We start from the raw sequence: 72089 nt of genomic DNA, 5'->3' as shown, positions 1-72089 counted from the left end.
GTTTGAGCCCCACATCAAGCTCTGTGCTGATCCGTAGAACCTGGAGCCTGCTTCAGATTCTGTGTCTCCCTCTCTCTCTGCCCCTCTCCTGCTTGTGCTCCCTCTCTCTCTCTTTCAAAAATAAACATTAAAAAATAATTTTTTTAAATTAAAATAAAGCAAAAATGAAGAGGAGTGTTACAACATCTAAGGAAAGAAAGAAACCACCTCCCCACCCTTTTTTTCTTAAAATAGTATTCTAGCCTCTGCTGAAACATGGAGTATTCTACCTGCCTAAACCTTATTCTCTCAGATGTAACTCTAATAAAAACCGATACCCCTGATATCCCAAAGAGTTGAAATGCTTGCCTCCAAATCACCAAATAGTCTCAATACACATGTTCATCTACCACTTAGATAAATTCCTGCATTTTATTGTTTACTCATGGGTCAACTTGAGTTGATATTGTGCAGATTAATGGAAAGAATAGCACTGCTTCCATTAAGATAGTATACCTGGGTCTAATCCTTTCCCCACTCTCTCTACTGGAGTAACATGTCCTCTAATTTTGTCTCCTACCACCCATCATAAACAGCTTCATATTATACAAATAAATTTTAGTTCTGTTGAATAACACAGACAGTCATCATAGATAAGATATAGAAAATCTCAACTACAGTCTTCACATTTATATAGTCCTCCTGGCATAGGTTCAAAACATTAATGGTTCTTTCCAGCAATTCTTTTTCATCACTTTACTTTAATCCAAGGACTCTCTAGGTCCTTGTTTTCAATCCTGAGAACTAGTACATTCCAGTTCCACACCAAGAGTGAAGTATTTCCTTAAGATATTTGAAGTGTTCACATTAGCTAAGACTTTACCAGCTGAAGGCTTCTGGTAAACTAACTTTCTTACTTTCTTTCTTTCTTTCTTTCTTTCTTTCTTTCATATTTTTCTTATATATCATCAACTTGGTTGATCTTTCCTAAGATCTATCCTGGGAATCTGATTTTCTCCCTACTTCTCTCTCCAGCCTTTGATTCTTTATACCTCCTAAAATCTGTTCTTCCATTATGAATTACTGAGTCTTGCTTAAAATCTAACCAAGTGAAATTAAATTAAAAAATAAATTAAGACTCAACAACTAGAAATAAAAATATATATACAATTGCAAAAACACAAGACAGGGACATAGCTTATAGCTACACAAGTAAGAAATACCAAGGAGTTTTACTTCTTTGCAGGCACATTGACAGACCACAGAATGGTGAGTCTGATGAAAAGCGATGTGTTCTTATGCTTCATTGATGGGACTATCAAGACTAGATTATAACAGCAAAAGTTCTCATTTCTTCTGCATTTTTCAGAAGTTACCCGTGATATTGTCTTCTGGTATTGGTAATATATTTGAGGAGGTATAAAGGCAAACTAGAGAATTTCCAATGCAGAAAGTAATGAACAAGAAATAACAGATAAACTGTCCCGCCCAAGATGGAGTAACAGGGAGCGGTTTGCCATCTTATCCCAAAACAAAAAACAAAAGCTTAGATAACATATGTGACACAAAAGTTTCAGACAATGGACATCAGGCAACAAAGGACAGTGATTTGTGAAAAATGTTAGGGAGGGAAAAAGGCAAATTTTAAGATTATTTCAGGCTATTGTTTTGAGAAAGATATCAGATAGTGGCTCAGGATGAGGTGAAACTTAATGGCATCCTGAGTTGGAGACACAGAGCTGAGAGTCCAAGGAGATCAAAGTAGCTAGAGTTTATGAAACAAAGTACTAGAGAAAAAAGTGATGAACAGAAAGAAACTCCTTGGACCTTCAGAGGATCTTCCTCAAGTACCTAGCAGACTACGAATCAGAGTTTACATGTGAGGAAACTACTTGATATTAGGGAGAGAACAATCTGAAAGGACAAGAGCAAACAGTTTCTAGTGCTCATAACAGACTGGAAATAGTGCCTGTTCCCACAAAACAGACTAGAACATCTTAAAAGTTTTAGGACATGGGTAAATTCAGAGGGTTCTGAGTCAGTAGTAGGAAATAAATAGCCCCAGAGTAACTGCTACTCTGGTTCTGACTAAAAGATTTTAAAAGAAAAATGAAAAGATGCCAACTATTCTCACATTATTTAACTGCGTCCCAAAAGAAAGCTGAAGAATGTTTTCAGGAATACAAAATTATGCAGCACCCACAAAAGTAAAATTAACAATGTCTGGTATTTAGCCAAAGATTACCAGACATGCAAAGAAGGAAAATATGACAAAATAAGGGGAAAACTCCATTGAAGTGTACTTAGAACTAATGACAGTTGTCAGAATTAGCAGAAAATGACACTGAAGCAGTCATTATGAATGCATTCAATGTGTTACAAAAAATTATGTAGATGTTTAACAAACTTTAAGAAATAAGAACTATATAATGTCTTAGATAAAAATACAATGAATAAGCTTGTGAACTTGCAGAAATAGCAATAGAAACTTCCCAAATAAAGCAGAGAGAAAATAATTTAAAAAAGAAAAATATAGTGTATAAAAACAATATCACAAAGATCAGGAGGAGTGAAGTAGAAATATACTATATTAAGTTCTTCATATTATTTATAAACTAGTAAAAATCACTTAAACATAGACTAAAATAAGTGAAATTGCATACTACAAACCATTAAGCAAAAACTAAAAACAAAAGAGTTTTAATTAATAAGCCAATAAAGGAGATAAAATGAAATCATAAAAATAATTGATACAAAATAAGGCCAAAAAGAGAAAAAAGGGGAGGGAGACTCCTTGAAACATACCTAGAATTAATAGCAGATGTTAGAATTCGCAGAAATGAAAACCCCAATTAAAAGGCAAAGATTGTCCAATTGTACCAAAAAATAAAAGTTAATTATACAATACCCACAAGAAACATCCTTTAAATTTAAAGGCCCAAATAGGCTATAAGTAAAAGAACGGAAAAGGGTATATAGTATGGTAACATTTACCAAAAAGAAAACTGAAGTGGCTATATTAATATAAGACAAAGTGGGTATCAAATCAAAACATGTACCGGGAGATAAAAGGTGATAATTTCTTAATGGTTAGGGACCAGTTCATCCAGAGGATAGAAAAATGTTAACACCTATGCATTTAATAACAGAGCTTCAAAATGTATGAGGTGAAATCTAATAGAACTGCAAGAAGACATAGAGAAATAAAAATTACTGCTGGAGACTTAAGTTTATTTCTCTCAGCACCCAAAATGTACAAAGAATTTATAAAACTCAACACCCAAAAAACAAATAAGCCAATTAAAAAATGGGTAGAAGACATGAATAGACTTTTTTCCAAAGAAGACATACAGATGGCCAACAGACGCATGAAAAGATGCTCAACATAACTGATCATCAGGAAAATACAAATCAAAACTACAATTCTCACACCTAACAGAATGGGTACAATCAACAACACAAGAAACAACAGGAATTGGAGAGGATGTGGAGAAAAGGGAACCTTTTGCTAAGCAAAATAAGTCAGTCAAGGACAAATACCACATGATTTCCCTCTATGTGAAATTTTTTATATGTTTTTTTATGTTTGAGAGACAGAGAGAGACAGCGTGAGCAGGAGAGGGTCAGAGAGAGAGGAAGATACAGAATCTGAAGCAGGCTCCAGGCTCTGAGCTTGCTGTCAGCACAGAGCCTGACACGGGGCTCGAAACCACAAACCATGAACCGTGAGATTATGACCTGAGCTGAAGCCAGACCCTTAACCGACTGAGCCACCTAGGCACCCCTCCCTCTATGTGGAATTTAAGAAACAAAACAAACAAGCAAAGGGAAAAAGAGAGAGATAGGCAAACCAAGAAGCAAACACTTAACTATAGAGGGGAGGTGAGCAGGGGAAATGGATGATGGGGATGAAGGCGTACACTTGTGATGAGCACTGGGTGATGTATGGAAGTGTTGAATCACTATTTTGTACACCTGAAATTAAAATCACAGTGTATGTTAACTAACTGGGATTTAAATTAAAACTTTTAAAAATACATAAATAAATACATAAAAACATAAATAAATAAATAAATATTTACTTTTTTTAGTATTTGATAAAACAAGTAGACAGTAAATTATCTGGGACATAGGATACTTAAACAACTCTAACAGTTAATTTTACCTAATTGACATCTATTGAATACTTCTGTCAATAATAGTAGAATACACATTCTTAGTAAGTGCAGAGGGAGCATTTAACAAAGCAAACCATATTCTGGGCCATAAAACTAGTTTCAATAATTGTAAGAGGCTTTAGGTCATACAAAGTGTCAGCTCTGACCACAGAAGAATTAAATTAGAAATCAGTAAGAGAAATATCTCCAAAAACTAATAGCAAGCTTCTACATAATCCAAAGGGCAAAGAAGAATTAAAATGCAAATTAAAAAGCATATTAAACTGAAAAGAAAAATATGGCATATCAAAATTTGTAAGATGCTTCTTAAATATTTTTATGGGGAACTTTATAACACTAAATGACTATATTAGAAAATAAAGCTTCAAACCAATTAAATCAGTTTCAACAATAAAAAACCAAAATAGGGCTTGGCAAACTATGGCCCATGGACCAAATCAAGATTATTGCCTGTTTTTGTAGAAATAAAGTTTAATTGGAACACAGCCATGCTTATTCTATATTCTATGGCAGCATACATGCTGTGGTGGCAGAACTGAGTAGCTGGACAGAGAATATAGGGCTCACAAAGGCCTAAAATACCACATTTATTCCTTTGCATAAAAGGTTTACTCACCCCTGAACTAGAAAAAGAAGAGCAAATTAAACCCAAAGTAGATGGGAGAAGACAAGCAATAAGCTCAGTGAAATTTAGAAAACCAAATGAATAAATAAAAGCTATGCTTCTTGGAGAAAATCTATAAAAGTGATTAACCATTAACCAGACTTATCAGAAAAACGAGGGAAGACACAAATGACAAAATGATAGAAGTAACATCACTACAGATTCTACAGATAATAAAAGGAAAATAAGAAAATACTTTGTGCTAACAAATTCAAAAACTGATGAAATGAACAAATTTCTTGAAAAACAGAGTGTGTAAAAAATCCCTTGAAATCTACAAAAAGGCTGCTACACTTAATAGTAAATTTACCATGTCTGCAGAATACAAAATAAAAAGTCAATTGTGTTTCTATACACTGGGAAAAATTAAAAATTGAAAAATGCCATTTAGAATAATTAAAAATATAAATTTTATAGGAATAAATTTGATAATAGACATACAAGACTGATGTGTGAATATCTACAAAACATTGGTAAAAGAAATTGAAGAAGACCCAAATAAATGAAAAGATAGCAATCCTCCATTAAGTTGTCAATTTTCCCCCAATTGGTCTAGACTCAGTGCAATTTCCATCAGAATCCCAGAAGGGTTTTTGTAGATATTAACAAGCTGACTCCAAAAGTATATGAAAATGTGATGGACTTAGAATAATCAAGAAAGCTTGGAAAATGTAGAATAAACCTGGTGGACTAATTTTACCTGATTCCTTATTATGAATGACTTTTTATATTACTTTTATAAAAGACATTATTATTGACTTACTATAAAACTACAGTAATCAGGATGATATGATAGGCATGTAAGGATAGACAAATCAGTGAAATGGAGTTAAAAATAGAGTTTACATTTATAAATAACTGATTTGTAATCAAGTTGTTTAATTTTAAATGTACATATGATCTAATCATTTTGATCCTACTTACTTATCCAAAAAAAAATGAAATCTTATATAGATACAAAGATTTGTACAGGAATGTTCAGAACAGTTTTATTTGTAATAACAAAAAACTGGTGAAAGTTCAAATTCCATCAACAGGTAAATGAACAAATATATTGAGGTATATTCATACAACAGAACATTATTCATCAATACAGAAAATATACTAGAATGTTTTGCAACATGAATAGACTTCAAAATAATTATTCTGATTGTGAGAAGCCAGACGTACCAATCTACCCTCCCTCCTACTTATATGAAACTCTAGAAGGTAAAAAGTAATCTAAAGTGACAAAAAGCAGATCAGTGGTCCCCTGGAGATTGAGACAGCATAGAACAAAGAGGGAAAGTATTAACAAGGGTCATAAGGAAAGTCTTGAGGGTGATGGATATGTCCATATCCATATGTTGACTGTGATGATGACTTGTGGGTACATACATATGTCAAAACTAACTTAGTTACACACTTTTAATGTGTTTAATTTACTTGTATGTCAGTTATACCTCAATAAGCTATTTTTTAAAGGAAAAAAGAAGTAACTGATAGAAATGTTTAACCAAGAAAAGAAAAATTAAGGTGACTAGGATAAGCGTCCTCAAAAACTTGAAGGGCTCTCTCTGAACCAGGTGGCTCTAGAAGAACATAACAGGGAGGAAAATGTGGGTTTTACAGCTATGTAACCCTACTAAGTCCATGTTCCACATAGTCCAGTGTTAGAATGACACCATAAACAAGAGACAAAGTCCAGCTAACAAAAAGTAACATAATAATTCCATTTCATCCCTTGCATTTATTGCACAATAAGAAGTATATAATCTCCAGTGATGCTTCTTAGAATTGCCTTTATCCCTCCAACATTTTTTTCATACTCTGTTGGTTCTGTGCCATATTCCCCAGAAATGTCTTCCCCTAGCCCATCTGCTTTTTATTCTTCTTTACTTTTCTTGATTTTGCATCACTGAAGTCTATTTTTTAAGTGTATTTATTTTTTGAGAGAGAGAGAGAGAGAGAGAGAGAGAGCGCGAGCGAGCAAGGTAGAGGCAGAAAAAGGTGACACAGAATCTAAAGCAGCCTCCAGGCTCTACGCTGTCAACACGGAGCCTGACATGGAGTCTGAACTCACTAACCATGAGATCGTGACCTGAGCTGAAGTCAGATGCTTAACCAACTGAGCCACCCAGGCGCCCCACCAAAGTCTAAACAAATATGCTGACAACAGCAGATCAGCTCTTGGAAATCAAAGAAGGGGAAAAAACTGAGTGGGTGACTCTAGAATCTACTTGACCAATCCAAGGGTAAGAAAAACTTCCGAACATTCACTCAATGAAAGGAAGAACATTGATGAGGTGAAGCACATGGGCTCCAGAGCTAGAATTTTGGGGTCCTATGCCCTGCTCTATTATTTACTGGATAGACTGATAAATCTATCCAACCTCTCCAAACTTCATTTACCTCATCTATAAAATGGGGGTAATGATAGTCTCATAAGATGAATCTCTGAGCACTAAGTTATTTCATATATGTAAGATACTTAGTACTAAACAGGCAATAGGAAGTCCTCTAAGTACTAGCTATTCATATTATATATGAATAATCCTCACCCTTTCACACCAAAGATATTTTTGGAAATCAGCATTTAGTCAAAATGGAATGGACAGCCTCAAGTGGCAGGGAGCTTCCTCTTTCTAGAAGTGATCAAACTGATGATATATGAATACTCCACAAGGAAATTGCACATCAAATTAATTCATTTGATACTGACTAGACCAGGAACTGCTGAAGTCCCTTTCATATGTGAGAGTCTATATCTCCATGCAGCTTTTTCCTTCTTGGTTATTTTTTTCCCACTTTCCCAATTCATCCACCCTAGATCAGAACATCCTGAGTTCTCTTGATCCTAGACTTTTTATTTTAGCTTGAAGGTATTTCATAAAAAGCCTTCTTTCAGGGGACAAAACTGACAATTCATGAAAGAGAGAAATAAAAATATGAAAAATGTTAACCTCACAGGAAATCAAATATTTGATAATATGAAGAATGCCCCTGCCTTGTGTATACACAAGTTTTTAAACCACTCAGATTTTTATAAAAAATGTAAAATGTTTTCAGCCAACTGACACCCACACTAAACAAATCTTTTTGCAATATGGATGAAACAGGAAAACAAATTTGAAGTTAATGTCCTCCACATAGAGAATTGACAGGCGTTTAACCATAAAATTCATTTCCCTGTTTTCTTTTTTTCCTACTTCTTTTACATTCAGGAAAATTCTAAGTAAACAAATAGGTTTTTCTGTTCAAAGAAAAACCTATTTTCTAATAAGAGTGAAGTAAAAAATAGTTATCAGTGTTTGTCCCTACATCTGACTTTTCTCTAGCCCCAGAATGTGGGTGGGGTATTTTTCTTTGGTTAAAGGCTATCACCACCTCCTCTGAGAACTTGCTCTCCCCTTTCCTGTACCTTTAATCTTTGTCTCTATTCTGACTCCCCCTCAAACTTGCACATATCTCCATGTTTCTCTCATTCATTAAAAGTCCTCCTTTGACCTTGGATCCATCTCCAACTATCAACCAATCTATCTCTTCTACACCTTTGCTCATCTTGTCTGTCTACTACCTCCTTCTTCTCTCCTTTAATTCTGCTGTTATTCCTTTTTTAGAATGGTCTCAGATGTTGATGTCCCTGAAGGGCTCCAATAATACCCCAAAATACTCTGTTGAAATTACAGGTTCCCTCAATAGCCTTGAGAGCAGGACTACAAGGCTTGGCCATGGTAAGTAAAAAGGACATACACGGATCCTTTACAGAAGGAATGAATGCCCCAATTCTAGACAAAATGCCATATTTTGGAACTGATGAGAATCAATGCTACAACTTTGATATATAGTCTTGGTTATTGGGGTTTTAAAATTTTCAGATCAAAAGGGAAAGAGGGAAAGTAGTTGATAATCTCTTTGGTTCTGAGTTCTGTCTCTGTATGCGACAATATGTAAGCTCCAAATACTAGTTAAATTTTTTTGGTTCCTGCCAATCAGTAATTCAATTGTAAATACATATTTTTCTTTAGGTCACTTGCTTAATCTCTCTATGATCTATATAACTTCTTTTGACTTTGTCCTCCACATTCAAAGTCCAGTATACTGTCATGGGCATCCCCAGATTGTCAGTTACTTCCTGTCTGGCACAGAATTGACTATCATAATATGTCTTCATACTCAATGTCACAGACTAAGATATAGGAAGATCTGGAGATATAATTTAAACTTTATTTATCCAAGGCCACCTAGTTTGATTTCTTTTTTTTCACTTGGGGACTTTTAGAAAGTTAAATATTTTTCATTTCATATATCTTATTTTTTAAACTTCCCTTCACTGAGCTTCATTGTGGTCTAGAAGTATATTAAGAGCTTTGCTTACATTTTCTCATTTAATACTTACAACAACCTTATCAAGTGCACATTATAATTATAAATTCATGCCTGTTTTGAGTTGAGAAAACTAAGGTGTAAAGAGATTAGGGAAGTTAATTTAAGCCATGTAGCTTGTAAGGCTTGAGTCAGGAGAGGCTATTTCCAGGGCCCACATTCTTTTTTTTTTTTAATGCTTTTTATTTATTTTTGAGAGACAGAGACAGCTGGAGCAGGGGAGGGTCAGAGAGAGAGGGAGATACAGAATATGAAACAGGCTCCAGGCTCTGAGCTAGCTGTCAGCACAGAGCCCGACGCGGGGCTCGAACCCACGAACCATGAGATCTGACCTGAGCCGAAGCCAGATGCTTAACCAACTGAGCCACCCAGGCGCCCCATCCAGGGCCCACATTCTTAACCAGTACCGTCTCATGGCAAACCCAAGAATAGATCCTCAGAGGAAGACTGACTATAGACACTTAACTGTGTAGTTAAAAAGAGAAAGAAAACTGGGAATATATTCCTTTATTATTAATAGAGTGTGCATATTTTTAAAAGGTAGAATGACATGGGGAAGCAAACAAAAAAAACAATACATCTCAAAAATAACACTTTGAAGAGGCTCCTCAAAGCAAGTACTTGACTCTCAGACCATTAGTCATGGATTTAGATTTTCTTTTAGGCTATTGATAGCAAGTGAATGGCAGTTTACAGATTTAGTTAATCATTGTTCTCTCAGTGAGCAAATTTTTCAATCTGTTTTAAAAACAGTCAAGTAATAGAACTAAAACATATTAAGCCAACTTGGATGGGAAAGGAGAGTCTTAAAACATTTGCACTGACATCATTGCTTACCTAGTAGAGACCCTCCTAATATTCTAGGAAAAACAACTCCTCGAAGAAGGGTTTCTGTTCTCAGAGAATATTCCACAAACCCTTAAAATTAAGTAGAAAATGCAATGTCCAAGAGACTTGACCCTATCAACAAAATCATCCTCAACATGCGTGAATTTATTTCCTAAAATAATAGATAAAAATAAGATAGTTTAAATATGAATAAATGGAGGGGATCTGTTGTCTGTTTGTTTTCCTATTACAGGAACCCATCTCTGTCTCCTCTTTGAGTTAATCATCATCAAATTACACTAAATCAGAGATGGCAGGGGCTGTGACTGGCTGGATACCAGCGTTTCTTATTGTTTGGTTATATTGGAAAGTCTTTGGAATGAGCTTAATCTGAAAGACCTTTAACCAGCAATTCACTTAGACTTCTAAATAGCAGAGGTTTGGGGTTTTTTAATTTGCTTTTTGAGTTTTGGTAAAAGACACATGAAAGGAGGAGTGTGTATGTGTGTGATATATATTTTTTCTTAAGTTAAAAATAAGACAGTATTAACACTTTTTTCTTCCTCCCACCCCCCTTCTCTCTCTTTCTCTCTCTCTCTCTCTCTCTCTCTCTCTCACACACACACACACCCTCTTTCACTCACACAACTTGCGCTGTTTGAAAGTCTAAGAGAATGGGAACAGGGCTTACTGGTGTGGAGAGGGAAAGACTTCATTTTAATTTCATACGTTTCTGTTTGCTCTTTTTAACCATGTTTGTGTGACATTTTTTTGAAAGCTGAACAAAATGAAAAGGCAAAAAGACACGACACACACAGACACACACAGCTGTGTGTGTGTCAAGGAAAATATCCCAAGATGGCCATGTCGTTACTATTACTCTCTGGCTGAAAAGTGAAGTTTTTCCTGGGGGTTTAGGTTGTTTTCCCTTGCTCAGGGGTGGGGTGACGGATATGGAAGGCGGATTTGCATTCGTAGCTGATTGGCAGGTTCTGTGAGAAACTATCCACTTCAATAAGTTTTCTTGTTTGGGCAATTTCTTTCTCAAAATTGATGGTGCCCTTTACTTTGAGATGGGGGATGGGGTGGGGAATTGGATGTTATTTCTAGTGACCGCTGGGAGAAGGGAGTGGGGGGCAGCTGTCTGACTGAGAGACTGAAAAGGTTCTGGGAGAATGGAATGTTGTTGTTTCTCTGGTTTTGAAGCCACTCTTCTTCTTGATCATGTTTATCCTTTAAAATTTCACACCGTGGTCAGACTGGGCAAGGTGCAATTTAACATGTCTCCCATAAGCACTGGACATCCACACTTGTCCTGTGTGCACCAGGCGCACGATTTTTATGGACATTTAAGATGAGTACCTTTAAGTACATTTAAGATGAGTTGGGAGGTTGGGGGAGGATCACATTTTAATGCCAAAACATGACACTCAAATATTTTAAATGCAGCCTCCTTTTTGCCCTCCCTATAGAGTTTTCTTCCTTTTTAATAGAGGTGACATATAAATCCTAGTGCTTCTTCTCAACTATAGTTTACAGTTACACTGAAGAAGATGGTTATAAATAAGATAAAGTTAGAATATATATTTCAGATGAAGCCTTCCACTGTGCCATAAAAAAGCAAGCTTCAAGTTGACTAAAAAGGAATATTCCAGCAATTACCAAAAAATCTCACAGCTGCTAAACTAGAGAAAGTATTTTTCTTTCTTTGAGGCTAACTCATCATCTCTCACAATTACCTCATAACTAATCAAAGCTTTTATGAAAACGTTAGTAGCCAAAGAGCCACTCTGATTGCCTTCATTCCCTTGGAACACTATTTACAGGCCTATTTATTGCCACTAATAACTTTTTTTTAATTTGTTCTCCTGAAATCTGCTTTCACAACAACAGTAAAGTATGGTCTAAAATATTAACATAGTATATGGATAGAGCATCAATTTTCTTAAGCATTTTTTTACAACACGTAATAAAAAAAGTATTTGGGGAAAAGGAAAGGAGGCAGTTTGATCTTGATGACTGCTGTATCCAAGTTTGGTGGAACTCTTCGTGTTATCTTAGGAAACATGTTTGGAGGAGCTGTTTTAGGAATATATGTGCATGACTTCTAGAAATTCATGGTAGATAGACAGCCATACCTACATTAGATTGTGGTCCAGGCTTGCATTCATGAGATGTTTGACCAAGCCTTTATGTTAGGTTTTGCTAATCCAATCATGTATCAAAGATAAATGCTGTTCTTTCTAAAATGCATGTACAAGGACGTTAAAGAAGACTGTTCTTTTCTACTAGATCCTAGACCCTTGTATCAGCCCGCTATTCCTAAAACAATATTACATAACTAAACTAAAAACCTTGACATTTTTTTGGCATACAAAAATAAGCACTTTTTCTTGTTCATTTTTCTGTACATTGGACTCAGCTGATATAGGCCAGGCTTAGCTGGGTTTGGCCTCAAACTTTGGGTTGGATGCAAGTCTACTAATCTCTCCATGAACCAGTGGCTATCTAAGGCATGTTCTTTTCAAAGCAAAGGGAAAGAACACAAAAGGGGAAGTTCCTCTACATATTTTAAGCACCTGCTACTGTCCACCTACTGACACCTCACTGGCCAAATCACAGTGCCAAGGCCAGCACCAATGGGACAGGGAAGTAGACTCCTCCCATGGGAAGAAAAGAAGACAGTGAACACTTGCTAGCCAAAAATCCTATCCCCCAATGCCCTTTTATCTTTTCAGATCATTATCTTTCTCTAGTGGTCTCATCAAACCCAGAGATTTCCTTCCTATCTATGGATGATCTATGGATAATTCACCAATTTACATGTCTAGTGTCAAATTCTCATCTTGGTTCCAGAGTTTTATGACCAAGGAACTACTTGACAACTGTACCTGGATATTTCAAAGACAGTTAAAATGTAATACATCTTAAATAAAACTCATGATTACCCCCACTACCTCTGATAGACCAAAATCGGCATTCTCCTAGCATTGTCTGTGCCACTGAATGCCAAAACATCCACCTATGCAAACCAGAAATCTAGGAATACATATTTCTTCTTCTTCAGCTGTGAAGTCTAATTGATTGCTGAGATTCACTTTACCTTCTACATGTATCTTGAAACTTTTGTTTCTGCATCTCTTCATCTTCACCAGCATCCTATTCCACCCTACCAGCAATTTCTATTTGGATCACTCTAATATTTATCAACCAATATTGGCCCTATTTAATTTGTCTTCATTTAGAGTAATTTTTTAAAAAGCAAATCTGATCATGTCACCATTCCTGCTTAACACCTGTTAATGGTTTTGTGATTTTAAAATATGTCCCAAACGATTTGACACTACCTCTTTCAAAAAGTGGAGCTTAATTGCCCTCCCTTTCATTGTTCATAGGAATTAGTGACTTACTTCTAACCAACAGAATGTGATGGAAATACTGGGTGACTTCTGAGACTAGGTCTTGCAAAGGATAGCTCTCTCTCTCTCTCATCAGCAGCTCTGGGGGAAGATTGCTGATGTGGCATGTGGACACTTAAGAAGCCCTGTGGATAGGTGCATGTAAAGAACAGCTAAGACATCCCACCAGGAAGCAGTACCAATTTGCCAGTTATGGAGGGGAGCCACTTTGGAGACCCTCAGCCGCAACTAAGACTCCAGATGACAAGAGAGCTTGACTGCAACCTCATGAAAAGTCTGAGCCAGAACTGCGCAGCCAAGCTGCCCTTGGATTTCTGATCCACAGAAACTGTGAAATACTAAGTGATTATTATTTTTTAAGCCACTAAGTTTGTGGTAAATTGCTACACAGCAGATAAGTTCCCATTGCTCTTAGGACAAAGAACAAAACGCCTCATGTGCTTGTAAGAGCCTCTATTCAGCTCCTTAGTCCCACCCCCTAACGTATCCCACCACTCTGCCTTCCATTCAGGCTTTCTTTCAGTTATGTGAATTTTCATGCTCCTTTCTACCACAGGACTTTTGGTCATACTCTTCTTTTCTCCAGTAAAGGTATTTCTTTCTCTGTTCACTGAGTTTTAACCTATATTTCCCCTAAGTCTCAGCAACTTTTTTACTTTCCCAGTTGTACTTTTTTAGACATCACTGACCTGGACACATTCCATTATTACAACCTCTCTCCGTACCACAGATCTCATCCACCTGTATATATATTTATCATGGATAATTTGATTCACATCTCTTTCCCACTAGATTACAGGAGAGCAGTTTATTCACCATTGTAGTCTTGGTGACTATAATATGACCAGCACAGAGTTAGCAATCAGGGAAATTTTTAGAATGCATAGATGAATTGCCATAGATGTGCACAGAAATAATAGCACAAGGCACCACCCGGCAGGTTTGGAGACACCAGAGCTCAAAGGCTGTGTGAATAAGCTAAAGGACGATTGTCAAATTTGCTTTTTATCCCCTTAATCTGCTGCCTCTGTCTTTCCACCTCTCCTTCAGGACTTGCCTTCCCCTTCTCCCTGCTTCACCGTAGAAGTTTCCAAAACTCTCATCTCCATTTTCTCTGTTTCTCAATCTCAGCTGTCAACCAAGGGTCAAATAAAACAATTCACACCAAGGTGCCTGTTGCCAGCACTAAACCCCATTGTGCTGGAAGGCACTGAAAGGAAACAGAGATAGAGGAAATAAGCTGGCAGGTGGGTCAAGCCCTAAGACAGAAGGGAGGCCAGGTAAGAGCTAGAAACACTGGAGTAAATCCAGGGGAGAAAAAGAGGTGAGGACAATGGATAGAGCAGCAGGGCTGGTTCAGACCAATGCCCAACAAGGCTCCTGATACAAAGGCATTCAGTCTAAGAAATAAGAAAGGGACACAGCTCCCAAGCTGTAGAGTGCCCATGGCAGAGCTAGGTCCTGTGTAGGAATAAGCTAATGTGGGGGACCAAAGACTAGCACTAAAGAAAGAGGTCTTCAAGAATATGCAAGAAAGAAAAGCCTCCAAATTACAAGCTTTAGAAGAGACCAGCACCCCTCTGGACATAAGAAAATCGGGAGAAGTAGAGAAGGGAAAAAAGGTCTTCCTATTTAGGACATTGTATCCATAGACTCACCATTCTGTTCCAAACCTACCTCATCCAGTCAGAAGACACAGAAGGCTGTTCTCATCACCACATGGTCAGGGGCAGTTCTGATGGTCCTAGCCAGACATCTTCACAGGGCTCCCCCCAGGACAACAATAGATGGTAAGTGTTCACAGTCCATTGGTGGACTGAATCTTCAACCAAGAGGCTTGATTGATTGGTTGTTTTCTCAACTTAAAAAATATATGAGTTAAATGAATAGACACTGATTATGGACTTCTAAACAGAAAATAGCCAAGAGGATTATTGCAGTATGCATCCAGAATACCTGCTGATCCCTGCCAGGAAGTAGCCACCTCCTCCCAGAGCTGAGTGTGCTTATGTGCTGAACCACTGAGCTCTCCCTAACTATGTGAAGTCAAAGTGACTATGGCCAACATCAAACATTCAGTGCAAATTCTGAGATAGATGGCCAGTAGATTTAAAGAATCACATTTTGAAAGAATAAATTTCTTTCCTACCTTTAATTTGGTAAATGCTAAAGTCTCCTAATGATTTTAGGATAGTTCATTTATTAGAAATATCAGTGGTATCTCAGTGACTCAAAGGAGAAAAGTAGAACAAAATACCACTGATCTAGGATTTTTTAATTTCCAGTCTTAGTCACTGAAAAAGATCAGCAAATGCCCCAACTGACTGGTCTTGAATAGACTGTGCAAAGATAAGAAGAAGAAATTCTAAATTATTCGTTGGTTTTGCAACAGTTTGCTCCATCATGTATACAGATGCAACACTTTTAATCTATCTTGTAAAGAGAATATGGCCTTGTCTGGCATATCCTCTAGTCCTGATGTCACCTGAGCTTACAGACTCCAGGATGAGAACACCCCACCCCAACCACCATCACTACTGCTGGCCTAATGGATAAATTACTCAGCTCCATACTTTGACATGCCCTGTTAGAAGTCAAAGGCCTTCACAAGAATTGCCCTAAAACTATCAGGTTTGCCTTCAGAACTTCCCTTTGGGGCTCTGCTAAAGTGCTGTCTGGCAAAGTGGGTACCCCCCTAGCCATAAATAACTGTTGAGCCCAACCGTATTTTCTCATTCTTAATGTTGGGAAAGTAGGAGGGCAGTTCTTGTTGTCACCATTCATTTGGTTGGTGACACGTAAAGTCATAAAAATAAAATCATAAAATCAAATTTATTCGCTCTAGTTTGGTCCCAAAGTGATGTATTGATATGCAGCAATGTAACCATGGGAGAATATAAACTCCTCAAGGATGTCTTTGGCAAGCTTCTGAAATAAGTCATTGTCAACTGCAGTGAAATGGCCCAACAGTCACCATCTATTTGAAAATTTCCAGGCCTAAGTTATAACTATAAGAGTTTTCAAAATACTTGCTCTTAAGTAAATTGGATGAGATATAGATTATCCACACAATGTCACTCGCTCATTTGCATCCTCTTTTGTTTCTTTGAAAGGTGAGAAAAATTTGTAGATCTAGCGAGTGGGGGATAACTTACCAATCAACGGTTGCCAAAGTTTCTCCTTGTCTTCCTTCACCCTTCCAGGAAAACTCCCTCTTCTGAAACACATGGGTTTGGATATCTTAGTTGTATATCCCTATGGTGGCATGTTTCTTGGGATAGTATCATTAATTGTGCATCTCATAAGAAAAAGGAAGTGATCTCAGGCACTAGATCTTCTGTGGATATTTAAGAGTATCTGAAAAGAATGGACTGTCTTCCCCTTAGCTCACAGAGTATCCTGAGCTAACGCAACACTATAGTCCTTGCATCTCACCTGCTCAGCTGTCCATTAAAGGGGTCATTGCATTTGACTACAATAATTATTCCCATCTATCCCCTCACTAGGACTACTAGCCTTGAGAATATGAATGTGTCTTTTTCTTTGTGTCCTGGGTCCAGCACAGTGCCTGGCACGTAATAAAAATTTGATAATGCTTGTTGGGCAGACGAATGGACAAACAGATGGATGGCTCGATGGATACTATGTAGAAAAAAATGCAGAGGACAATGTCCACCTAAACCACAAACGCTGCCTTCTTTTATTGAACTTGGAAAGTTCTGACAATGTTTTGAGAACCAAGGTTATGTTTTGACAAAACTAATTTAGTGTTTTGCGAAGCATAATTTTGGAGCCCAAATGACTATGTTTGACAGCATCTCTTGATGCAAAATTGCATTTTGTTTAGACCAGGGCATCCTGACCGACAAGTTACATTTTTTTCTTTGTTGGAAAGTCTTTGAAGAATGTATGACTGCACCAACTATGGATTCTTTCTGGTTTCTGCTGCTTTATAACCTTTGACAAAATCATCTTGCTTGCAGGACTATGATATCATAGTGGTTTTCCCAGAATCCTTAAAATGCTATAAGAAGGCAGTAGCATTCTATGAAGTACCTGAATTCTGCTAAAATGATTTTGAAAAATATGAGTTTTTTTTTAAATGTGTCTCTTTAAGGGATGAAGATTAGAAGCAATGCCATGAGGTAGCCCACTGAGAGGGCAATGGATGTGTGTCTTTGAGGAAAGGCTTAATTCATAAGGTGCTTGACTCAACTCAATGCAAGCAAACCATGACTTTGGAAATTTGTCTGTGAATTGAATCATTTGTTCCAATTTCATGTTTCAGACTTTCTGAGAAGAATATTTCCAAGAATACCCAGGAGCATTTCAAGTGTGAATAAACCCAGATCCCTCTCTCTTCTTTTAAACCTAAAAATGTAGGTAATAAAGGACAAATTAAAACATTTGCATTTTAGGGTTTAACAGAAGCTTACACAAATTGATTATTTTGTGGCAAGCTGACTCCAGACATTTAAAAAAAGTCAGCTCTGACTTGAGAGAAGATGGTGTGAGTAAGTGGAAAGCAGAATTTAGCTTTACTGTTTGACTCTGGGTTCTTTTTCCTGTGCTATCTTTATAAAGGCTCTAAGTAGCAGCTTTAGACATGCTGGAGAGCTTTTTTTTTTTAAATTATTTCTTTTTTCCTCCCTTCTCTAAAAGAAGATCTGGCCAGAAACGTCATTATTTGCATCTGGTAGGATCCCGACATATCCTGTGCTTTATCTTGTCCACGTTGTAAAACGTGCGTACGGACTTGAGGATTTCAAACAAATCAGCAGTTGCCGAACACCGTGCTGAAAATGTATTCATTCCAAACGGAGTCATCATCGCCAGTGACGTTCTTCTCTCCAAACCTGAAAAAGCTGAAAAATGGTAACACAAACCACATGGTCGCTCCCATTCCACTCTCACCCTTGGCGGAGCAAGTGCTGCCTGGCAACCTTGCCGTCAGCGGGGCCGTGCTAATCAGAGCTGCCCGGCCCTACAGTTAAAGCGAATGCTTGCTTTCTGGGAACCCTTCAGTGAATGCTTTTCCTTCTTATCAGTCTTCTTGGTACTGTTTGAAAAGGGCTTCTGTGGACGAGAAGAACAAGTCCTCATAAAGGGAGCTGCTGAGAGAGTAAAAAAAACAACACAAAACAAAACATCAAGTATTCTAGAGACTCTGCAAAGAAACAGTCCGGAAGGGCAAGCCTGCGTGTTGCTTTGGACTTGGACCCCGCAGATGCACCGCCCCAGCCGATCCCTTACTCCTATTTCCTCCCTCATCCCAAAGCTTCCCTCTCCCTGTGGAAACTCAGGCAGCAAGGATCCAGCTAGGAATGAAGACATTAGGATCCGAAGCCTTGAAATACAAACGTGGTCTTCTTGTATCTGGCTCTGGAAACAGTGACACTATCTTAAGGCCCACATACTTACAGGGAAAATATGTATTTGGAACACGCAGATGATGACGACATCCCTTCAAGGAATCCTGGTTATGACTGAGGTGACACAAATTTGCTAAGATAATTGCCCATGTGAAAAGTGACACTTCCAGGAAAGAGGGACAGCCAAGCAGCCACACGGATGGTGTCTGATGTGGGGGAAAGTCAATAGGAAATTGGATTCACCCGGCAGAATTTGACTTCACTTTCTAGCCAAATTGCACAAAGATATCATTCAACTCTTGCTATTCCCCAGCTGATAAATGATAGCATTCAAAGCGACTGGTACTGTCTCTGCACATTGTTGGCACTTAATATATGTGAGTTTGCTCCTCTGCGATCAGGCAAATTCCCTCTGAGATCCTGGGTTCGGACCCCTCAGGTACATGTGATGCTCACCAGAGCGCTGCGGGCCTTCTTTGTTCATTTTTCTTTTTAATCATGTTTATTTATTTTTGAGAGACAGAGCACAAGCCAGGGAGGGGCAGAGAGAGAAGGGGAGACACAGAATCCAAACCGGGCTCCAGGTTCCAAGCTGTCAGCACAGAGCCCCACGTGGGGCTTGAACTCAGGAAACGGGAGTTGCCTCACCTTCTTTCCTGAAGCCTACAGTGACTAAGAGAAAGGGAATAATCTGAAAAAGAGTTGAAAAATCCAGCCGTGTTCCAACTACTTTTTTTGAGTAAGACTTTTTTAAAAACATGTTTATTTATTTTTGAGAACGAGAGAGTAAGCATGAGCTGGCGATGGGCAGAGGGGGGCAGGTAGGGGATCCAAAGCAGGCTCACATTGACAGCCCAGAGCCCAACGCGGGGCTCAAACTCACCAACCGTGAGATCATGACCTGAGCTGAAGTCAGGCATTCAAACAACTGAGCCACTCAGGCACCCTTAAGTAAGCCTTCTTAAAGTCAGCTTTTCATGTGCTCTTAATCTTGGGATTCTTGAACCCAAGACCTTGGATGGACTTGATTCTAAATGTAAGACTATCATACCCCAGAAGGAGTGAGTAAATGGTTCAGAGTCGAATAACCAGAGGACAGCCTGGCTCTTGTGAATCACAGAGCTGGGGTAATTTTTATTTTCTCACCTTCACCTAGAATTGCTTAGTGAACAGGCAAAACATTATGTGTGTGTCTGGAACTAACAGTATGCACACATCAAAGTTTACCCCATAATTAAAAACACATACATATTTTAGATTTACGTTATGGGCAGAAAAGAATTTGGGCCTTACTAATGTTCCTATTCCAGTCTTTTCACTCACAAGTCCAGCTGCTGAAATACTCAGAAATCCACCTACTGAGCCAACACCCACATCCCCGCCCCCACCCCCCAAGGAAACACATATTCTGGCTTCTTCCATTGCCCATTTTCCTTCACCTGGCCGGTAGGGAGAGCAAATCACATCCCGATGTTTGTTGTAATCACGCTCAGTGCGAGTGGACAGATTTAACTTCCAGAGCTATCATTTGCCATTCAAATAATAAATGAAATTGCTTATATTTGCATATGTTCTATTTCCCAAGTGTTTTACACTTGTTATCTTGTTTGATTGTCACTTCTGGGAGCCAGGCAGAAATAGATATTAACACCCTTATTCTAGTGATAAGGAAATAGATATAGAGGTGAAAAAAAATGGTTTAGGGAAAATATAGTCAATGTAGACTGTCACCAGGTGGTGGAAGGCAAAAAGGTGACTTCTTTCTTTTTAGTTGAGACTCCTGTGATAGACACAAGTGGGCCAAAGTCAACGAAGTTTAAAATATATAGCCCATTATTTCAGTAATAGTGCATTTCGAACAACTTTTAAATAGAATAAAGTTGAATTTTTCATCGGTACTTTTCCCAGAAATCTGTCTCTATCACCATTGAATCTAACCTTCGCCTTCCCCCCAGACTTGATTAGGCTGCTTTTTTAATTCATGCTGTATCCCCTGCCTTCGAGCCAGATCCTGCATGGGCCGAACCCCAGGTGCCCCTCACTGTCTGAATGTAGTCACTTCCCCCTTATTAGCTTTCTAGAAACAATTAAATACACAGGTTTCATTTCCTTTCCAACCCCAGTGCATTAGCTGCAGGTTCTATCTTCAACTGTCCCTCCACGCATACGAGACACACAGGTTGATCACCAACGTTTAGAGCACAAATTCTATTTCTGCAGACACACACCCCCCACCACCACCATGACCAACTCCTCCCAGTCACAGAAAGCTTTCTCCTGGCATTGTTCTTTTCAGCATATGAGGGAAAATGTTCCCTCTTTCCCTAATTCTTTCTTTGATTAGCAGCTGCAAGGTAGGTCTGATAATTTTCCACTACAAAACATCTCTGAAGCCTGTTGCTACCAGTAACCCAACATACAACTTTTAAACAACTCTTTCTGATACAGACTGTTCTAGCCAAAGAGTTCCTCTGAACTGATTTCTAAAATGGGTGATATTCTTCCAGAACAAAACGTTTTATGCTAGATTTTTTTTCAATGGTGATTTAAATCATTGCATGACCCATTTATCCTTAAAAGCTCAACTTCTTTCCTATTATACTGCTTGGTTCAGTAATGGTTTCTAGCACAATGATAATGTAAGGGTCCCCTATGACTTCCACAATGCTCAAAGTGCTTGAGCATTTGGTTTTGGAAGTCCTCACATGGTCCTTTTTAAGGGGAATGCAATAGATAGATGCATCTGTGTAGATTTGGAGAAGAGCCAGTGAATGGTCAAACATCTTTTTTTGTAGTGGGCTTCAGATTTATTAAGACTTTTTAACTTATTTCCCAAAAGACCGTGTGCATGTCATATACCTCACTTCTCTCCTATTTAAAATGGCAATGATCTGGAACTCAGTTACTTTTTCCTTTAGTTCTACAAAGTGTAAGTAGTGAGCAATTTTCCCAGGTTCCGCCTGTCTGCCTTCTTTAGACACTAATAGATCTGTCTTTCTGTACCCCTAAACCTGTACTATCCAATGCAATGGCCATTACTTCCATTTTGATTTAAATTAACGAAAACTAAATAAAACAGGCAAATGAAGTAAAAGCAAAAATAAACTATTGGGACTACATCAAAATTAAAAGTTTCTCACAGAGAAGAAAACAATCAACAAAACTAGAAGGCAAACTACTGGATAAGAGAAGATATCTGCAAACGGCATGCCCGATACAGGGTTACATCCAAAATATATAAAGAACTGATACAACTCAACACCCAAAAAACAAATAATTCAATTTAAAAAAATGGATAGAAGGCATGAACCAGACGTTTTTCCAAAGAGGACATCCAGATGGCCAATAGACAATGAAAAAATGCTCAACATCACTCATCGTCAGCGAAATGCAAATCAAAACTAAGATGAGATATCACCTCACCTGTCAGAATGGCTAAAATCAAAACACAAGACACAACAAGAGTTTGCAAGGATGTAGAGAAAAAGGAACCCTCTTGCACTGTTGGTGGGAATGCAAACTGGTGTAGCCACCCTGGAAGACAGTTTCCCCCTGGAGTTTTCTCAAAAAATTAAAAATAGAACTGCCGTACAATCCAGTAATCACACTACTGGGCATTTACCCCCAAAATACAAAAACAGTTATTCAAAGGGACACACACACTCCTGGTTATAGCAGTGTTATTTACAATAGTGAAACTATGAATGCAACCCAAGTGTCCACTGATAGATGAATGGATAAAGAAGATGTGGTATGTGTGTATGTTTGTATATGTACATATTCAGCCATATAAAACAGAATGAAATCTTACCATTTCCACCAACATGGATAGAGCTAAAGAGTATAATGATGAGCAAAATAATTTAGTCAGAGAAAGACAAACACCATATGACTTCACTCATATGTGGAATTTAAGAAACATAACAAATAAACAAAGGAAGGAAAAAATGGAGAGAGAGAGAGAAATCAGGAAACAGACTCTTAACTGCAGAGAACAAATGGATGGTTACCAGAGGGGAAGCAAGTTGGAGGATGGGTGAAACAGGGGATGGAGACTAAAGAGTATACTTATCATGGTGAAAAAATAAAACAAAATAATTTTAAAAATTAAATAAAACAAAAAATGTAGATCTTCAGTTACATTGGCCACGTTTTAAGTGCACAGTAGCCACTAGTCTCATGGGGGCTCAGTAGCTAGTGAGGCTAGTGGCTACTGTATTGGACAGCATAACCATAACACATTCCCATCATCACAGAAAGTTCTACTGGACGGCACAGCTGTAGATTCTATGGCCCATAAGAACAAAGACCACATCTGTCTTTCATATGGTAGCACAGGACCTTAAGTGTTCAGCATCTAGTAAGTGCACAATATCTGTTGAACAAGCAATTCATCCAGGAGGATCCCTCGCTGCCCCCAGTGTGGGAAGATAGGGAATGGGGCTTTAAAAAGAATTCCTTATTGAAAAAGAAACAGTGACAGCCTAGCTAAAATGACAGCTGATAAAAGTGGGCAAGAAGAATAACCATAACCCAAACACAAGTATGTACTTTGTCCTGCAAGTTCAGTAATTGCAAAAAGATTCATACCTCGCAATGAGTTAAATATCCATTCATCACTTAATTTGAAATTTTTTTTCAAATCTGGCTACTTTCTGCAAACTAACAATTCAAATTGTTGATTTAACCAACTTTTGGAGTTTGGAAAAACAACAGTGACAACAACCACCGAAAATAAACCTCTCATTGGGATTATCATCAGGTTCCCTGGTTAGTTCTTACAAAGTCAACACTTGAGTTCAATTTGCAAAGGATGAGAAATAAAGTGGGGGAAATATCACTAAAGGTACTCACCGCACAAGAACTTCTTTCTATAAATGCAGTTCCTAATAAGAAAATTCATTTGACTTTGAGAGTTTACTTATAAGTTGTTTGTTAAGGTCATTTTTCCCCATAGAAACAATATCCCATGATGTGAGGCTCCAAGAACAGCCTTCCAAAACCAAGTTATCCATGCCATAGATAAAGTAGACAGTCAAGACTATGTGTGTGCTGCTGAGTCTGTGAGGAAATACATTCAAATTCTAATTCAGGGTGTCTGAATAGATGCCTCACCTACCTGTCCTTGCCTGACTTATCTCTGAATTGTTGGTGGGGTTCTTGTGGCCTGAGGCCAAGAGGGCAAGAGCCCCAACAATGAGGAAACCAAAATGGCGAGAAGCAGAGACCCAGAGTGAAGATGTGTCAGGAGCTCCAGAGTAAGGAGCAGGATGAACAAGGGGTGAGAAGCAGAAATAGGGCATCTCGGAAGTGCTAAGGTAAAGGCACAGTGGTGGGGGGACAGCAGTGGTAGGTGAAGAAAGGGGAACATGCTTTCCCCATTTAATACCATCCGTCAAACAGCCATGCACCCTCTTCCTCACCACACATAGCACTATGATAAACCCATAAATGGTGCATGGTCCTCAGTTCTGTTAGGATAAGCCAGAATCCTACTCTGACCGTAGAGCCATTTGTCTGAGTCTCTTCTCCTGCCTTAACTATCACCAGGCTGCTGGGACCTCTTCTCCCCAGTCACATTGGTACTCTCTATCATTCCCATGTCCCCTCCCCACTCAGATCTTCAAATATGCTACTCACTTAACCTGGAAGGTCCTCCATTTCCTTCTAGGTGAATTCATTCCTGTCCAAACTTCACATGTCAGCTTTTATCACTTCCTCAAGAAAACCTTCTTTGAATTCCTGGATCAGGTTCAATTTCTCCTCTCTTTCTATTCTTATAGCACCATGTACTTTTTCCCCCTCGTTGCATTATCAGAGTTGTGGTTTTACATCTATTTGTATAATTGTTTGATTAAAGGCTATTTTTGCTCTTCGACATCTAGACTGTGAGCTCCAAAAGGTCTGTTTCTGCTGACCACTGTGCATGGCACATAATAGATATTCACAGGATGTGTATTGAGTGAATGCATGAATGAATGAAAAGCAGTGAAGGAAAGGTAGTTTTCAGGCTTTCGTTGAGTGACCTTAGGGGTTAGCCCCTCGTGATTATGGAGGAAAAGGCAAAGGGGTGATATGTAAATACCCAGCTGTTCATAAATAAGAAGTGACCGGAAATGAGAAGCTGCCTCTGCTCATTTGAAAGTTAAAATGTTTATGTAATTTGGTATGTTTTTCCATTCTTTCTCTCAAGTCATCCTCCTTTTCTCTCATGTTATGATTTATTCTAAGAGGCTTGGGCTGAATTTTTTAGTGTAATTGAGAAGACAGGGGGTTCTGTTCTCCAACACAACACACACTTCCTCTCCTCAAAAGAGAAAAAATACTTTAGAAAGCTAAACTGCTCACAGAACACTCGATTTAGAATTGTCAGGGAGAAAAAAATCAAGATAGAAAGTAGCTTCTTTGCCTTATGTTTTATGACTGCCATTGGATAACAGCAGATCAAGAAAATAAATGTGCCTATATGTGTAGTTTGTAGGACCTTGAGGAATTTTAAGACAGGGAGCATTGGAGGGGCGCCCTGGTGGCTCAGTCAGTTGAGCATCCAACTTTGGCTCAGGTCATGATCTCACGGTTTGTAAGTTTGAGTCCCGCATCAGGCTCTGTGCTGACAGCTCAGAGCCTGGAGCCTGCTCCAGATTCTGTGTCTCCTTCTCTCTCTGCCCCTCCCCTTCTCATACTTTGTCTCTCTCTCTCTCTCTCTCTCTCTCTCTCTCTCTCAAAAACAAATGAACATTAAAAAAAAAAAAAAAAGACAGGGAGCACTGGTCTTCCTAAATGGGATTCGCTCTGATAAGACTAGCCTCCTAAGAATATACCACTATTTGCGTTTTGTGCCTCTGACCCTAAGGGGTTAAAATGAAATGAGGCAGCCTTTCCAGTATTCATTTTGTTGCGTCCTGCTCAAGTCAAAAAAGAATTGCTTGTAAAGGCACAAAATGTCATCATTTTTGCACTTGCCCTGACCCCAGCATCTAAAAATACAAAATGCTGGAATTTCTAGAGCAGGTGACTTTAAGGGGAAAAAAAAACTTAAGAGGCTAATTGTTTAAGGTCTAAATGTAGTCCATAGAAGACAGAAATAGAGAGGTGTCCCTCCAAGTGACCCCGCCTGCATAAAACTGGGCACACAATTCATTTTGAAAGACTTTTTGTCTCTGCACTTTTAAAGAGAAGCATTTCCAGCATAATGGGTAATGGTGTCACCTTGGCTACCTTCTGTCTACAAGTGGGGTTAATTTTAGTCTGATCCTTATTTTGAACACATGGAAGATTTCATACTACTCGTCAACCTTTGCTGGAAGCCCAAGACAGCTGTTACATCTCATAGAAAGTATGTTCGGTTTGAAGAGATTTTCCCGCCACGTGGTAAAGGCAGAGAAGGTGGCTGTGAATTTAGAAAAGGGTGCAACTGTTCTTGTGTGTACCATTGCTGCTGACATGGGCTTGGCTTTCAGTTTAACTTTTCTTTTCCCTTTGATATATACTCTACTCCTTAGTTTAAATACACATTTCAAAACACTTCCTTCGGGTTCTTGTGTGAAGGAAATTGATCACTCTTCATCTGTATGTTTTTAATTGACTTCCTCCTTCCTGGCTAGGAAATTAGCTTTCTCTTCTCTTATGTGATCTGTGAAACAGTGTATGTGACACCTTCCCAGACAACAAGATTTAATGAATCCTAAACGCTGCAAACTTCACCTGCCAGAGACTCCCCGTTCCCACATAACTTTTAAAAATATAACAAGCAAGCTCACAACTGAGCTCACTGCAAAGTGTATTAACTGACATTGTTGTCCACAGTATACTAAAAAAGCCTGCTATTGTCTCAGTTGCAAGACCCTCTTTAAAAATCAATTGCCAAAGTTGCCAAAGTAGGTATCTGATCCCTGAACTCAAAAAGTATGTATTTATTTCTAGTCTCCTATCGGTTGTTTTTATTCCCGTAAAACTGAAATCTAACATTTAACTGAGAAGGATCAATACGTCTGAGCATGACTCTGCCCGAATATTTCACAGTCCATTACAAGAAGTTGTTGTTGTTCATCCTGGTTGTTTGCCAAACTGCCACCTGGGCAACCAGGTTGGTGACCAAACAGGTGATAATGTTCTCACAGTCCCACAGAAAACACACCCTGCACTCCTATTGCCACACTGCAATTCCTTGACTTTAAGTGCTTTATAGATTTTCCTGTTGTTCAAGTGATTATAGTGCACTGGTGAGATAAATAAGCTCTACAATTCCGGATCTCAGCATACGAAGGTGGCATTTACTTCTCAGAAGAAAACCCTCCCCCCAATCCTGGAATGTACTTTAGTTATGACCTCCAGGGCATTCCACTGCCTACAACAGCCTATTTTCCTAGGAAGGAAACTTCCTAGATTCTCTTTGTAAATACTCTTCATCGTGGGGAAATTTTGTGACTGTGACCTCCTACGTTCCTCCATCACATGTCTCAACCAATCACAGAAATACATTGGAACGTTCTCTCTCTCTCTCTCTCTCTCTCTGTCACACACACACACACACACACACACACACACACACACACACACTGCACCCCCTGTGTGCACATTTACTCTGAACTTCCCCAGTGATGGAGTTTTTCATGGAAATAAAAAGTTTTCTTAGTAATTGATTTTCCTGGGACAAATTAATTAGCATCCTCTTCCTCAAATGCTGGTTCCTCCTTTTGCTTTTCTTTCTCTTGCCAGTTTCGTCCTATTAATTTTTAAGACATGAATGCTCTTTTTTTTTTTTTTGCTTTCCTACCTTCTTTTATTGTAATTTCATTGTTTTTTTAATCTTCCACATCAAGCAGTCAGTTTGGTGTTTAAATAAGTCTTTTAATATCTTGAAAATAAAGGGTCAGTTGGGGGGCAAGAACAGGGGAAATGGAACTTTGTCATGTTTGTGAAAAGAAAAGATGAAGCCAAATGAAAATTGCAAGACCTGTTCCTTTAGTCCATCTATAACTTTCCCCTGACCAAGTGTAATACTTCAGACTTTCTCCCTGATTCTAATGGAACTGACACACTGCAGGTGCCACACTTTAGATTTAACAATGAAAAAAAAAAAGTCCATTTCTTTTCTAGTTCTGCAGCCAAGACATCACAAAAGATAAAGTTATCATGAGCTAATTACAGTCCTTGAAAATTACCTTTGTGCTTTGCAAATATGCATTTTTTTCTTTGCTGGTGATGAAGAAGTTGGCAGTTTAAATAAAAAACACTATTTAAAGTAACAGAGTACAGTTATATAACCTTTTCACATAAATCACACAATAACTCTTTGTGCTTTGAGAAAAAAAAGAACTGCAGTGCTTGTTAAGAAGATTTATTTATATAATAATCTATGCAAAGGGGTTTTTTTTCCTTTTATAAAAGTGGGATGTTCCTTTTTTAACCTCTGGAAGTTACAGACTAGAGGGTAGGAATATCTTCCAATCACCACATTTAATTGTACACGCCCGTTACTAAAGGCTCCAACTTAAGTAGTGTTTTGGCATTACCAGGTCTTTCTTTCTAAGCACACAGAAAACTTAAGAAACAGTCTGTGCCTACTAAATAAATAAAAATATAGAGTCAAAATCCAATCACTAGACAGGTTCATACTCATCCACAGATCACACTAAGACCTGAGATCATTTTTCTTCTTTTTCCAGGAATACTACTTCTTTGAACATGTTTGATTGGTGAACGGGCAATGAAATCCATGAATCCATGAATCTGCTGATGCCCTATAGTTCCTGTGCTGATTCTCTACCATCCTTTTATCGATTCCTTGCCTCTCCATTCAAATTCTTACCCCACCCCTGATTTGCTCCCCTTAAATTTATTTGCTGATTTAAACCAAGAAATAGTCTTTCATTATTTACAATGTTATCCCTACCTTTTGAAAATGTTCCCTATATGCAATTGCCTGACATCAAATTAATCTTCTGTCACTGACCAGTCCACCCTGAAGAGCCAGGGCCATACATGTAAATTGCTAAATGCTAATCTTGGCTCAAACTGACCCACTTAATCCTCAGTCTAGAGGATCACTCCAAGATGAGTTATTCTTTCATGGAGATACCCCAACTGGAGGCATTTTATTGGTCAAATATATCTATTCTAACTCTTTCTGAACACTGGGGCTTCTGAAGACAGGGAAATCCACAACAGCTTTCTTGTGTGTCTTATCTTTCATTGAGATGCTGACCTAACTTTTAAAAGCTATCTCCATGGAAAATTCTGGGCTCTACTCCAAAACCAACCAGTAGGAGGTTGCTCTCTTAATCAGTGACTGTGTTCCGTCTTTATATAAACAGGTTAAGCCAGCTGCCAGTACCTCTGTGACCAATTCCAGCTCACATTACCCTTAGCTGGAAAGAGGGGCCTGAACCAAAGCTATATTATGAAAGCAGAGAACTTTACCTCTCCCAGGTTATAGCAAAAGACTTAGTTACCATGTATGGTGACCAGAATCATCAGCAATCTTAATTTATTCCCTCAAGAAAATGAATAAAATGTGGCATACGTTCATTGCCAAAAGGGGTAAGATTTTACCAACCTGCCAACTGGAAGGAAGGGCTCGAAAGAAAAAGAGGAAATTTGATTCTTCTGGTCACATCATTGCCAAGCTCCTCATTTTCCTAACATAAGAAGAAAATAATAAAAGTGGGGATAGTTCTTTGGTTATAGCTGGAATGGAATGATTGTTAGGGTAGGACTTAATTAACTGGAGAGACATCTTCCCACCAGCTAATCCACAAAGGGCTTTCATTGCCCTGGATGGAAGGCATGACTAATATTGAAGACACTGTTAACAAAATCTGTAACCTTCCTAAGACATCTACTTCTCTCCTTTGACCCTGAGGATGATTATGAGTTTCCCCAAAGTAGCAACAAACCACAAGGAATAAACTAAAAAACTGCAATAATAAAAGTCTTCTGAGCAATACTTACAGATGTTGGCCAAAAACAAGGCAGAAAAGATGATCCACCATGTTCACTTGCCTAAAATATCTGAAACTTGAGGGGTCCTTGGGGGGCTCCGTCGGTTAAGCGGTGACTTTCGCTCAGGTCATGATCTCGAGGCCCATGGATTAGCACCCTGCTTCGGACACCATACTGACAGCACAGATCCTGGAGCCTGCTTTGGATTCTGTTTCTCTCTGGCCCTCCCCCACTGGTGCTCTTACTCACTCTCTCCCAAAAATAAAATAAATAAATAAATACTAACATGTTTAAAAATCTGAAACTTGATTATCTTTAGTCATTACACCAGAAGCATTAAAAGAAAGCACACACACACACACACACACAAAAGAAAGCACACAAACAAATGAAAACGTCCTCATGCATTGTGTTCTTATAATGTACTGGTAAAGACTGTTCTGCTTACATTTATCATTATAATGGTAATAATTAGGAATTCTGGACGTTGCTTCTGAAAGAAATATTTTCCCAGAGAAAGGAATTTACCGTGCTATCACATTGATTTAAAATCACTGAATTAAGGCCACTGGTTTATAGGTCAAGCCATATTTGAATGGCTTAGAATAACATTTCTCTCTTTGGCTACCAGAATTGAATGCAAAGTGTGTAAGGCCCTTATGTTGATCTTATTTTCAAAGACTTGCAATGTAACTACTGCAATTCCAGTAGGATTCCTCTGCTTTTTATTTTGACAGCATAACACTACACCCATGGGAGCTGAGGTTTTCAGGTGTTAAAGAGGATTTGTTATAAGAAAATGATTATAATAGGATTTAATGTAATTGAAAGTCAAGGTACAGTAGCCGTACAGTGTATCAGCGAGTGTCAAAACTTGCAGGGAGGGTGGAGTGCCTTTTGCTAAATAAACAACAAAAGTGGAGAGAGAAGAAAATATTCTCTGCACAACAGGATCTACAAGGTTGGCCAACCTGATAAGCCTGCCCCACCACAGTGGGGAGCGAATTCTCAGGTGCTGCAGCACTTTCCTGGCAAGAGGGGCTATGAATAGCTCCCACCCTCCTGTCCCACAAGAATGTTTTGAAAACAGGTTATATAATAATGTGAATTCTTCTCTAGAACTAGACAGGCAATAACCACAGACTCTCTGAAGCTCCAGGAGAGAAAGGCCCATCCCTTAGTCATTGCCCTGGCTTTTCCAGTCCCAGACACAAGAGTCAATCTGAGTCCCGTCACTGATACAGGTGGATAGTGCACACGTGCACACACGTGCACACCAGGCAAGAACTGTCTTTCCACGTTTTCATTGCTCTTCTCAACAATGTCATTTACTTTCCAATAGCAATGGGTTTGTCAAACATTGGAACACTTTTCCATAGAGATAGTCTCATGAAGAACACCCATATGCTAACGACTCAGGCATCATAAATATTAAGCCCTCAAGATCAGAACTGGGTGATAGCAAACAGAAGTAGGAGAGTAACAACTGACTACTGGTCCCCTCTCCTACCTTTATAGGACTTTTTTATTCCCCCATATTTGCTTTCTGGCCATTTCAGGATGTCATTAGGCAACTTGTTCCTACTCTGTATGTCACTAGGCAACATAGGTCCTAGTTATGACCTATGATTCTGTATATGGGCAGAAGCAAGACCTGAGGTGTAAGGCCATGTTCATATTAGACAAACAGCTGGAAGACATTCCTTCCAATCATTACTGCTACTGCTTTACTGCTGTGACATCCCACAACAGCCTTTGGAGAAGACAGACATTAGGGTAGGCAAGACCAGGAACTTTCTAACATTGCTATTAGCATTTATGCATATATTGTATTTCTCAAGCATGAAATTCATTTACAAAATGACATATGGTAGCAAATGGACATATAGACTTGAGTCCAGTGTTTTGAGGTGCTCTTTTTACACATCAAGTGCATTTCTATCTGCCTTCCCAATAAATAGAAATGTAAGCATCCCATATTATGTCTTAAATATGAAGGTATTTTTTTCTTCTAATTGTTATTACCTCTAAATCATGCAGAGTCATTTCAGGAGATTCATATCACACTTAAGGAGTTTTCTCTCCTCCTTTCTGCCTAGGTTCTTGGTATTTTTAAATTTGTCACCAACATTTGCTGTCTTTTATCCTCGTAGGGCTTCCCTTCTATTTCAATGCTAGTCAATGTTCTAGACACACCAAAATAAAAGACAAGTGAAAAACAATCTAAAATGTGAATAAATACAAACATCTCTAGTCAGCTGGCATTAGACAACATATATATGTATGTATGTATGTATACATAATTTTAAGTTATATTTGGCATTTTGAAGATGTTTTTATACTTACATCTGAATACATGTTTTCAGTGATTTGTGAATTAATATTTTACCCTACCTAATGATGTCATTCTAAGAACAATGTATTCAAAGGAGCTATAAAGCCACTGTATTTAGGACTGCTCACCTCCCAGGCTGATGACAGAATACCACATTAAAGCAAAGTTGTTGTTACTTCTTTGAACCAGGTAATCAACTAATTACATGTTTTGATTCTAATACCCCTCTCTTTTAAAATTTTCACTTATTCTGTTGGGCTAGAGGAAACCATGTCTTGGCAATGTCCATAAGTAATAAATGTTAAGGTATGGCACCAGCAAAACCAATTTGTATGACATGACATAGAAATTCAAATATTTACTGTACTTTCATTATAGACATCCCTGTTGTTTGTTACATCTCTTGCATTTGAATACATTTCTTTCATTCCAAGCCTCCTTCTCCATGCCTCATATAGAATTATTTTACTTTAAACACAAATGTGACTTCCACGTCAGAATCCTTAATAAAGAAGTTCTGTCATAAACCATTTGTTCCTTTGATCGCTGTTCTGTGTTCTTTCATGCTTCATGAACTTTAACCTCAGTTAATTTTGTTTTGTTCCTTTTGCACATTCCCAGTGCTAAGAATTCTTACCAGCCAGTATTCACATCATGGCAGCCCACCAATGAGCATCTGCCAAATACCCTCTTCTGCCTTTAACCTCTCCAGAAAAGCTCCCTCTTCTGAGAAATGTGGTCAAATCCAAAATCTACTTGACTTTGTTGTTTTGCATTTTAAAACAGTTCTTACCTGGAATTGTAGTATGGGCTTTAGTGTCTGAATTTAAAAATATACATGCTAGTGGTATTATATTTGTGAAGATCTAGTATCATAATAATTTCAAAAATATTCAAGATATCCTCCTTTCGGTCACAAGTAGAAATACTTGTCCTTTACCCCCTTTGAACTTAGCTATAACCATGTGGTTTGTATTAGCCAGAGACAAGGTGTAATTCCTGTTTCTCTCCTCGAGTGGTATTGGGACCCCTGAGTCTAGATGGAGCCCCCATGAATCTGGATCCCTTGGTGATTATGATGAACAAAGCCTCCACCAACTTGAACTGACTTGTAGCAGAAGTTAATTTTTGGAATTATTTGTTGCCACAGCATAGCCTATAGTGTTCTGACTAACTTATAGATAGTGATTTGTCCCTTCCCTTAGTGTCACAGTAGGACTCACCTTCTTCATAATAATAATGCTGTGTATTTCAATGCTTTAAAGCATGTTTTATCACTTATTTTCAAAGTTTTCTTTCTAGGTTACCGTTTTCAAGTCTCAGATGGAAAGCCCAACACATAAAAAGGAAAATGATTCCATAATTTCTAAAAGCAATCATTTCTAAAGACAATCATTTCTGAAGGCAGAATTAGAACAGATCTAATGTCTGGCCAGTGCTCTTTCCTCCAAAACAGAAATTACAAATAAATCCAGGTTACAATCCAGTTAGACAGATAGTCATAGAGGCATAGATGATGAAAGCTGGAAGAACCTCAGAGCCCATCTTATCCAGGCACCTTGTTCTAAGAGGAAGATCCTGAGACCCTGTGGATTTAAAAGAGTATCTTGGCTAACACCACACACCACCTAGTTAGAGATTGGAGAGTGCAAAACCTCAGATCCATTTGCCAGTATTTTTCTTTGATAATATAAGTGCCCTGAATTGAAAGGAAACTTCTTGAGTATTCTGAGAACACATATGCATAGTCTCAGTTATTGGATTAAGAAATGTAATCCATAATCTTTGAATGTACCTTTCAGATATGAATTATGGTTACAAAAAGAGTTTTTCCTGGAAAACTGTATAACCATATGCAGGAAAATAGAATTGGACCCCTATTTTACACTACTACAAAAATTAACTTGAAACAGGGTTAAAGACTTAAGTGTAAGACCTGAAACCATTGACTCCTTAGAAGAAAACACAGGAAAAAAGCTCCTTGATATACGTGTTAGCAATGGCTTTTTTAGATATATTTGCAAGCTATATATCTCAAAAGGAGTTAACATCAAAAATAAAGAACCTATATAACTCAGTAGTGAAAACAAACAAAGAATCCACTTAAAAAACAGGCAGAGGAAGTGAATAGACATTTTTCTAAGGCACACATAATAATATGCAAATCACAAGCACAATGGGTTATCATCTCAACCTATTAGAATGACTGTCATCAAAATGACAAGAGACCACAAGTATTGCTGAGGATGTGAAGAAAAGGGAACCCTCGTGCACTGTTGGTGGGGATGCAAACTGGTACAGCCACCATGGTAAACAGTATGGAGGGTCCTCAAAAAATTAAAAATAGAACTACTGTAAGATTCATTTTTACAATCCCAGTTTTGTGTATATATCCAAGGAAATGAAAACAGGATGTCATGGTGATAATAGCATCCCCATGTTACCTGAAGCATCATTCCCAAGAGCCAACATATGGAAACAATCTAAATGCCCATCAGTGGATGGATGGATAAAAAAAGATGCAGGATACATACACAGTGGAAATAGTATTCAGCCATGAGAAAAAAGGATATCTTGCCATTTGCAACAACATGAAATGGAACTTGAGGACCTTATGCTAAGTAAAATGAACCAGGCAGAGAAAGCCATATTGCATGGTATGAGTGATATGTAGTATCTAAAAAAAAAGCCAAACTTGGATAAACAGAGTAGAATGGTAGTTTCCAGGTCCTGGCGAGTAGGTAGAGAAAGTGGGGAGATGTTGGTCACTGAATAGAAACTTTAGTTAGAAGATGAATAAGTTCTGGAGATAATGCACAGCATTGTGACTACAGAGAATAATACCATACTATATGCTTAAAAGTTGCTAAGAGAGTAGATCTTAAGTACTTTCACCACACCAAAAAGAAAAAAAAATAAATGGCAATTATGTGATGTGATAGAGGTGTTAACTAACACTACAGTAATAATCGCATTACAATACTTAAGTATATCAAATAGATATGATGCATACCATAAAGTTACACAATGTTATATGTCAATTATGTCCCAGTAAACTTGGGAAGAAAGTTTTGCCTTTATAACTAGTAAAAAGATTATTAAAATGTATTACTGAAACAAAATTTTTAAAAAATTAAATTCTGGAACATACAATCCTTGAGAATCCTCGGGTCTAATGCTGCATTAGACTCACTCAACAATGTCATGTTGGATTCCCTCACTTTTGTGACTAGAACACAGAGTAAGTCTGGACAGAGTGAGTGTCAATATGTATTTGTGGAGTAGATGCTTCTCCTTGCAAGACCCAGTTCAATTCTCTTTTCAGCATATCATGCTGAAGTTACGAACAAGTTAATGGTGATGGTGACTCAGTTAACTAATCATCTGGATGACAGAGGTGATGAGCTGGCACTGTACCAGCCTAAATGATTTCTTTCTACACACTCATAGGAGAAGAAAAAGGAGAGAAAAAAGGCCCGAGCATATTTGTAACAAATTAGAGGAAAAGTTGATTGTCTTCAAGGAGTATAAATACCTCCCAACATACACCCACTCCAATTCCATCTCCACTAATTCTGAAGATTAAGTTGTCATATAGAAGGCTGTTCTCATCCCCCAGTATAGTTAGCCACTCCCCAAGATGAAACTCCCTGTCTGGAGATGAGGAAATTGATGCTATGTGCCAGATACTATATATTGATAGGTTAGATCGATGGCTCTTTCTCCATGTAGAGTAAGAAAAGTTTACAAAGCTAGAAGTAAGTAATTTGCCCAGGATTCTAAGCTAGAATATAGTAAAAGCAGGCTTTGAACCCTAATCTAAGAGCAGAGACAATGACAGAATTATCCCACTAAACGAGGTGGCTTCCTGCTGCAAGGCAGCCTCCTTTTAGGTCCCCTCACATTGAAGCTGTTTGGGGAACTCTCACATGACTACTATCCCTACCAAGAAGACTTAGTCCCTGACAAGGTCATTTGCACTTTACTCCCTTTCCTGCCAGGTCAATAGTGAAAGAACAGCATAGAGGAGAATGACTGTCTCTAATCTTAAAGCATCAGAAAACCAGAAACTCATTCCCCTGGGCCTCATCATATAAGTCTCATGTAGGTGAAGTTAAACTCAGTAGTTAGCCTAATGAGAGTACAGACCTTGGCTTTTCTGGAACTATTTAAAGGTTGTTTTCTGGTTTCTATGGTAAAGTACCTTGAAGTCCTACTTTCAAGTCTAAGCGGATAGGAGTTGAACTGGCACAAAAATCAAAGAGAGGTTATAGGCCTTTGGATCCACCTTTGTCAGGTGGAAAGGAAGCTTTGAGGCTTACCCTGAACTCTCTTTGGTCACTCAGTCTCCAAAAGTTCATACATTTCACCCTGCACGAGTCCCCGGGAGAACTTGTAGCACTCTGAAAAATGGATAATTTGAGAGGTGCCCAGGTGCCCAGGTGCTTAAGCATCTGGCTTTGGTTCAGGTCATGACTCTATGGTCAGAGAGTTCAAACCCTGCATCAAGCTCTGCACTGACAGCTCAGAGCCTGGATGAAGACTTCTTTGGTTTTCGTGTTTCCCTCTCTCTCTCTCTGCTCCTCCTCTGCTTGTGTTCCCTCTCCAAAATATATTGACTTCTAGAAAAATAAAAAATAATAATAAATTAAAAAATGGACAATTTGAATCAGGAGGGGTGGGATGAGCAGATTCTCTACCACTTAGGTTTTTTTAAATTTTTTAAAAGTCTATTTATTTTTGAGAGACAGAGACAGAATGAGAGGGAGACACAGAGCCCCAGGCAGACTCTCCACTGTCAGCACAGAGCCCAGGGTGGGACTCAAACTCATGTCCGTGTGATCATGACCTGAGCTGAAACCAAGGGTCAGACATTTAACCAACTGAGCCACGCTGGCACCCCATCCTCTACTTAGTGTTTTTAACATCCCCTTCCCCTTGCAGCTACCTTTCTCTTCCTCAACACAGATCCGAAGGGATTGGGGTACCAGGGTGGAGGAACTCAATAGAAGTTGCAAATAATTTAAGCACTCTGACCAGAGAAAATTGGTATTCAAAACAGAAGTTGTCCAAACTGGAAGTCCAGGTGTTTTTTTAAAAAAAAGTTGTATAAAGAAAACAAGCTATGTTATTTGCCCTGTTATTAAAGGGGAGATGAAATAATAATACGGGCTCAAAACGTTCTAGCAGACATCATATTTTCACTTGTTCTCCTGTTTGATCTAAAGTAAGGAAGCTTTTCACAGGCATACTTTCTCAAGCAATCTCTTTTTGTAACACTTCCTTCTAATGGATTTCTGTACATTTTAACACAGGCTTGCCTTGCATGTGGGAGGGTAGAGAGACCCTTAAGGAAAGGAGAACGCCAGGAAGCAAATAGATTTAGGCTGGAAGTAAGTAAGCAAAAGGCAAAAATCTAAGAGGAAATTCAGAAATGCAGAAGCTCCGTGTCTGGAATAGCCCATCAGCTGCCAAGTCGAGAGGCCAGGAGCTCAGGGAGAGAGGATGGTAACAATCACAACAACATGGCCTTGTCCCTCTCACCTGCCAGGTGTTCTGTTAACCTAGGATCCTTAAACACACAATCACATTTCATCTCCTGATAACCTATGAATAGTTAGTTTCCTGATATATGAAATAGGAATAATAATATTGAGGCCTAGAAGCATTGTACGCTTGCTTGTGCTCAAACAATAAGTAGAAAGGAAGGACTTGAACCCTGATTTGTCTGAACGATCATTTACACCCTCAGTTGATAACCCTAATAGAACAGAAAATTCACCAGCCCATCAGGTTCCTGGATGAACGTAAGACGTCCATAAATAGAAAATGTACAGGAAATATTGTATGTACATTTGGGGGGGGGGAATGCCTGGAGGCCAAACAGAGTTTTTGGAGGCTTGTTCCTACCGCTTCTGCTGGGCTATATGACCCTGCATTGGCAGCGAATACCTCTGAATATCCATTTCAGATTTCTAAGATCACTTCCATCTTTAAAATACAATGGTTCTGGGGCGCCTGGGTGGGTCAGTCGGCTGAGCGTCTGACTTTAGCTCAGGTCATGATCTCATAGTACGTGGGTTTGAGCCCCTCGTCGAGCTCTGTGCTAACCTGCTTCAGACTCTGTGTCCCTCTCTTGCTTTGCCCTTTCCCTGTTCATGCTCTGTCTCTCCTTCTCTCTCAAGAATAAACATTTTAAGAAATAATGAAATAATAAAATAAAATAAAATTATTCTGTTATCTTAAGTGTCCTAAGGAATAGTTAAGAAGTATAGCAAACTTTCCTTCTGCCTTTCACAACCCCTCCCCACCTTACCTGCACCCCGCAACTTTACACTCCTGTGCCTACTAGATCACCTGTTTGTATTGCCAGACACAATATACCCAATTGCATCTGCATTCTTCATAGCCTTTTCCAACTCTGGTTATACGATGCATGGAGTATGAGTCAGGCTAGGGGGAAAGGGGGCCTCTTTTTAAAGTTTATATGTAACTGTGAGAGCATTCAAGCATGTGCTGGCATGCCAGCCCTGTGTTAAAAAAAAAAAAACTGTTAGCAATAATGTTTTCCTGCTCAAAAGTGGTTCAGAGACATCAGAATGCTTGAGAGAGGTATGGGTACTGGGGAAGGGTATGCATGTCAGAGGGCACTGCGGGGGCACTATTATCCACAACCATTTCTCCACCTTAAATTTCTGCTACCAAAAGGTTCTCCAGCCTCATTCCCCTCTGAAGTCGAAAGCTCCAGTTTAAATTCCTTACTTGGAAGGTCATTCATTCTCTCATAGCCAAAAAGCCTGTTTGCTTTTGTCTTCCCCCTTGCTTTCAAATGAAAATATCAGACCACAGACCATCTTGCTTTCCCAACTCAAAAATTAATTACATCACTCCAGAAGTGAAAGACGGTGGAAGTTATTAATGTATTAGTTGGGAACACCCCACATTCTGATACCTTTTATATGAATGCACAGATGCCTGTTGTCAGCCAGACCTGGTCAGTCCTTCCGGATGGTGGAGGGGGGTGGCAAAAACCATGGGCACACATTCACATATTACCCACTTCACACCCTCGCTGTGCTCATTCAAAAGCACATTGTCACGTACATTTTTATTATTGTGAAGTGTATTTATTTATTTTCCAACTTTTGTCAAAAACATCTCCTAAAAGCTTTTAGACTAAGACTTCTTAACCTGACAATTCCAACCATTAATGTCTATCAGCCATTATTTCTACTGTTCTGTGATTCTAGCAGAACTTGACATTAGCACTGTGTTTCTCCTGGTCATGTACGCATATTTGCAGGCAGTATCACGCCAACTACATCAGCTGGACGACAAACTATAAGTAATGTGTGGCCTGGGTACCTGCCCCTGCCACTCTGGGCAGGGCTCCAGCTCTGAGCCTGGGGGTCACGTGTGTCTGCTCGCTATTGCTCTGGAAAGAAGAAATAAAGGCCCAATTGTTAGGGGGCAGGGCTTTGCAGATGTGGGGCAACAGTGAGAGCTGAAACACTTTTATGTAATTTTTCAGAAGTAGATTTAGAGAGTATTTTTTTACCAGTGAAGGCACCAGTCCGGATACATAATCTCTCCACATTTAGGGTGAGGCAGGAAATGACTAGGCATGAACCCATGATTATCCAAGATTCTCTGTGCATCTACTTAGAGCTCATCCAGACATGGCGGGGGGGGGGGGCAAACTTGGGGGCCACCACACTGAGGAGGAAGTGACAGGTTGAGCACCCAGCAGAAAATAAAAACAGAACTATTAAGGCTCCGAGGTGGCTCAGTTGGCTGAGCGTCTGACTCTTGATTTCAGCTCAGGTCCTAATCACGTGGTTCAAGCCCCCCATTGGGCTCTGCACTGACAGAGCAGACTCTGCTTGAAATTCTCTCTCTGCCCTTCTCCCACTCACTCTCTAGATAAATAAATAAATAAACTAAATTGTGGTGATAACAGGCAGGGGCTGACTTTGGGAGCAGATGAACCTGGTTTGAGTTTGAGACCTATCCTTCGAAGCTGACTTCTAGTGCAGGGTTTAACCCCCACGCAAGGTCCGGCATACTCAGCTCTTCCGCAGCCCATCATTAGGCGCCCCTCTGTGCCTGTTTATCTCAGAGTCACAGGCATGAATTCCTTCTTTAGACTCCTCTAACACGCCACGTGCATGTGTCATTATCGATGCCCAAAATACTCACCTATGTCTCTTTGCTTCGTGCCTAGTTTCCATATAAACGTGCAATTGGTCTGATTCGCTGGTTCACACACTTGATGGGGGCAGGGGCAGACCCAGTGCCCATTGTTTTGCACCATTCTATCCTTAGCACCAAACATCATGCCTGGCTTGGGTAGTATTTTATAAAATAGTGTTAAATAAACAGCTGTTCTCTAAATATTTCTATTCTTTCTACAAAATGGAGACAAAAATGGAACCTGCCTCAAGTGTTACATTTATTAAATGATGCAACACATGCAAAGTCCTCAGAATAATGCCTGGAACATAGCAAACACTCAGCAAATTTCAACAGACATTAATATTTGGGACCATGAGTTCATATCCTAGGAGCCTCTCCTCAAATTAAGGAGTCATGTGAATCACCTGTACTGTGTGCAAAGTGCATGTGTACATATTTCTGGGAAAAGGATCTTTGATAGTCCTCGAACTCTCAAATGGGGGCTATGACTCCTGGCTCCAAAAGAAACTTAGAATCTTTGCCATAGAGACTGATAGAAAATATTGGGCTATATTCATTCCCTAAGAGTCTAGGGGCCACAATTTCTAATCCTCACTCAGACTGAGCTTCCTTAATGCTCAATTAAATCACAGAGCACTGAACTGAGAACCAGGGCACATGGGCTCCCATCAAAATCCTTTTGTTTTGTTGGCTCTGTGATCTTGATTAACTCACTCACCCTTTTATTTTGTAAATGTTTTTGTCCTCGATTGTGAAGAGATAATGCACGTAGGAAAAACAAAAAACAAAAACAAAACACTAAAGATATAAAATTCAGAACTACATGAAAAATACAGGGTCTGTAAGTCAGAAGATCTCTTACTCAGAGCATCCTGTTTCTTAATCTGTAAAATAAGTGAGTTAAATTAGATGACATTTAAGATTTCTTCTAACTGCTCTCCATAATCCAGAGATTTGATGTATAAATAGTCTCTGTTCTGGGGATTTGTTTTCTATTTGAGTTTTCACTGTACTAATTTACACTCTTGCCCACATCAAGGACACTATTTTTACTGACCCATTTGCAAAAGTGGGGTAGGGGTGGGAAAGTAAGAGGCATGTTCTGCTCTTAGCTGATTTTGATTTCATATATTTAACACTGTGTTGGGCTTCTTGGACTTAAGCTAAATAAGAATAGTAAGAGAAACCCAAGGGTTGGTGAAGCCAAAGTACTAAATTTCTTGTTCAAAATATCTACCCTATATGGCTCAACAGACTGTGGGAGATGTGTCAAGCTCCTCTTTGGCACTATAAATTCTGTGCTTTCCTTCCCCACCACTATGAATCTATCCATTTTGCAAACTGAAGCATCAATGTCTTTTACAGCACAGGAAATCCATGTCAGGAAATGTGACTTTGGAAAGATGAGGAATGAAAAGATCCAAGAGGAGGGTATTAACTTTCAATAATAGGATACCTAAAAATTTTCACTAAGAAAGGGTCAAATGCTCCAAATGCTAGGAGACAGAGAACATGACCCTGCAGGTCCACTGGAAGGTGAGAGATCTAGGAAAAGAAATGCAACCAGAGCTCTGTAGCATGGACTGGATTTCTGGAAAATTATCTCAGTCAGCCCTGGAGAACCCACATAGGCCAATCTCAAAGGACTGAAAACATAAGCTCACTCTGGCCAGTGGGCGCTTTCCAGAGAGAATCCATACTAATGAATCTAGTTACCTCCAGATCCCTCTCCGGAGTTCTGCTCATTGTCTGTTCATCCAGATCCTTCTTGAAAGCCCATTATTTGGAGACACACAGATATTGTCTCAGGTAATTACACTCCCAAACTTCTCAACCATGAAGACAATTTTCTATATTCTGCTCTGATATGATTCTTGTACCATTTCTTTGCTGACAGCTCAATTCCTCCCTCAGTAAGGAAGATTCTACTCTGAAAGATAGTTGAGCCTGGAGTGCAATGAATTTGCATTGCCTATAACTCACACAGTCTCACTGACCTGATTTCTATAAATAGATAAATTCGTCAAGGAAAAACACAGGATTGAAACCTAAAAGCGAACTCGGGAAATTATTCATTTCAGACTTTTGCCTCAGGTCAAATTAAAACTTCAATCATCCCTAAAACCATGTCTGTATTTTATAACAGAGACTCAGCTTAAATAAGTTTCCTTGATAACTTCTAATATATGATCAATTTTTCTGTCACAAGAATTCATTTTTATGAATGTAGTAGAATAGATGAGAACTGGATAAATCTTCTAAACTGTAGTGGATGTCATTTTTTTTTTGTGGATATCATTTTATAAAAGACAACATGGAGGATTAGAAAAAAATAGATTACTTTCCTGAGGTAACAGGTATTCATTCATGAATCTAGTTATGCATTCACTCGAGATTCACTCAAAAAATATTTATTGAATGCTTTATCTATTCATAGTTCTAGAGACAGAGATACAGCAGTATATTAATTTGCTAGGGCTGCTATAACAATGTACCACAAATCAGGTAGCCTAAATAATAAAAATGTATTGTCTCACAGCTCTGGAGGCCAGAAGTCCAAGATCAAGGTGTTGGTTGGGTTGGTTCCTCCAGAGAGCTGTGTGGGAGAAACTATTGCATGACTTTCTTGTAGCTTCTGGTGGATTGCTGTCACTTGGGCTTTCCTTGGTTTGCTTTTACAACATCGCCTCAACCTCTCCATTCCTCACATGAGATCTTCCTTGTGTGCATGTCTCTGTGTCCAAATTTCCCCTTTTATAAGGACACACATGATACTAGATTAAGGCTGACCTTCAGTATGACCTCATCTGAAGTAATTGCATGTGCAACAACCCTATTTCCAAAAAACTTCAAATTCTGAGGTACTGAGGATTAGGGTCTCAACATATAGATTTTGAGGAGACAACATTTAATCCATAACAGGCAAAACCAAAATAAAATCTCTGCAACCATGGAGCTAACATTCAAAAAACAGGAGACATTGCTCTGTGTGTGTGTGTGTGTGTGTGTGTGTGTGTGTGTGTGTGTGTATTATCAGGCAATGACAAATGCCAGGAAGTAATAAAGCAGGGTAGGCATGTAGTGCAGTGATGGAGTTTAAGGGGTTGCTACTTCCGATATATATTGCCTTTTGAGCAGACCTGACTACAGTGAGGGGCTGAGCCAGGGAACATCCAGGGGGAGCACATTCCAAGCAAGGGGTACAATGTGTGCAAACACTGGAGACCAGAAATCACTTCTGCTTGTCACGACAAAATGATCCAGGGAGTATTAATTATATTAGGAACAATGTATCCTGGTACCTATTTCACCACCAAGCCCCAGTCCTTTTCTTTCCCTTTTGAAGATTCATTTCAATAAAGAGTCATTGAGTATCTATTATACACCCAGCCTCGCTTGGAGGTGGGTGGAAATCAAATTGGGAATCCTCCTTGCCCTACGTAGGGTAAGTTTAGAAACAATCACTTATCATTAGATGGGATGAGCTATAAGTCATTATAATTTCACTTTTTACGTGACTCTAAGAGCAAGAAAGACCATGCAGCCCCTGAGGGAATGCTTCCCATGACAAAGCACTAAAACTTCACCATGAGGTTCATTTCGTTGAGAAGAGCTCACTCGTTAGAATTGTCCTTATGTTGAGCCAAAACCTGACTTTCCAACACTCACACCTCTTGGACCTAAACCAACACAGAACAAATATCTTTTTTGCTCTTCAACACGTTAATTCTCAAAAATTTGTAGTAAATTGGAATTTCTATTTTCTCATTCCGTTCCACAATCACATGTAACCCACAGCCTCTGTGGTTGTTACCTATCTCTAGGTACTAGCTCTACTTAGCCCAAGCTATTAATGAATACTGGGTCCAGAGAATGTGGGCCCCATGCATGCTTTGAACAGTTCCATGGTTAAAGGGGGTATTGCTTATCAGGATGGAGACAGGCTTCTATTCCTCCAGGCCAAAATTAAATTAACATTGTAAGCAATCATAAAGAAATGTTGACTTAAACTCAACTTAAAACATACTTTTTAATTCAGTGTTAGACTTTGCATTCATCACCTTCATACTTCATCTTAATGGTTTTGATCTGGCATTTGCAAGTCTTGATATTATTTCTAATCATGACTCCATATCTGTTGCAGTGTGTCAGAAAACAAAAATCCCCAAGTTATTCTCCATATGACTCTGATTGAGTCATTTGATTTCCCTGAACTCAATTCTGCTCACTGTAAAGAAAAATTGGGGGATAGGTGTGGAAAGAGAGGTGTGGGAGCTAGTAATAAGTCTGGTTAAAGCGTGAGAATGAAATGTGACAAGTTTTGTGAAAGTATCTGTAAAACGGGATGCACTATGCAAATGTTAATCAATAGTAGATAAGACTGGCTTTTCTCCTTGGTTTTGATTCATTGATTCAAACATTAAGCAAATTAAGACCAAAATAGCAATCAACGTGCTTAAGGTTTGCTTTCAACCTGTTGTGAATCTGCCTAAAGGTATTATGACCCAACCTGTGTATCCTTAGCCTCAAGATCTTATGAGCCGGCCATGTGTCAACACAATATGGCGTGGTAGTTACCATCAACAGCTTTGAGTCAGATAAATCTGGCCTCAATTCCAGCTCAGTCACCTACTAGCAATGTGACTTTGAGTAAAAGACTTGCTCTTACTGATCCTCTGTTTCTTATCTGTAACAAGGGAGATAAAGTACCTACCGGCTGGAATTATTATGAGAGTTAATGAAATAAGGCAAATAGTGCCTGGCAAATAGGAAGTGTTCAAGTCGTCCTTTTTTTATGATATTATTGTGAAAATTTAATTTTCCTAGTCTATCTTCCAGTATTTTAAAGTGACTCTATTTCAAAGACAAGAAAGTAAATAAAGCTAGCATAACATGACATTCCTTAGAAACCTATGTTCACTCATAGTAAGCACCACATTCCTCTGTTAGTATTCACAAACCATTAGCTTAAAAATCCATTCTTGACTTTTTCTGGGATGGCCTCTGAGAATAACCGACCTGTTTATGGATTGTGGAATCTATCCCTCTTTTTGAAAAATGCATGGAGATTTCTCTTAATCATTTATCTTTTCATCTCTGCAATATCTCAGCAATTACTGAGATTTGTCCTCAGTTCCTATTCATTCATGAAAAAAGGGTATTTTGAGCACCTACTATTTGCCCAGCACCCCAGTTTTCTGAGTTGTCTGGCATCACTTGCCCCCAGGGATGGCAACTAAAATTCATTTATCCTGGCCAGGCTTTATTTTCCTTCCACTCTTTTACAGAGAGTTGCAGTCAACTGCCTCTTTGCATTGTTTGTGAATGTGGACAAGTCATTTAACGCTGAGTCACGATTTCCTTCTCGGTAAAGGAGGATAATAATAACTAGTGTGACTACCTCACAGGGTGAAAATACAATGAGACAAGGTGTAAAGCAAAAAAATTCCAGAAAAAACAAAGATTCAAAAAAAGCAACAAATCACAGTGTTATTTGTTCTTATCCTCCAGAGCACTTTCCTTGCTGCAGAATTTGAAAGCAAAATATGAATTTAATAGTTTTATTATCTGTTATCATTACACCATCTGCCACAGGCAGCCTGGTGATCACTTCCTGTTCTTCTATTTTCAAACACAGACAAAAACGTCCTTTTGTGGTCTTTAACATTTTCAACAAGCTCAAATTTTATTATTTATTTGTCATTTATAAACCTATGATATTCTATATTAAGATGCAAGTACGATCAGATCTAGCAAAACTAGAAAAAGAAGATGAGATCAAGAACAAAAAAGAAGAGATGGATGGGTAAGAAAACTTTGGCTAAATATAACCTCTGCAGCGGCATGTACACTTAGCTTTACTTTTTGGAACCAGCTAGAAAGCTGGGCAGGAAAGCACTGCAGGAGGAGATACATTGCACTCTCTGGTTGATTACAGGAAGTGTCACAATAGACATAGTCCGTCAGGGCACTAAAACTCTTAAGAGGGGTCACTGACGGAGTTTTACATAAAGGACACAAAACAAGCTAATGGAAAGTATCTTCAACAGCAATTTCACCAGAAAGGAAATATGTTCTCCAAATGATCAGTGGTACATACAATCCTTAATAAAAGATGAAGTTGTGGTGTCAAACGTTCTTTCTGTGAGGGTACTTCTGGAAGACATAAGGTAACATTGTACACATATAATAAATAAAATTATTATAACCTGGCTTCATACAAGGCCGAAAAATTTTAAATCAAGAGTAATGAATTCTTGATTGTCACCATGAGGTTACTTAGCCAGATCTTGACAAGTGGCTAGACTACTGATAAACTGAGGCTGAGGCTTGACTGAAAGTCAAGCGTATGGTTTTTCTGTCTCACTGATGCAGTGAGCCCCATGCTTCAGGTAACTGGTATGCAAGGGGCAGTGATCTATTTCAAACACTGAGGTCTTCTTGCCTAAAAGGAGGGCCTTCCCATCATCTTCACGCGGGTACCCTCTCAAACCAAAATTTCTCTTAGAAAATAGTTTGGAAGATGGTGAGAACTTTAAACAAGGGCTTCAAACCTGGCAGTTCTACCTCATAGAGCAATGGCCAGCCAACTACAGTTCATGGGCCAAATCCCTCTGCTACCTGTTTTCACAAATAAGGTTTTCAAGGAATGTAAGCACACCCATTATCCCATGAGTTGTCTGTGGCATTTTTTTTTTTACCACAATGGCAGAGTTGAATAGTCAGAACACAGAACTTATGGCTCGCAACGTCTAAAATATTTATTATCTAGTCCTTTGCAGAAGAATTTTGCCAACTCCTGCTAGGGAACAGAGAGAGAGAGAGAGAGAAAATTCAGGTTTAAAAGGGCTTGATGGCTATAGTTACTTGCCCACCATCAATTTTCACAATTAAATGGTGTAATTTAGCCCTCTTGCATGCTTTTATTTTAAGCACTGGAGCATCATAAAGGGGTCCCCATGAGGAATTAGCTCACAAATCACACCAAAACAGTAACTGAATTCCTCTTCCAATAGTGATTTCAGTGAGGCCAAAACAAACATGTGCTTGGACCGCCTCTTCTTTTTCCTGTGAATTTTAATAATTTAATGACACTTTTCTATAAACAATGTACTTCCCCTGTTGTGGAGAAGAGATGACTAGACATTCTCTTATAAGCAGACACTGAGTTTATGGCCATGAAGAGCGGCTGCAGATCACACCTACCCTGGTGAGTGCCAAAAAGGAAAGGCTGTAGATGGACATTTCCAAAACCCAAGTCACCGCATTTGGTAGAGATCCCCTTTGATGGATCTGATTTACAGTCATCCAGCACAGCTAGTTTGTCAATGGTTTCAGCAAATGTAAACTTTATAGCTAGTTTATATTAGACAGGACATCAGGAAGTTATGTTCCTCGGAGACACAAATTTCATTGATGCTTTACTGATTTATTTTCAATTTAGGCTAAAAAAGATTGTTGTTATGCCCAGGACAAGCTCTTTGGGGCCTTGATCTGCCATAGGTGGTGGCTTTAGAGATTCAAATTACATCCTAAAGGATGTTGCTGGGGACCTTGACCTACAGCCCTTTTTCATACGAACAGCAAGAAAGCTGAGGGATGAGTGAGTAGTCAACTCTGGTAAGGGCAAGAGACCTTACAGAACAGTCAGTCTAACCCACTCCTGGTTTCCTTTATTTTTCTGAGTCTCCTTTTCCTGTTGTCCTACTTTCCTCACCACTTATTTTTCACTTTATTTTATCTTGTGTGGTATTAATAGGTAATCCACCTTAAATCCTTTCTGGAACAAGGCAGGGTGTAAGTAAACAAGTAAAAATGAACTCACCTGTTGAACGGAGTTATTTAGTATTATCCCTCTGAATACTGAAAAAAAATATCTCCTGGAAACAGCTAGTTTCTTCTGGCAGGGTAGCTCCGAGGTTTTCTTTCAAAGAGAAATTGTTCCACAAGTTCAAGGGCGTCCTGTTGCTCCTGCAGGCACGTGATGTTAGGATCCTGCATCCAGAGAGAGGTGTAGGCTCACGTCACCATCTGTAATGGCAAGAAGGTGGGTGACCCAGTGCTATGCATCAGCAACAGACAGATAGTGGATGGGAAGGGGGTGGCCAACATCACTTTTTCAGTCTCTCAGGGGGTTGGGGGTGGAATATGTCTTAGTAATTAGTGTTTGAATAGTGCTTTACAATTTGCAAAGAACTTTACACACACAGCATCATGTTCAGTTCTCTCAATAACACTGTTAATCTGGCTTCTGACACTTAGTTTTCAGTTGAGGGAATGGAGGCTTGGAGAAACCAGGTAAAGTGAATAGAGAAACGAGGATTGAAGCCTAGTGGATGAGGCCATGCCATAGACTCGATTTCTCCATATTTTCTTCAGCCTGCTAACCATTTGATCCCAGCATGCTAAAGTCTGAGAGGCTGCTAATGTCACAGTAAAAGGCTTTGGAGTTAAACCTGAAATTAAATATTGTACTTCTCATTTTCTAGAAGTTTCTTTAAGTCAGGATATCAGGCTCCTAATGTAGGTTGTAACAAATTACCATAAAAAAGGTGGTTTAAATCAACAGAAATTTATTCTCTTAGAAGTCTGGAAGCCAGAGCCCAAAACTGAATGTCTGCAAGACCACAATCCCTCCAAAGGCTCTGTTCCTTGCCATCTCCAAATTCTAATGGCTCCAGACATTTTTTGGCTTGTGGCCACCTCCTATCTCTGTTTCCATGGTCACATCACCTCTTCATCTATTCCTCTGTGTGTCTGTCTTATAAGGATACACGTGACTACACTCAGGACCCATTTAGGATAAGCTTCTCCTTTCTAAATCCTTCACTTAATTACATCTTTTGCCATATAAGGTAGCATTCACACGTTCTGGGGATTTGGATGTGGACATATCTTTTGGGGGTGGGGGGCATCATGCAACCCACTAAAGTCACTGAGCCTTATGTCTCCCATAAAAATTAGAATAGTACCATTTATCTGGAGGGGAAGATTAAATAAGATAATTTAAATAGAACAGTCCAATATATAATACTCAATAGAAGGGGGTCACCCCTTTTTCTCACTGGGAAGGCTGCTAATATAGTCACACTACTTTTTAGATGATTTCCCTCGTTTGTCCCATTGGAATAATCCCCAAATGTACACTCACAAATTCTCCCATTCTTTCATTTTCTCTTTAGATTCCTTTTCCTAATAACTGTATTCTAAATAGCAGTACATTTTTTAAATTCTATTTTATCATGAACTAAGATAGTACCTTTCAAGTATCTGCAGCGAAAGATTAGTTTTAGTTTTATGGAATAAAATAAATTTAAATTATCGAATAAATTAAATAAATGTATTATTTATTAAATTATTAAATTAAATTAAAATGTGATCATGAGAATTGCTATAAATATACACTCACTTTGATATTGTTACAGACCAGTAACAATTTATCCTCATTGGGTACATCATTTTGAGAATTAAAAATATCAACATTAAAAGTTAAGCACATATCAAACACTTTAGTTTTATCAAAATTAATTTTCCAAAAGGTAGTCAAATTCTCTCATTACTGCAAAGGGTTACTTTATACTAAGATTTAGCCCCCCAAAACATAATATCTATATGTTTCCTCTTCCCAATTGGTCTGATTGGTATATTTTTATGATAGTAAATTGATTTTTTTCTCTTTTGCTTGACCTTTGTTTCCATTTAGATGTATACCTCAGTTACATGTAACACTATTCTATTTTCCTTGTATCATATCAGACTTTGAATATTTTTTCTCTTGATATTGTTAGGCCGAGTCTTATCCCATTAATGCTGCATCCAAAGTTTTTGGTTTAAAACTTTGAGATATTTTGCCACCTAGTTTTCTAAGTTGACACACATGGTTTCCCAGGGTAATAAATATTACTCTTAGTGGACATCTCTGTTTTTCATTGAATAAATGAAAGAATAATTACAAAGGACCGCCTCCACTATACAAAACCTCTCTCTGGCATGCCCACCATCCTTATTACCTACTTGGTAGTTCATCTTGGTTTTTCTTCTTCTCCTTTGTCCATCCTTCTTTGCTAAATATGTTCTCCACTTTGATCCAGGGCCCTTTTTCATTTTTAGTTGCTCATCTTACTGACATTCCTTTTGTAATCCAGAAGACAAATCCTTTTCTTTATAAACTTTCTATGTAACCAGCTATAGTGAATGCAGCAATTACCCTCCTTTCTTTTCCAGAGTCATAAACACAAACTGGAAGAAGACAACCCAACCTAAACCCAACCCAACCTTGTCCCACCCAACCCTAAATGTTTTCCCTTCCCTACCTAATCCTAGAGATGCAGATCCTGTGACTCCAATTTTTGTTCTTGCATAAGCCATCACAGTAGCAGGGATCAGTGAGGTTGGTGATCTTGGCAGGTTCTCTGTCATAACTGGAGGCCTGCCTCCAAGAAGTTATGGAACATAGGCCCGTGAACAAGCCAGGTTTAGGCATGGCCACCTCTTCTCAGGCAATAGAGAGTTCATTATCAAATAGTTATGTTATGTATGTTTCTATTTGATTGAGATAACAGTTCCATCATTTTTTGAATGCTTAGGAACCTCTTGGAATCTCTTAGAGGCTGGAAAATGCCCCTACCTGAGTATGTCTGGAATTGCCCTCCAGGAGAAGAATGTCACAAAGCTTCCTCCCAGCTTAATTTCCTCTTGCTCATCTTCAGCTGTGTCACAGTTGTTATAGTCCAATCTACTTGCAATGACAATTCTGGAGTCACTTTACAGTACCAACCGTCTTCCTCCCTATAGGCCCAAGATAATCAAACTTCTAAAAACAAAAAAGACTGGTCCCTTCTACTCTATGTTCTATGATTTGCTGTTTTCCAAGGTAGGCTCTACTCCACCTCTTCCCTTTCTTATTACAGCCCAGAATAAGTACACAGGCCCTTCCATTTTAAGATAGTATTGTTAATTATTATTGAGAATTAGATGGGTTAATGACAACAAATGTGAAAAAGTTACCCCCCAAAATAAAGAAGTTTTCCTAGCTATTTTCCTTAACATATAATTACTGACTTCCTTTTTTTTTTAATGTTTACTTATTTATTTTGAGAGAGAGAGAGAGAGACAATGTGTAAGTAGGGGAGGGGCAGAGAGAGAAAGAAGGAGAGAGAGAGTCTCAAGCAGGCTGCATACTGTCAGCACAGAGCACGATGCAGAGCTTGATCTCACAAACTGCAAGATCATGACCTGAGCCCAAATCAAGATTTGATGCTTAGCCAATTGAGCCACCCAGGCACCCCATTAATGACTTTCTTTCTATATGGTATATTTAGAAATCAGAATGAGGTTTTGTGGATTTTTAGTGTCTTCTACAACTTATATTCTAAACTTTGTCCCTGGTGTGGGACTTTGCAGGTTGTTCTGTCTGGCCTTCCAATGGGGCCCTATTGAGATAGACTATTGAAATATGAAAAGATTCCTTCTCTGCACTTCAGGCTACTTTACCCTGAATTTGTAGGCATGTCCTCACTCTTTCTGAGAGTATCCCAGTCTTCCAACTCTATAAGTCCTTTTGTGTGTGTGTCTTTCATATTATCCTAGGGAGAAAAGCATCTTCCTGATTAACTTCCTGAACTTTCCTCCCCTGGAGAATACCTGTCCTTCCTTGACCAGTGGTCCTCTCATTCATCCTTCTGAGAAATCCACCCTGCCGGCAACACACTCAGGGACCAGGTAAGATGAGTTCCAGTTACAGCCAGTGGTTGCTTCTTTCCCTGTTGTTAGCAGGTAATATCTAGTGCAGCTTCTCTGATCTTGGCCCTTGCAACTCCCATCATCTTATTAGTAGCCAGGACCAGCTACCTAATTTGCAGGGCCCAATGCAAAATGAAATCATGGGGGACTCTTTGTTAAAAAAATAATAAGAATCTCAAGACTGCAAGAGAACAGCGTAGATCAAATACAGGGCCCTCTGACAACAAGATTCTATGTGACTACACAAGCTGGGCTCCCATGAAGCAGTCCTGCTAAGAGCACATCTTTCTGGAATCTCGTTCTTGTGATAGTCTTCAATCTTGTGTAACCTTCTTTGCCTCAGGGTATCATTTTTGGTTAAATTCACTGGATTCATGTTTCAGATTGTCAATGACAGTAAAAAAAAAAAAAAAAAAAAAAGGTTACATTCCTTTTCCTAGTCAATAATTAGCCTAACTCAGGTCATCTTGTTGGCTCTATTCACCCCCTACCTTCTCTGAGATGACTCACAGGGGCGACTCATCCCCAGAAAGTGACTGTTTTAGAATTAAAATTTTAGAGTCTAAAAAATAATCTCAGTAATTCATTAGTCACTTGTTGCAAACCTATTCTGTATCCAGCTGGATGCTAAGGATACATAAAAAGATCATGCACGCCCTCCCATAGTTCATAACCTAGTAGAGATTGGCTGATTTAGAGAAATAAATATAAAACAACTAAAGCAATACTCTAATGGAAGGACACAAATTTAAAAATCAAATCAAAAATAAATATGAATAAACCTAATTTCTACCAATGGAAAAAGATACTTAGTTCATCCCACCATCTTGTTGACAAAGATTTCCCTTCTCCTCCTCCTTGTTTTTTCGTTTGGCTTACTTTTTGTGTTAGTTCTTCAACACATTCTTTGCCCTGTGTGGAATATACAGAGGTGTTCTTCAAGCCCTTTCCCTTCTTCTCTGAGCAAGAAACTAGTTACAGTTACCACAACCGTCGCTGGCCAGCCTCTGAAGCACAAAAGAAACATATCATCTGCTTACCAGGCAACAGATGGCAACAGTGGCTTCGTTTTCAGTATTCCTTCAGCTTCCAGATAAACTATTGGTGCTTCTGGAATGGCTGTAGAAGAAACCTTTTTATTAGAAAATGATTTTATGCACTATGGATCATGTTATAAACTGGCAAACATGTTTTATGCACATAGATCATGTTATATATCATGTTACCAGGAACCTTCCTGATTTCCATAACTAAAAGTTTTGGACTTCAAAAAAGCTTCCAGGAAACAATAGATATGGAAACAGCTTTAGAAAAACTTCATCAGATTCTACAGGCATCATAGTCAGTCAATGGACTTTTTTTTTTTTAAGGTGCCTCATTTTTAAACTGCATTTCCTAGGCTACCAGTCTTCATAATTACTGTTTCTTCTCTATGAAGTATCACTGACCAAGTTGTAATAGGTAAAGGAATTATCTTGGTCTTCCTCTAGTGAGGTTGAGAATGCAGCTGCAGAAAAGAAAATGCTTTTCCCCCCACACCCCCAACTCCCCACCTTCACCCCCACTCCCATAGTCAGCTTCAATCCAAATGCCAGAGTCCATAGTAGAGTGACACAGAAGATAACAGAGCAGCAACGTGCCAGCAAAAGGACTCTTGTTTGTTATCGTTGTTGTTGTTTTGCTTTTTTCCTAGAGGTACACTCTGGTCAAGAACCTGTCAATCACCTACATTAGCCTTCTCCATCAACTTCCAAGGTGAGTCTTACACACAAATGGCTCACGAATGAGTGGTCACTTATGTCTTAAAGATGGAAAGGTGTTAAGAAACCTCTGCTGCTTTGAAGTATCATCTTTGCTCGCCTACCTTAACTATTGAAATTCCACAATCAGCCATTCCTGAAAGTGATGATATAACTGTTTAGATTCTTTCCAAGTGATAGCTCACCAGATCAGATGGTGTTAAGGGGGAAGTAGAAATAATATGAAGGTGCAGTGTGCCGATAAAAAAGGAATTTCCATAATAGAGACAGAAGCTCTGAAAAGGGAACCTGTATCCCAGAAAATAAGTCTGCCTTTTTTTACAACCGAACTTCAGGCCAGAACCATTCCTGTCCCATGAAGAACTTGTTCTGATCTTGTCCATTGAGGTTGTCTTCACTCAGCACCTTATAAAAAAACCACAACTGAAGATCATAGAAAAGCTCAGGCTGAGCAAGTTTGGTTCCTTGCAGCTGATAACAGCAGTGTTTGCATAGGCTTCATCTCCTCAGCCTGAACACTTGGCAATTGGCTGAAGTTCTGGACTGGCCTCTCTGAATTTCTCATTTCCCTTAAGCAAAACAGTGAGGGAAAGAAGGCATTTCTTTCATCTCAAAGATTCTTGGAGAGATGAGTTAGCCTAAGGCAATGGCTTCCTCCACCTCTGGTTGGCAGAACACTGGAGGAGTTAGTATTCTCTGTGCATTTACCGTGTAGGTAGGCAATACTGGTAGATATTAAATTAACCTTCCCACCTATAGGAAACGGTAGGTTATAATGGAAAAAAGCATGGATTTGGAACCACATAGATCTTCCTAGTGCTGCTACTTATTATGTTTTTGACATTGGTTAGATCACCTACCTACTCTGAGTCTCTGTTTCTTCATCTGTGAAATAGGGATAATGATGCCTACCCTGCAGGGCTGTGGGGAGAATACATATGGAGCCACGCAAACCATAGGCTTTCAATAAATGCAGTGGTCTTCCTCCATTAGTTCCCTATTGGGATGGAGTATATAAAATTACAATGTTCTGCACTATTAAAGTTTTTAATCCTAACCCCGAAAGAGAAACTTTTTAAAAATTCTTACTTGCATCTTAAATATTCTAGTTAAACTGTAGTCTAGCTATCTCAGGAAGTTATGTCCCCCAAGACCAGAGAATGGATTTAGAACTCCTATTATTTAACATAAGCTTTTGATATGATCTTTGTGCATGAAGGAAAATGCAGCTCTCTTCCACAAGAAATAAGAAACATCGGTTTGTTATGATAAATATTTACTTAGGTTCCCTAAATCAATTATTCTAATGTGTTCTAAGAATTGCCAACAAATGAATTTATAACAGTCTTTCAATGTTTACTGCACAAGGAATATTGGAAGAAAGGAAAGAAAGAAAGAAAGAAAGAAAGAAAGAAAGAAAGAAAGAAAGAAAGAAAGAAAGAAAGAAAGAAGGAAGGAAAAAGGAAGGAAGGAAAGAAGGAAGAGAGGAAAAGAAAGGAGGGAGGGAGAGAAAGGGGGATGAGGGAGGGAATAAGGTGGGTGGAAGGAAGGGGAGGAAGGAAGGAAGGATTGAACCTACCAACCTATTGTGTGAACACCCAAATAAAACTTAATATTTCAGGGATACAGTAGAAGAGTGTCCTGAGCATATGCCTGCAAAAATCCCTCCCCCCCCAAAATGGTCTAATTTATTTATGCAGCTCAAAGAATAAAAACTGCAGCCATATTACAAGCCTCTAAGTCCTTCTCAAAACAAAAATAATCTATAGCCTGGACTCAACAAAATAAAAAGACTTACCACAGGCTTCAAATTCCTGAGGTGGGAGTTTTCCATAGATCACAGCAAACCGATCATGCATAGAAAGGCTGACACAGCAAGGGTCAGTGAGGAAAGGAAGGGAAACACAAGGGAGAAATGAAAAAGAAAAGAAAAGAAAAGAAGAAAAAAGTGTTCCTTTCTCTCTTTTTGGCAAATGTAATTTCTGTGAAAGAACTTCTGAAATGGTCAACCCTAAGTAAATATTCAGTCAGATAATTATTTTTGAAAAGCTTTTCAAATTCCAGATAGTAATGAAGTTGGGCAAAATGGTGTTTATTTGGGGCCCCCAAAGAGAAATAATAAATTCCTGGTGATTAATGGCACTTATGTGCTTTTGGCTCTTAAAAAACATTTTCTGCTCTTGAGTCACAACGGAAGCTACGGCTTGAATTTTATTGTTCAATTTGCTTTTTCCTTTCCTGGGTGAGCCAGCACTGGATTTAGGAGTTGAAAGTTTATAGAGTCAGCAGGACCCCAAGGGACAGAAAGCAAAGCTGAGCCAATGAGGATAATGCCAAAGATTATCTACCCTCCGTGAAAACGTGGGGTTCAGAAAAGAAACAATGAAGAATGATGATAAAGACTGACAGTCTGTAACGTGGACAAAATGTCTTGGCTAGGTTGGCAGATCTTTTTTAAGACAAACAAACAAAAACTTTCCTGGTTCACAGTTGCTTAAGCCCTTCTTTTTCTCCATCTTGGGCACACTGTCAGAGGACACACTGGTGTCCTCCCAGAGGACTGAAGAAGGCGTGAGTCTTCAGAGGAGATGCAGCAAGGCTAGCTGTCAAAAGCAGAAGGTTAAGAGTGAGGAAAGAAGCTTTAGGGGGTAGAAAGGGAAACGTTCTTGTTCAGTAAATGATCGGTTTTGTCAGTGTGGAAGTGTGTTTCCCTGTGTCTTTAAAGAAGTTCTTCAACCTTCGGGGCCCCTGGGTGGCTCAGTCAGTTAAGCATCTGGCTTTGGTTCAGGTCAAGATCTCATGGTTCGTGGGTTCGAGCCCCGCGTCGGGCTCTGTGCTGACAGCTAGATCAGAGCCTGGAGCCTGCTTCGGATTCTGTGTCTCCCTCTCTCTCTGACCCTCCCCTGCTTGCACTGTCTCTCTCTGTCTCTCAAAAATAAATAAAAAGCATTTAAAAAAAAAAAAGAAGTTCTTCAACTTGGGTCTTGGGCATTACCCACACAGGACATCATTTCTGTAATGTTCTTCAAGCACATGTTAGTTACACTTTACAAAACTATCCTTGTCGTTTTCCCCAGCCTTACCAGTGACTGAGAATAGTGCAAAATATAAGACTTTCATGGGAACAGTTAACCACACCAAAATCTAATATGGTTTTGCCAGTCCTGTATGTGTTTTCCCTAGCCTTAATCTCCCCATCTGTAAGTTCCTAAGGAGCACAAGTACAAGGTATCCTGTTTATAGAGACCAGGAGCTAAGATTTTTCAGGAATCTGAAAGAAACAAAAACAAGCAAGCAAACAAAAATTATCTCAAGGGACGAGCGGATTTGGTCTCAATTGTCCCACCTCCTGGGACCGTTCCATCCAGGAGCTTCTATGAGATCCATGAGGGAAGGCACATCCCCTCCCACTGAGTAGTTTTACTGAAAACTTGGGTAGATTCCTCTTCCTTTTTTCTGTGTCCCGATTTCCTGTAAATGATAAAACTGTAAAACAAAAAGTAATAAGATCCAATCTTCCTGCTGGGGAGTTGATGAAGATGAATTAGACACTGACAGTCAGGAAAAGATGGAAGGCTCTCCATGACAGAGGCCAAACTAATTCAAAATGAAAATCGTCAATTTGAGTGTGCTCACATGTTACTTAAAAATCAATGAAGAAACAAAGTGAGGGGACCCGGAAGCCATTTTAGCACCCCCGCTTTTGCACTCCATTCCAACTTAGCAGCCTTGAAATATCTTGGCTCTGAAAACCCAGTCAATCATCATTAATAATGATATTTTAATAGCACTTTAAAAATTGGAATTTCCAGAGCCACTTTGATAGATGCCTTGTCACTGCCTTGCCATTTGCAAAACTTTTTTCTGAGTTGTTTTTTCCTCTATATTTAAAGAATTTTTTAACCGAAAAATGGAGGAATTTCTTTCGATTGAAAAATTCATGAGATGGCACATCCCTTACTAATGAAAAGTGTAATTTAGCCCAGGACTTTCAACCTCAATGATTCTAGAACTTGAGTTTACTTAAGGAGTTAAAAAAAAATGCCTGCCCTGTTGCCTTCAGATCTGGAATGAGAGTTCAGTGAGTTTGCTCAAAGATGGAAAAGATTAGAAGCAAAGGCTGGGTTGTTGTTTTCTCTGATACACAAACATGTCAAGTAATTTTACCTGCTGGTTGTCTCACAACAAACCTCAGGAATTACTTAATACCTCTAGTGTGACTTTCCCAGGAAAATCAGAAAATTCCTTCAAAATATTGTGATGTAAGGGAATTCTCTCTTTTTTTTTAATTTTTTAGTGTTTTATTTATTTTTGAGACAGAGCACAAGCAACGGAGGGGCAGAGAGAGAGGGAGACACAGAATCTGAAGCAGGCTTCAGGCTCCATGGTGTCAGCACAGAGCCCGACACAAGTCTCGAACCCACAAACCGTGAGATCACGACCTGAGCCGAAGTCAGATCCTTAACCGACAGAACCACCCAGGAGCCCCTAATGTAGGCAAAATCTTAACATCTTCTTGCTTTATTTATCTGCCTCTTTCGTTCTCATACACATAAGCAAGCGCGCGTGCACACGCACACACACACACACACACACAGCACTGAGCATCCCTTGCCTATGAAATTGTAGATGAAATTTCTTATTTCTGTTTTAACTTCCACAAAACGATACAGCCTTTGGAGATACCTTGGCAGACTCCAACTTTGAAAAGAACTCAAACAATTCCTGCTTAACCTCTGAGCCAAAAAAAGCCTGAAATTTTTCAAAAGTTTGTTTTTTTTCTTTCCCCCCTTATAGCTTCTTTTATTCTTTGCCTCCAAAAGTCTGCACAGGAATTTTTATCACCACTGGGGGCTTAATACTGGTGGTGAAAGAAACAAGTTCCTGTCCTGGTGCTGAACTAAAACGGAATAAATGTCTTGGATGTCTCAGGTTTCTTTGTCAAGCAAACAAAAATAAAGGGATCTAGTTTACTGGAATAGTTGCAGTGCTCATTAAAATTGATGACTTCGAAGATTCTGTGCCTCTCTTCCTTTAACCAGGGCCATCAGCCAAGAATCTGCAGTGCTGTTAAAGACATCATGTTATTGGGGTGCTGTAAAACACCGCTGCTGGTGCCTTTGCTCACCCTTCATGCTTCAGTGTGACAGTGGGAGGGGCCTGGGGGACTAGCAGAGAGAACGGGCCTAGCCATTTGGCCAAGGGATGCCAATAGAATTGATGTATGGGACTGAGCCTCAACCTGGTATTTTTTAGCCATGAACATCAAGTTTGAAAGAGAAAGAAAAGGAGCTGGATTAGCATGAGGCGGAGTTTGGTTTTTCTTAGAAATGTGCGACTCTGCAGAAGTCGCAGAAGTGTGTCTTTATTTTTGGCACAAATTGCTATAGCAAATTACATAGCTTATCAGATGTGGTTTTTTGGGCTCAGTAGAGAAGTCACTGCAGAGACTTGTTCTCTTTGTTGTTTGTTCCCAGTTGGGTATTTGGGATGTATTAAAAAAACTGTCCTCTTATAGTTTAGGAACTGGCTTGAATGATAAGCGATAACAGTATTTGTGATCCAATAAACTCACTTTATTACAATTTACCAAATTAGATCTTGGAATTAAAAGAGATTTTCACTCTGCCCTAAGGCACATAAGATACAAAGTTTGAAACTCTGTGTCACAGATTAGACAACAGGTTCATGTAAATCTTGGGAGGGAATGAGGAGGACAGAGCAGGGCAGGAGGTCAATCCCAGGGAAAGAAGAATTTCAGAAAGAACATTCTCTAATCCTCACCAGTCTTCTCCCTTATTTCTTGACCATCTATGTAGATTCGCCCTTATATAGCACGAGAATCCAAGTTGAGTGTCACTTTTGATGTACTTATTATTTCCATTCATTTTGTTGCCAAAAATGGAGAATAGATTAAAAATGTAATTTTAGAAACAGAAATTTTCCACTAGCTGAAATAACCAGAGTATTCACGTGCTCAATGGTTTACTCACTCATTTATACCAAGATAAAGCAGATACCAAAGGAATGCAAAAGAAGCACAAAAATAGGGTTCCAAGAGGCAGATTTATTAGAAGTACAATGCAAGGTAATAGGTAAGCAAGGGCATCCTACCCAGGAGCACAGTGAAGGAAGGTAGAAGGAAAACTCAATGTGGAGAAGAGAGGCTTAGTAAAGAACCACTCCTGGGGGAAGATGAATCTTAATCAGAAACTTCAATGATACATACATTTTTCAAGTGTTTTTTCACACTGGACCCTTTCCTTTCAATGAAATCTTACACAGAAATCCAATGCAAAGCCATGAGAACAGAGCACACCCCTCACCCTCTCTACTTCCCATATTTCTTCCCTGCTATTCCCCTATCTTCAAGCACTCACAGTTTGAAAATGATGGACACTTATAAGAAGCAAGTTAAATAAGAGAAGGAAGGCAGAACTAGGTGTGGAGGACAGCATGAGGGAAGCTGAATCAGGAGGTGGTGATAGAAATGTTCTGAATTAGGGGCTCCTGGATGGCTGAGTTGGTTGAGTGTCCAACTTCGGCTCAGGTCATGATCTCTTGTTCATGAGTTTAAGCCCTGCCTTGGGCTCTGTGTTGACAGCTCAGAGCCTGAAGCCTGCTTTGGATTCTGTTTCTCCCTCTCTCTCTCTCTCTCTCTCTCTCTCTTCCTCTCCACCACTCATGTTCTGTCTCTCTCTTTCTTTCTCAAAAATAAATTTAAAAAAACATTAAAAAAAAAAAAAGAAAGAAATGTCCCGAATTAGTACAATGAAAACATTTAGGCAAAGAAATCTGCCTGAAGTTGATTCTATAGATTTTGGAGGACCACTGACAATTCTCAAGTGATATGAGAGAAATGAACACTTAAGAACATTAACATGGCAAACCACGTGCTGATGGTCTGCAATAGAAAGAGTCCCGTGAGGATACCGCTGGAGTAATCCAGGTATCAGAAATAGAAGGCAATGCTCTGGAAAACAGTGTGGAGGTTCCTCAAAAAATTGAAAATAGAACTCCCCTATGACCCAGCAATAGCACTGCTAGGAATTTACCCAAGGAATACAGGAGTGCTGTACCCCAATGAACATGTACCCTCATGTTTATAGCAGCACTTCCAACAATCGCCAAATCATGAAAAGAGCCTAAATGTCCATCAAGTGACGAATGGATAAAGATGTCATTTATATATACAAAGGAATACTACTTGGCAATGAGAAAGAATGAAATCCTGCTATTTGTAGCAACGTGGATGGAACTGCAGGGTATTATGATAAGTGAAATAAGTCAGTCAGAGAAAGACAGATACCATATGCTTTCACTCATACATAGAACTTGAGAAACTTAACAGAAGACCATGGGGGAGGGAAAGGGGAAAAAAAAATTACAGAGAGGGAGGGAGGCAAACCAGAAGAGACTCTTAAATACAGAGAACAAACTGAGGTTTGATGGGAGGTGGGGGAGTGGGGAAAGTGGGTGATGAGCACTGAGGAGGGCACTTGTTGGGATGAGCTCTGGGTGTTGTATGGAAACCAATTTGACAATAAATTATATTTTAAAAAAGAAATAGAAGGCCACTTTAAAAATAGGGGTGCATCCAACAGGTCTTAGTGATTGATTAAATATGGAAGTTTAAAAAAATGCAGGCTTGAAAGTCATTTTTAACTGAGGTCTTTATATTATACACTGGTAAGAATCTGTAGTTTTTCCATGTCCTTTATCTCTATTAGTCATTTCATATTTGTGTGATTATTTTACTAATAGATATCTACCAGTAGATTATAAAATTCATAAGATCAGGGACTCTACCTGTTTGGTACTAAAACTTAGCATGATAGGTATGAAATAGTCACTCAAATATTTGTGAAATTAAGACACAGCAACTGATGGTATCGTTGACTTTATTGCAGGAGCTAGAGAAAAGCAGTTGAGTTCAAGTTTTATTGTATTTTTTTAAGATGAGGAAAATAGGTCTAAATTCAGATTTTTTACCCCTGTTTAAGATATGGGCTTGAAGATTAGTTGAAATGTCAGTGATGGATGTAAAAACTAGGCAATCAACAACAGTCAAAGCCAAGAGAATTAAGTACTTTGCCCAGAGTGAGAGAGAGTGTGTTTAAAGACAGAAGAGCAAAGAGAGCTGAGGATTCTCATGCAAAAGTCAAATGGAGAACCAGAACAGTCAAAATTAAAGAATATTTCTCTGAGGGTAAATTTGGAATGGTTTGCCATACACCCACGCGTTGAGACATTTATAAACTATAACAGGAAGAAATCCTGTTTTAAAAAAGTTTAAAACATTAGGAATTTTGGAAGTGGGAATAAGATGTACAATTAATCAAGAGGAATCCAACCCATGTTTAGTCTCTATCAAAATTTTTTGTTGTATTTGTAAAATATGACTGACCACCTTACCCCAAGTACTTCTGGTGTCTGTTGAGAAACATTGACCCAGACCCAAAGCTTTTCCTTCTCTGTTTTTTTTCTCTCCTTTCTTCTTTCTTTTTCTTTCCCACTTTCCTTTGATAGCAACATATAAAACATCTCTTTCTCAGAATTATATAAGCCACATGAAATTCTAAAATCTCATTTGCTGATCTACTTTTGGTACCATTCCACTTAAATCCTCATGTTCATTGTTGTTTTTGTTGTTGATGCTGCTATTCTTGTGAGTTGTTTTGTTCTTAGAGTTTTTGTTTGGGTTTTGTTCTGTTCTTTGGTTGGTAGAAAGGAGAGAGAGAAAAAAAATGTCTGAATGATACAAACCATGATTCTTTTGTAGTTCAAGAAAATGCCTGTGTCCTTTGCCCATTCTTACTTAGGTCATGAGACAGACCTTTCTTTCTTTTTAAAAAAATAACAATAGCCCCAAGGACATTCCTATGACAAAGTTTCAATGTGAATGTCTCAAATGGAACATTGTTTTCTGTTTTGACCTAGGAGAAATTACACATATTTTATCAAGAAAATAAGTAGGTATGCATTTTGAATATCCACTTGCTGAATGCTGTTAATTCCTATAAAATTGTTTTTTTTAATTCTGAAGGTATTTTATTTTAATTTTAAAAAATTTGTTTATTTATTCTGAGAGGGGGGAGGGGCAGAGAGAGAGGGAAAGAAAGAGAATCCCAAGCAGGCTGTCAGCGCAGAGCCCAATGTGGGGCTCGACCTCATGAACCATGAGATCATGACCTGAGCCAAAATCAAGAGTCAGACACTTAACTGACCGAGCCACCCAGGCATCCCTCTGAAGGTACTTTAAAGTTAAGTCTAGCAATAATGGCAACAAGTCTGAAAGAAGAAAACTCTGGGAAGAAAAAAGGGATTGAAGCCACCAATAGTTTTTCTTGAGCAAAAGTTACCCAGGTACCTTCTGGTTCCAGGTCTCAAATAGTGGTTTTATTCCAAGGGAAACACCAAACCACTAAAACTGGAGATGCCTTTGGGGACAATACAGAGCCAAAATGATTCTCTGCTAAATCCAGAAGTTTGGCTTCAGAAGATTACAGTTCTGCTTGAAGGTATCACCAATCCATGAAACCCTTTTTCGCATCTGTTCATTTACTCATGTGCACAAAGCTCTAAGTGGGCATCTAAGATGTGTCCAGCACTGTACTAGGGTCCAAGAAGTAAGAGACCCAGTCGCTGGTCCAGGGAGTTCACACTGGTGGGAGATCCTACATAGACCCCTTCATCCATCTTTCCTCCTCACCTTCCTAAAGATTTGTCAGGAACCAGACTGGAAGCAGACAGCTCTCTTTGTTTCTATCAGTTGTGTTTATGAGCATATAAAAACTTTATGTAGCTATGACTTAATCTCATTTTCCAAAATTGACACCATTTTTCTCATATCCCCATTTACACGTTCTCTCCATGTATTCTAAATTGTAGATGCAGCCAGCTCACCTCTCAGGGTGGTGCCTGCCCTAACACTTAGCAAGAAAGCAGGGAGCATCCAGAGGTCTGAGGAAAAAGAATCATCCGTCACTGGGAAAAGAAATCATTAAGCTTACACCAAGAGCCAGGCTGACGAGGAATAAATGGAGACACATGTTGCATGAATAAAAAAGAAGATGAGCAAGAGGATTTAAAAGAAGAAATCATTGAACACATCTTGCCTGCTTTGATGGAGCAAGATCAAAATTCGATGGGTAACCTGCCAGCCAAACAGGAAACGGTGTGGCACGCCGACTGCTCGCCAGGGCTGAGTGGGCCTCCAGGCTGCAGGCAAAGTACAGTCAAGTCATGATTTCATATTTCCCAAACACTGCTCTGCACACACACCGACTTCACAGGAACCCCACCTGTGTTGACAACAGGGAATGTCACCCAGAGTTCTGTTTCTATTATGCGGTTTTGTAAGAAAAGACATTATTTTTCTTAAAACACACAGCTATCCTATTCTAGAAAGATGTGTTCTCTTTACATGTGCGTTTTATCCTATGTTCATAATTAGAATGATTTGCCCCTATATCTTGCGTGGTGTCTACTTTCTTCATAACTTTTCTTGATGCCTACCTACCTGGTTCCCTCTGACCACCCAGTAAAAGGTCAGACCACAGGGTAGATCACATGTTAATGAGGTGTCCCCAAGCACTGTTTATCACAGCTGCTATCTGAAGAAGCAAGAATTTATGAGCAATGACTAGGTGGACTCCATTGTTGTTGGACCCAATGGTGACATCCGTGAAAAGAATGCATGACCCTCCTCTGCTATTCAGCCAGGTCCCACTGGCTGGCCATCTCTGCCGGTCTGAGTTTCTTCCTGCTTCCTCAGCGCATCCTTGCTCCTGATGCTTCTATACCTGGAATGTCTTCCCTGATTCAAAACACAGTCATTCTCCACAGCCCTGCCCACGAAGCACAACCTCGTAAATGTTTCAGTCCTCAGGGAACCTGTGCTCTTTTCAGGGTTTGCAGCCAACAATGGTCTGTATTTAGCATCTTTATTAACTCTCCATCTGTACTTTTCCTTTACACTGGGCCCTTGTCTTCTCTATTTCTCATCTAGATTCAAACATCTTAAGAGCTCACTGCCTCACAGCACAGTCCTATGATTTGTAAGTGATTAGTAAGTGACCAGTCAAATGTGTAGCTTCTCAGTAAACCAGAAACTGAGTAATATGAAAGTATGTGCACACGTGCACACTTACACACATAGACAGAAGGCATCATTGTTGAGTGTTAGTTACATTGTATATTATCTCATTTAATACAGCAACTCGGTGTGGTAGGTACCATTCCCATTTGCATCTCATTGATGGGGAAAATTTAGCTCAGGGATGTTACATATTTTGCCCAAGGTCATCAAGTTAGGGACAGGCACAGACTAGTATTTTATTGTCTTCTGATTCAAGATAGTATTTCTTGCCCCACAGATATAACCATAATAATATAACAGCTAGTGCTCTTTTAAAAAATCTTAATAATGTATAATCTATCTCTCCCACCCACCTTTCCTTACTTTTCTGAATCTTTCTGCTTTCTACCTTGAACACTGAATATGCCCAGTGTATGAACATTACCTAGCATGCCAGGTATAAGTTAGGAAATGTTCCTGTGAGAAATAATAACAGGATCAACTTCTCAATGTTTGCTAGTGTAAAAACCACAACATACTCTGTATTTTCCAGCAAACGTATCAAATGGGCCATTCTACTCATTGGCATGTGGATTTGTTCTTCCCACATACTGAGTCAGTCAGAACTGGAACATTTGAGAGGATGTGTGTCAACCTCCTATGAAGGAAAAATTATCAGCATAGGCAGTGAAATTCGTAAATATTAAAAATCATAAGGTTCACAGCCTATCCACGAGGCTTCTATCACTTGATCCTGACATCCGCGAGAAACAGACAATAGGTTCAGAATGACTGTGCCCGATTTACAGGTGAAGAAAACAAGGCTGAGAGACGTGAAGTGATTTACTAAAAGTTAATAAGTTAGCACACAGCAGATTCTTAACTGTAATCCAGTTTTGCTTAATTTTTTTTCAAATTGTGATCTTTCCCCCACACGCCAGGATAGGGGTTGAATGGAATGAAACTGATCACGTGACAGAGCCTGGACAAGGGTTAAACACGCACAAGAAGAGAAGAGCCCTCAGCTGTGCGGGAGGAAGGCCCCTTCAGTAAAGGAAGGAGCCTCGCCACGATCTGGCGGAGGGAGGAAGGGAGGCAGAGGCCAGAGAGCAGGCACCTGCAACTTGGCAGGAAGAGACTGTTCTCCAATGTTCCTGTTCAGAAAGTAAATGTATTTGAAATGCTGAGGACTCCACATATATTCTGTTAATAATTTACCAACTGAAACCATTAAAGATGTTGACAAAAGCTTTCCATTTACTATGGGTGTCTGTGGGCGATTTGAAACCACTCATTACCTTTATAAGCTTCTGGGTTATTTCTGAGTGTCCCAACTGATCAGCAGCAGCAAAGACAGCCTGGACAGACAGCAAATGTAGTTTTAGATTGAACGTACAACTACCCTGATGCCACACTCCAGCGTTCTGCCACTAATTCACTGCGAGACTGCTGGCCCAGGCCTCTGTAGGCAAATTGTATACTGTAACTGGGTATCCCTGAATCAGAAGCTCAGTATTAAAAAGTAAATATGTTTGCTCAGAAGAAACCCATCAAGGAGTCATCAGAGTCAAACATTCAGTGGAAGCGAAGAAGCAAAACATTCCTATATCAAATAATTTCATATTCTTCCAGAACCTTCTAAGGACACAGGGACTAATGTTCCTAATGTGAAAGGAACAAACTCCCCTTACCACGCAGGATGAATTAATTCTTTTAAGCTATGATTTGTAAATAAAAACCAAGCAGAATAGTACTTGCTATTTAAAATTTTTTTAATGTTAATGTTTATTTATTTTTGAGAGAGGGACAGACAGAGCATGAGCAGGGGAGAGGCAGAGAGAGAGGGAGACACAGAATCCAAAGCAGGCTCCAGGCTCTGAGCTGTCAGCACAGAGCTCGACGCGGGGCTTGAACTCAATAACCATGAGATCAGGACCTGAGCTGAAGTCAGACGCTTAACTGACTGAGCCACCCAGGTGCCCCAATACTGGCTATTTTAAAGTTCTAGATTCTTTTTCCATTTCAGCCATCGCCAACCCACTTGTCAAGTGTTTTAGTTTTGTATACAATGGAATACTACTTGGCAATAAGAAAGAATGAAATCCTGCCATTTGCAACAATGTTGATGGAACTGCAGGGTATTATGCTAAGTGAAATAAGTCAGTCAGAGAAAGACAGGTACCATATGTTTTTATTCATACGTGAAACTTGAGAAACTTAACAGAAGACCATGGGGGAAGGGAAGGGGAGAACATAGTTTCAAACAGAGAGGGAGGCAAACCATAAGAGAGTCTTAAATACAGAGAACAAACTGAGGGTTGATGGAGTTGAGGAGAGCGGGGAAAGTGGGTGATGGGCAATTGAGGAGGGCACTTGTTGGGATGAGCACTGGGTGTTATATGTAAGTGATCAATCATAGAACCTGCCTCCAAAGCCAAGAGCACACTCTACACACTGTATGCTAGCTAACTTGACAATAAATTATATTTAAGAAAAAAAAAAGTGTTTAGGTTAGAATGCACCTGGCTACAAATAACAGAAGATGTAACTAACAGTGATTAACATTGAGGGTATTTATTATTTTTCATAGCACAAAACCCAGAGTTCTGGAAGTTACTCTGTGGTTAAGAGGACAGCTCTGTGACTCGTGACCATGTCTCTACTCTGCCAAGCGTCCTGGACAGGTAGTCCTTCTGCGGCCCTTAGGTGGCTGTTGACAAGTATCCACATCACACATAGATGATGAGATCCAGAGCAAAGAAATGTCAGTTGTGTCCCTTTCTTAAAGTGAAAGAAATTTCTAAGAAGGTTGGTCTAACCATGTCATGTGCCTAAGTATAAACCCAATCACCCAGCAAAGCTCATGAATGCAGTCTCCATGACTGACTTACTCTAATCCAGACATACTCCCTGGGGCTGAAGAAGGAACCCAGCCTGCCTGAAAGCATGTGCCTGCTCAGAGGAGGGTAAACAAAATTAGAGAAAAGGAGGAAAGGTCAGTTTTGCAGGCAACAGGGATTATCTGCAATATCACGAAACCTCCGATCATCTTTATGGCTCATTTTCCCCATGGCGCTGGGTAAAAAGTAGGCTAGAGGTCACAACTAAGATTCCTCCAACGCTAAAATCCCACAATTCGAAGTTGAAGATGACTCTCTCATCCCCTCTTAATGGAAGAGTCAACATGATCCAATGAAATAAGATTTTCCCAGAAAACAGTATGGGTTAGAAGAAATTAATACACAGTATACAATACAAATGGCCTCACTTTAACAGTCAAATGTACCATACATTGATCTCTACATTTCTGTGAGATAAACAAGGCTATATCATTAGGAGAGGTAAACTGAGGCAGGGAGAAGCGTAATAAGTAACCCACATGCTCTCAATTTGTCTGAATCACTAAGTCACAGCGGGGAAAGTGGGAGAAGTCACACAGCAGTGACTCCAAACCAAAGTGTGCCATCCACGAAGGATGTAACAATCATCCACCCAGGGCTGAGAAGAAAATGCTGGAATTTCTATTTATATATTTATCTCATCTTTTAATTTATATGAGTAATATTTTATAATGCGCATGATGCATTAGCAAAGTAGTAGAGCATGCATATAATTTATAGCTATGTAGAAAGAGAAGATGAAGGCTGATAAATTTTTTACTTATAGAATGCACAGTTAAAAACTTGGGAGATGACTGGTGTAGATCATACTAGCATTTTGATGGGTTCAACTATAGCACAGACCTGTAAGGAAAAAACACATGCAGACACTGACACATGATTGGCCCACAACGATAAAGCAAGGCCGCCCTGAATCTGGATTTAGAACACTCGATTTGCAGTACAACAGAGATTCCCAGCTGATTTTTATTTGTTGACCCTTACAAAGGCTTGCATTTGGTTTACCAGAAGATGCTTCTAATGTTGTTTTCCTCCTCCCCCTCCTTCAAAGTATCTCCTATTTTGAGAAGTATTCGGCTCAATAGAAATGTGGCTTACTGGCGCAGTCAAGAAGTCAGAAGAGCTCTGTGGGCCCCCACAGTTTGTTTGCTCATTCAATTAACAACCATGCATCTCTTAAGTGCTAGAGAGGAGACTACAAAGACTTGCCAGGACTCCTGGAGGCCAGCTTCTAGGAGTACTGCCCACTCTGTAGAGAGAGCAACAAAAAGATGGTACAATGGAACATCAGGCAGCTCTGGAGCAGACTGAGGTCTGGAAAACCACTATGATCTGATGGGTGGAAATTTAATCTCCACGCATATGCCATGTAGCACTGAAAAGGGTTTATTCAATGAGTATAATCACAAAATCTGCTAGAAGAAAATTGTAACTTGAACCTTAAATTTATTCCAATGAGTCAGAACTTTTAAACTATACACTGGAAGAAAGACTGGACTTTTTACTCAAAAGATTACTTCCCTTCAATACTCTTCCCTTCTTCCACACTTCAGTCTTTCCAGTGTTTAGTTCGATAGTGGCTTAGAATCAGGCTTCCTGCCTTAACTCAAAATGTTCTGGGTGGTGGAGAAAAGGCATATATGGTATGACTCTGCAGAACTGGCCTTAAAGCCACATTTTTTGCTCCTTTCAGAAGAAACAGGACAGGAGAGTTTAATTGCTCTTCCCTAAAACATAGAAGGAAGGGATGCAGGGAATGAGGAGTCAAAGGGACAAGATTAAGAGCTTTATTAGAAGCAGAGAAAATCTTTTTTGTAAGAAAATTGAGATTTTACCATCAAAATAGGAAATACATCAAAGCACTGTGGTGCTTAGTCCTCAGCAGTCAAACAGTTGAGGAGGATGAGGGAGGGAAGGGAAGAAGTTAATCTATTTCCAGAATTCTTTAATTAGATGACTAGAAACAAGGCAAAACAAACAAAAAAGGAAAAGAGAATAGAGGGGGGGAAAAGACCCTTTTGCAGTCAACTTTTGAGTGCTGTTCAAATTGAACAAGAAAACTGGAATTTGAAGTTAACTTGAAAAGTAGGTGCCCTGTCTGAGGAAAGTAGCCCGGGGCCATTCTGGAAGCTTCCTTCACTGCGGGAGAACACATTAACAACTTCATCTATTCGCTCCAAAATGGATGTCAATTTCAAACACTAAATGTAAAAATTTTTAAAGCAAATGCTCAGGCATTTTTGCCTCAACTGACAAAGGTTTCACCCAGAATGTAGTACCTACATCATTTACGAAAGATTAGATTCAACACCTCTGAATAGAGTCCTCGTTTTGTTCATCTGTCCTCTCTTTCTCCTTGTTGGATATGATGTGTACCTAATGTACTTCGACAAGGATACATGCAGGGGAAAACAATGAAAATGGGTGACCGTGACCTTGGCAACTGTTTCAGGCATTTAGGAAAACATAGTTGTATGCATTGGATAACACAGAGGGACAGTCATATAGATGACTCACATTAATACATGACTCTCCTCATCTCATTGATACACACATTTCAGTCCCCATCATATCCCTCTCCCTCCCCCACCCCCCCTTCTCTTCTCTCCCTCCTTCGCACTCTCCTCTTGCTCTCTCAACTTTAATTTGTAGCTGAAGTTTACTGATAAAGTTCCCTAGCTGACTAAAAACATCTCTTCTTTTCTTTTTAAACAAAGATGTTGCCTGCATTTCTGGGTGGACTTCATCTCAGAAACCATTGTTGAGGGACAACAGTCCCAAGGTGTCTATGTTGGTGTGTCCCAGGCTCCAGGCAGATGCCATCAAAAGCATGTGAGGAAGTTTTAAAGATTAAGCAAAAATGTTGTGTTTCATTGACCTTTCATTTCTTTTGGTGGCTGTAGCCAGAAGATTTGAAGCCAAGGTAAAATTTAAGAGGATAGGGTGAGCATGCATTATCTTCAATGTGTTTCTAATTTTATACATTTTTCCACAGTTATATCTTTAAGGTGGATGTCAGTTTACAAAAATAACAAATAAAGTAATAGTCATAATCTCAAATTCTAATCAACCATTCGCTTTTCGTTGTCAATTTTTTTTGGCTGGTACTCCCCCTTTCAAAATATTTCTCTGTTTCCTTGAAATTGTAAGTATAAGAAATGTGAAAATATATAATTTCAAAGTTCTGGACAATTTCTTTCTTCCTGTTTATCAGGCCAAATCCTCACTGTTGTCAATTGAAAAAGAGTCACCTACTTATGAGGCAAATGGGGGGAAAATAAGATTTAAGAAAAATGGCATTGCCCAGAAATGAGATATGTTGTTGAAATTTAGGAAATAATTTCCTAAATTATAATTTTCTGGGCAACTGTCACAGCTGAATTCCCTAGGGTGTAGCTCTCCAGCTCTGACTGCTGACCTTGTTTCAGCAAAATGCACATTAGTGTCACACCAAGTCCTTGTGGCCAGATCACCTGACATGTTTGATTTAAACAAAATGGAGCAGGGACTCTAAAGTTCTAGGCAACTTGTGAGTCATAGTAAACACATCCTACTTTGTCTTTATTCAGCTTGTCATTTCCATCGCAGAGGCTTATTTGAGAATTGTTGTTTTTGCTACTTGCAATCTGCTTGGTCCCTGGACTCAAGAGTTCTCAATCTAGAAGATAAGAAATGGCAAACAAAAAGAGTCCACTCTCACAAGAAAGGCAAACACACATTGCCCTTCTCCTTTTGCCTTAGGGGCATAGAAGGATCATCAAAGCAGATGAAGCAACCAAAAAACAGAATTCAGAAGAGATACATAAGAGACCACTATATAATTATAAGCTATTAAGAAGAGGTAATCAAGAAATAAATAAGAAAGCTGCTCTAATTTATAAGAGAATGCCACAAGAGGATGTATTTTTTTTCAAGAATCAGGGAGGTCACAGTGATTTCCCATCATCCATACAGAGATATAAACAGAAGTTCAAAGCTGAGCCTAAGAGTCTCTGCTCAGGGTAAAATCAAATTGAAGCCCCCAACATCCCTTCAGCCTACCAAAAGAGAAAGGTTTTTTGGAGCACATCACACAGACCTACATAGGGTCATCTTAATCACAATCACAGTCAAAATTTTTTCAGTGCCAATTATGTGCCAGGCCCAATTGCCCAGTGAAGTATGATTATCTACAGTTGGCAGGTGATGAAACCACATCTCAGAGGGATTAAATAACTTCTCAGTGAACTGGAGAGTCAGGACTTAAACCTCTGTCTGTCTGACTTCAAAACCACGGTTGACCACTTCAGTGCACTTTCTTTCTCTCTTTTTTTGAGAAATGCTTGGC

At 39.1% G+C, this 72089-nt stretch overlaps 1 long non-coding RNA gene across 2 annotated transcripts; it reads right to left on the bottom strand.

Moving 5' to 3' along the window:
* Nucleotides 1–45834: 45834 nt before the first annotated feature.
* LOC115296839 lies at nt 45835–55718 on the bottom strand. 2 transcript variants are annotated; one of them, XR_003911086.1, is made up of 5 exons: nt 55581–55718; nt 53063–53141; nt 50908–51015; nt 48106–48311; nt 45835–46436 (listed from the first exon to the last, which is right to left on the bottom strand). It is a non-coding gene; the product is annotated as an uncharacterized LOC115296839 (long non-coding RNA). The 2 variants fall into 2 exon arrangements; XR_003911087.1 differs by lacking the exon at nt 50908–51015.
* Between the last annotated feature and the right edge of the window lie 16371 nt (nt 55719–72089).

This window comes from Suricata suricatta, chromosome 7 (assembly GCF_006229205.1).
Source record: "Suricata suricatta isolate VVHF042 chromosome 7, meerkat_22Aug2017_6uvM2_HiC, whole genome shotgun sequence".
NCBI lineage: Eukaryota > Metazoa > Chordata > Mammalia > Carnivora > Herpestidae > Suricata > Suricata suricatta.
The sequence above is the reverse complement of the archived record's forward strand: the minus strand, read 5'-3'. Positions and strand labels throughout refer to the sequence as shown.